At 35.6% G+C, this 72,089-nt stretch overlaps 3 protein-coding genes across 4 annotated transcripts; 2 read left to right on the top strand and 1 right to left on the bottom strand.

Annotated features, from left to right (window-relative positions):
- Nucleotides 1-24,359: 24,359 nt before the first annotated feature.
- On the top strand, nt 24,360-30,337 carry LOC145037302 (ankyrin). Its single transcript, XM_078985938.1, has 4 exons — nt 24,360-24,830; nt 26,254-26,532; nt 28,061-28,198; nt 28,722-30,337. Exons 1-4 carry the CDS (start codon nt 24,498-24,500, stop codon nt 30,243-30,245), a joined length of 2,274 nt encoding a protein of 757 aa, XP_078842064.1. The 5' UTR covers nt 24,360-24,497; the 3' UTR covers nt 30,246-30,337.
- A 1,869-nt stretch (nt 30,338-32,206) lies between these two features.
- LOC145033966 (uncharacterized) lies at nt 32,207-35,529 on the bottom strand. Its single transcript, XM_078982424.1, has 4 exons — nt 35,278-35,529; nt 34,539-34,682; nt 34,215-34,418; nt 32,207-32,506 (listed from the first exon to the last, which is right to left on the bottom strand). Exons 1-4 carry the CDS (start codon nt 35,517-35,519, stop codon nt 32,344-32,346), a joined length of 753 nt encoding a protein of 250 aa, XP_078838550.1. The 5' UTR covers nt 35,520-35,529; the 3' UTR covers nt 32,207-32,343.
- A 9,470-nt stretch (nt 35,530-44,999) lies between these two features.
- LOC145037301 (uncharacterized) lies at nt 45,000-47,968 on the top strand. 2 transcript variants are annotated; one of them, XM_078985936.1, is made up of 2 exons: nt 45,000-46,062; nt 47,868-47,968. In XM_078985936.1, the coding sequence occupies exon 1, from the start codon at nt 45,073-45,075 to the stop codon at nt 46,033-46,035; it is 963 nt and encodes a 320-aa protein (XP_078842062.1). In that variant the 5' UTR covers nt 45,000-45,072; the 3' UTR covers nt 46,036-46,062; nt 47,868-47,968. The 2 variants fall into 2 exon arrangements, with proteins under 2 accessions (XP_078842062.1, XP_078842063.1); XM_078985937.1 differs by lacking the exon at nt 47,868-47,968 and adding an exon at nt 46,235-46,328.
- The last annotated feature ends 24,121 nt before the right edge of the window (nt 47,969-72,089 follow it).

Genomic DNA, 72,089 nt, shown 5'->3' with positions numbered 1-72,089 from the left:
ATATTTCATATTGATCAAATATAAATAAAGGGTAAAAAGGGTATTTTACCAATAAAAAAATAAGTAGCAACAGCAGACATATTTGGCCTTTAAACTTAGCAATCACAGAAAATGAAAGCATGCTGAGAAGTACAATTTTTTTTATGGTTTCTAAATAAAAGCAACGCCAAATTGAAAAGTACAATTTTCCTATTGTTTGATATTGTTTGGTTCCTGTTTTTGGGTTTTTTTATTTCTGCTGGGTAGTTGCCATTGTAATTACAACAGAAAGACATACAATATTAAGGATAAAGAAAGGAAGAAAATTACACATAGAAAATGTAAACACAAACATAATTACAATTATATCCCTAGAGTAGTAAACATACAAAAACAAATAAACACTAAGTCGGATATACGATCAAAAATTTTAATTTTTTATTTATGTAAAGTCAATTAATGTATTTGAAAGATTCATCGGAACAGTAAAAAACACTAACTCGGATAGAAAAATATAAAAGAGTGTTCCAATGTCTAAAATACACATGAATAAAATAATTATGTTCAACTGTTTTTTGTCATTGCTGAAGGGTATAATGGTAAATTTTTTGGTTGAAACTGTATGCATGCACCTATTTCATGTGCATTTGATATACCACTTTTTTTAATTTAATCATATTTGATACATGTTTTTTCATATAGCTAATATACTCATAACACGAAAAAGAAAAGTACACTACTTTATTTGCACATGAAAGGTAATTCTGTCGAATTATTTTTGATATATCTATGCATAATTAGAATCTTTATAATCATAATTGTTAAGTATTCAAACTTTCATCAGTAGACACAATTATGACACACATATAAAGGAAGGCTTAAAGTACAAAACACATATCGAACAAAAAGAAAAGTTTTTGCTTAAAAGTACAATACACATGAATAAAATAATTATGTCCAACTGTTTTTTGTCATTGTTGAAGGGTATAATGGTAAATTTTGGGTTGAAACTGTAGTAGAAAGGAAAATGTTACAATCAAAATCAATACGAATAGAAATAAAATTTTATATTTATGTTTTATGAGTACGGGGGCATTTCTGTCACGTTTTATAGAAATGAATTCTTCATTCAGTTTTTAATTAATATGTTTTTTCTTTTTTATTATTAGTTGATTGTATCTTGTATTACTTGACTGGTAGGTTCTATTTTGAATTAAGGGGCAGTTCTGTCATGTTTCATAGAATTACATATTTGTCATTGATTTGAACCGGTTTACACCAAAAACATGTTAATCAAAGGGAAATAGGATATGATGTAGGCTTAAACAGAACCATTTTTAGTTTTTAACATTACTGAATACGGAATTTTCGTTTTTGCATTACCCTACTACTATTTACTTAGCATTAAACTTTAATTCAATGTCACTTAATATGTTCATCCATGTTTTATTCATGTAGGTTTTTTATACAATCTTTACACGAAAAACGTCTATCTAAACATCAAGCATATGAAAGTGGACCAGGTGTAAAAAGTATTTCATATTTCCTAATGACCGATGTTTAGCAGTTCGTAGTAACAACCAGATGTTTAGAGTAAAAAAAACAATGATAAGCAGAATTTAAGTAAACATATAAAAAAAGAATTTGTCCTTTACAATCAACAAAAAAAAAAGGCAGGATGAACGGGCAGGACAAATTTGTCCTTTAGAATTAACAAAAAGAGAAAATGAAAGTATGTTGTTATTGATTGTAACGTTTGTTAAAGGATGCATGCAGGGGTAGGGGTATATTAGTCCAATTTGATCTACTTCATAGTTAAAGAATGCAAAAAATCGATATTTGAGTATATTTCATATTGATCAAATATAAATAAAGGGTAAAAATGGTATTTTACCAATAAAAAAATAAGTAGCAACAGCAGGACAGATTTGGCATTTAAAGTTAGCAAGCACAGAAAATGAAAGCATGCTGAGAAGTACAAGTTTTTTTTGGTTTCTAAATAAAAGTAACACCAAATTGAAAAGTACAATTTTTCTATTGTTTGATATTGTTTGGTTCCTGTTTTTGGGTTTTTTTTTCTGCTGGGACATTTATTTTTTGTGGTTTTTTTGTGTTTTTGTTTTTTTGGAAGCTCTTTGATGTGTTTTTTTTTTAATTTTAATGTTACCCGAAGATGTAAGATTGGTCAACTTAATTAAGTTATAAAAATATCAAATTAAGAGTATATAATAATAGGATCCAAAAGTGGATAAGATTGACAGATATAAATAAAAGGTAAAAAGGGTTTTTAAGGGGTAGATAGGTTGTTAATATCATCTTCTTGGGCGTACATGTATATACACTACAAAGAGAAAACAAAAGATGAAAATGCCCTCCAGCATTTGATCCAGTGGATAGAATGGATAAGCATGAAAAATCAAAATTAACAACGATTGATGAAGGACGAAAATGCCCTAGCCATCATTATTGTTTGATTAGCAATCTGAAAGTAGGTTCATACACTCGATGAGTAGGAGGCCCAGAGTGCAGAATTCCGAGTTTTAATGCTAGAATTTGACTAGAATCGTTACCGTAAACTATTTTGGACTTATAAAAATTGTTTTTGATGTGGTAATGATTATGCTAATCAATTTTCAAAGGTTATTATCAAAGTTTCAAGTTTTATATATCTTTATATGATTCTTGAAAACTGTTGATATGAATGTTCATGCTTATGAGTTTTGGTAGATCATAGGAATTATTTGCAAATTGTTTGTTAGTTTAATTCTTGATCTGAATGCCAATTAATGGACTCCATAAGTATTCCTCAAGTTATGGAATTTCAAAAAAAATTTCTTTAAAACCATTAAAACTCATAATTCATAGAAATGAAAAGTTTTGAATAGTTTCAAAACTTGCCCTCAAGTTTTGGAATTTGTAAAGTCACACACACATTAATACTTTAATTCCAGACCCTAGAGTTTTAAAAGTTAAAATTCAATCCATATACTTTATAGTATTATAAATTTATATATATATATATATATATATATATATATATATATATATATATATATATATAAGATCAAGTCAGTCTTACTGTTAGTAGGCCTCATTCACGAAGTCGGTCTATAAGGTGGGTATAAGGTTATTGCCTATAAAATGACAGCTTAATGGGTGTCCACTCTCACCCACCGCTTCTTTGACTGGTGGAGGGTCGTTAGCCAAATGGGTAGGACAAAAATAATAGTATTCTCATTAAAAGTATAATGATGATGATAAACTAACTAAATCTTTTATAAATTCTCAATCTTAGTTACTTTAGGAAAATGTGAATTTGGTGCTAACCCATGAAATTACACTTTGTACCTTACTATGTCGATGGTGGAGCATGTGTGGTTAACTGGCACATTAACTTGGACTAGTAAGAGTGGAAAAATGTAACTTAATGTTTATCAAAGATCTGTGGAGCGCGTGTGGTTAACCGGCACATCTATTAGGTGATAAAGTTAACGGTACCAAGTTAATTTGCATAGTTATTCACACTTTGTTTGTGATCCTCGGCATCCCAGTCATAAACTTGAAATGGTACAATAGAGATTCAAACATGGCATTGAAAAGTTCAAGGAATCTCAAAAGATCTAGGAGTTTCAATCCAATTAAAACCTAATATTTATTTCATTTTTCATGATGGAAATTGATGAATCGTCATTCGCCTACATTCAAATATTTTATAGCTTGGACTACGGCATCCCTCTTCCAAGTTATAAAGTATTGTGTTGGGTCCTAGCCTTAATATTACATTTGGGTGTCTTATTAAGGAATCTTTATCTAATCTAAACTTGTCTTTCTTCTTTTCAGATGTCTTCCAACAATGTTTCTGGCTCAAACCCTACTGATTCCTTCTCTCTCATGAATCTTTGTGGGAGAGTGATCTTTGATGGTTCCAACTTTAATGATTGGATCAGGAACATCAGGATGGTCACACATTATGAGGACAAGGAATATGTCCTCGACAAAGAGCTAAAGGAAATCGATGATCCTGCTGCTACTCCACAAGAGATCGTTGACTTTAGGACTCGTGGGAGAGATGCCACCAAGGTGACATGTATCATGTTGACCACAATGACAGATGAACTCCAAAAGTCCTATGAGGACTTTTAACCTTATGAGATGCACATGGACCTGGTGGATAAATACCATCAGAGTGCTCGTCAAGATAGGTATGAAATCATCTCTTCAATGATAACAACCCGAATGAAGGATGATGTATCCATCACGAGCCAGATGTAGAAAATGCAAAGGTTTGTGGACCGGTTGCTAAAGTTAAATGTGAACTTCCTTGAGGAGTTGGCTATTGATATCATACTGCAATCCTTACCTACTTGTTATGATCAATTCCGGATGACCTATCATATGAACAAGGAGGAGGTCATACTCAGCAAGCTTCAAGGACTTTTGAAGACCACCGAAAGTGGTCTCAAAGGTAAATCGGTTGTTACCACTCCTACTCCTAACACGGCCCCTGTTCTGGAAATCAGGCAAGGTAAAGGGAAAAAGAGGAAGACCCCTTAGAAGGGTACCAAGGCAAAGTCTCTTGATGGCTCCTCTTCGAGTGGAACCAAAGGTGGTTCTGCCACTCCCTCTTCCAACCCAAAAGAAGCTGAATGCTTCTATTGTCATGATAAGGGGCACTGGAAACACAACTGCCCCAACTACCTGCAAGATGTTAAGGATGGGAAGGTTAAACTTACCCATGCAGGTATTTACACTATATTGTCTAATAACTCACCACATACTAATTCTTGGGTCATTGATACAGGTTGTGGTATTCACATATGTTCTGATTTGCAGGGCCTAAGAAGAATTGAGGATGTGGAGAACGGGAAGATAAACTTGATCATGGGAAATATGAAAGTTTCACCTGTCACCAAAATTGAAGTTTATTCTTTATTGCTGAATAGTGAGTTAATATTATATTTGAATAAATGTTGTTACTCATCTGAAATAGCAAAAAAAATATTATTTATTTTCATGGTTTATACAAAAAAGGATTTACTTTTTTATTTGATAACAAATGTGGTGGTATGAGTTAAGCTTCGTTACCAATCTCATTTTGGGGGTATGCCTTAGAGACTGCTGCTCATATCCTTAATCTAATCCCAACTGAAATGGTTACCAAAACACCTCACGAGATGTGGACTGGGAAAACACCCACTTTAGACCACATCAAGATTTGGGGTTGCAAGTCTTTCATGGGGCGTGAGACTCACGATAAGCTCAAACCTCGTAGTGAGCGGTGTATTTTAATCGGCTACCCACATAAATCCTTTGGTTACCTCTTTTACATCCCCATTGAAAACGTGGTCTTTATGGTAAGGAGAGGAGTCTTTCGTGAGAGAGAATTTATAAGTCAAGGAAACAGTGGGAGGCAAATTGACCTTGAAGAGATTCAGGAGTCAAGAAGTGAAGGAACCTCAGATACTAGCAATCAACCTGAGGAGGAAACTCCTGTTGAGCCAATTGACGAGTCTATACCTCTGAGGTGTTCGACTAGAGTTAGAAATCCGCCTCAGCATTATTATGGTTTCCATATTACTGTGGAAGGTGATACATTTATCATTAATAGTACACTTGTAAATTTGGATGAACCTAACAGCTATAGGGAAGCCATGGCAGCCTGAGTCTACTAAATGGAAAGAGGCTATGGACAGCGAGATTCAGTCCATGTACGACAATCAAATTTTGAACTTGTTTGATAATGTACCGGGTCGGAAGACAGTCGGGTGCAAATGGATATTCAAGAAGAAGACCGACATGGATGGGAAAGTGCACACTTATAAGGCACAATTGGTTGCGAAGGGCTTCACTCAAACTCAGGGAGTTAACTATGATGAAACCTTCTCACTAGTAGAGAAGATTAATTCTATTAGGTTATGCTAGCCATTGTTGCATTTCATGATTATGAAATATGGCAAATAGATGTCAAAACCGCTTTCCTGAATGGAAATTTGGCTGAAGATGTTTACATGATTCAGCCAGAGGGTTTTGCTAATGCAAAGTACCCTGATAGAGTGTGCAAGCTTGAGTAATCCATTTATGGATTGAAACAAGCATCTTGCAGCTGGAATATTTATTTTGATGAGAAAGTCAAAGAGTTTGGTTTTTCGAGAAGCGAGGATGAATTTTGTGTATATGTCAGAGCTAATGGTAGTATAGTTAGCTTTTTGGTACTGTATGTGGATGACATACTACTCATTGGAAATGACATCCCAACTTTTCAAGAGATTAAGTCCTCGCTTGGGAAGTGTTTCGCCATGAAGGACCTTGGAGAAGCTGCCTATATCTTAGGAATAAGGATATTGAGAGATATGAGTAAATACTAATTGGACTTAGTCAGAGCACCTACTTGGACAAGGTGTTGAAGAGGTTCAACATGCAGAATTCCAAGAAATGTGACTTACTGATCCACAGCAATGTCAAACTGAGTAAGGCTCACAGTCCGAGTACAGAGGCTGAGATAGTTGTACAGAGGCTAAGATAGCTGAGATGAGTTGATTATGTCAAACCCCAAAACCAAGAACGGTGGAAACGTTCCGGGGTGGAGGACGTCATGTACAGTATCACAACAGTGTAAAGTAGTAAAACAAGCAACAACATCCTCCATTACATTAAAAGTAAAGTTTTAATACATATGTGTTCTTTCATTGTAATAAGACACCAAAATATACAATCAAAATAAAAGACGAGTCTTATCTGTACTCCATCTTTTCAAAACCTGGCCATCGTACCTGTCTACTGGTGACCTGAGAATACAAGTTATTTTGAAAGCGAGTATCAGCCTAAAGCTGGTGAATTCATAAGTATTTAAATGTCATTTTCTTGTTTTGGAAATCTGTTATGTATGCTATGTAAATCTTTGAATGAAACAGTTGATATAAGTATGAAAACCCTAGAAAATCCCTTATTTCCTACTAGTATGAAATGTAGTCTTCTACCAAGACCCGAATGTTTTGTAAGTAAAATGATAGTTTTCCTTTCTATTGACTAGTACTAAAAGTACTTAGTCTAACTTCTCGTTTATGTGAATGTATCACAAAATAAAGTAAATAGGAAGATGTACTAATATAAGTGTTATCCTTTGGTACTAGGACTAACACGACATCGCGGTAAGCGAAATGTATAACCTAATGAACATCCGAAGATTGTCCAATTGTCCTCTGTAGCAGCAGCAGGGGGTAGGAAGGGTTAGTCCCGTAATCGATTTCCTAATATAAGTATTAACCGTAGGCATCCGTAGATGTTCATCAACCTCTGTAGTGAACAGTAGGCCCAAGGAATGGTTAGTCCCGTAAAGGTACTCCTAGTATAAGTAATCACCGTAGGCATCCGTAGATGTTCATCAACCACTGGTGCTAATCATCTGGGATTCGAAATGGTTAGTCCCATCTAGATATCTCGTTGAACTGGGATAAGCAGGACAATTTACACAGAAGGTACTAATAAATTATCCTCGTGAATCGAGATACAAGTATTCATGTAAAGTATTCATGTAAGGTATTCATGTATCATGTAATCATATGTAAACGTACTCATGTATCATGTAAGCATATGTAAACATACTCATGTATCATGTAAGCATATGTAAATGTACTCATGTATCATGTAATGTACTAGTATAGACTCATGAATGAACTGACTATTGTGTGATTCCTTGTAATAGGAATAATGTTTTGTAGCTTCTAACTATCCCTATGATAATTAATTGGAAGGTAATTGGTTGTTCAAGTTGGTTAATACACCCTTGCTACACAAGAGTGTGGAAAACTAAATGAAGGATGAAAACTAGAACCTCAGTACATATATAAGAACATATGTGTATAAGTATAGTTTTATTCAAGAAGGTAAAAATGGTTTTGTAAGACATCTAAGAGTTTTGAACAATAATAAAGAGTGACTTGATGTCATTTTAAATAAACATTTCAAAAGTAATACATTTGATAACAAAGTATTTTTAAGATAGAAAACCATTTCATGCATCACATTTTGTAGTATGTGATATCTATTGGATGGAAACACGGTTATAAAATACATAGGAGTGATTTAATAACATGTTGTTTTCTACTTGAATCCCCCCCCCCCATTAAAGCATTTAAAATCATTTAAAACATTGATTAAGGGGTATGAACTCACCTGTAGATGGTGGTTTGGATGTACTGAACGGTGTCGGATTGTTAGGTGTCAAGTGAGGACTTGTACACACACTATGATCCTAATGAACATATAATCACACATATATGCACCCAATTAGTCTTAAACTACTAATTGTAAATGTTAAGACATCCTAGAACACAATAACAACTTTATATAAGTGTTATAAGCCTTAAGGATTGCATCTAAGTTGTTGTGGGACAAGGCAATTGGGTTTAGGGTTCCAAAGGACCCTATACATGAGTTTACTCTTCCATAAACATCACACAAGGAGTTTACGGTCGTAAACCCTTGTGTTTACATCCGTGAACTCCCAAACTTGGTGTTATTTTGTGTTTTGAGGTTCTAAATGATCCCTAGAAGCATTCCAACTTGGTGGATTAATTCTTGGAAGGGTTTAGGGCACTAATAACCTCCTTTGAGGAGTTTACGGCCCCAAGGCCAATTCCTTTGGAGTTTACTGCCGTAAACTCACATGGAAGGGGTGTTTTTATGCTTTCAAGTCCTAAGCTCATGTAGGATAGGTTCTACACAATTACATAAGGCTAATGAAGGCCTTAGGCACACTTTGGTGCCCTTATTTGATGTTCACGGCCCAAGAACCATATTAGGGTCGTAATCTCACTTTGGGAGGGGTTTTTGATGTTTTAAAGAGCTTAAATTAACTAGGAGTAAATATAGGTAATTGTCCAAGGCTTTAGGAGTGTTAAAAGCACTCTTTGGTCCTTGTTTTTGGAGTTCACGGTCCAAGAACTTCTTGGGTCGTGAACACCTAAACTTTGGTGTTCTTGGGGTGATTTCAATTCATATAGACACTAGTATACAAGCCTAAGGTAGCTGCAAATCACAGGGGAAGGACTAGGCATCTTTTTAGGAGTTTACTCCCCAAGGTGTTCTTGGGCGGTAAACTCCCAAATCTAGTTGTTTTGTTATGAAATTGATGTTATTAAGCACATTATAAGCCATATAATACAACTAGAGAAAGGTACTCACGATTTGGGATGAAAACCCGAAGATCCGTGAGAGAGAAATGGATTTTCTCTAGTTGGAAATGCAACAAATGAATGATTATGGCTCAAAATCCTATATATAGTCTTGAGATTTTTGGAAGAAAATAATTCATTCCCGTAATGAACTCTAATGTAATAGAGTTTTAGAATAACAGAGTTGCATAAAACCCTAGTGCATCTACTCTCCTGATATCCCCTTAAGTGTAAACCCTGAAATACTCAAACTTATACGGGAAAGTCTGAAAATTTACTGTGACTGTTATAACTTCTATTGATTTGATAATGTTCGTACATAATGGAAATTTCGGATTGTCATAGATTACCATATGCTTCTGCTGTTGGCTCGATCATGTATGCTATGAATTGTTCCAGCCCTGACGTGGCCTTTTCTTTGAGCACGGTCAGCAGATATCATGGGAACCCTGGCAAGGCTTACTAGACTAGGGTAAAGAACATTCTTAAGTACCTACGAAGGACTAAGGATTTAATCCTTACTCTTGGTGGGATCGGTGACTAGAGAGTAGTAGGGTATAGTGATTCCAACTTTCAAATCGACAAAGATAAATTCCACTCTCAGTCGGGCTGGGTCTTAACCCTAAATGGAGGAGCGATTACTTGGAAAAGTTCCAAGCACGAGATAGTAGCTGATTTGACATGTGAATGATTGTAGCAGCGAGTGAAGCGGCGAAGGAGGCGATATGACTGAAGAACTTCATCGGATACCTTGGAGTTGTACCAGCTATAAAGGAGACTATGGAGATTTTTGTGATAGTAATAGTGCGGTTACCTTAGCCAAGGAATCGAGAGATCATGGCAGATCCAGACACATTGACAGAAAATATCACTTTATAAGACACATGATAGAAGAAGGCCTCATCATGGCAAAGAAGGTATCATCAGAAGAGAACCCAGTAGATCCCTTCACGAAGGGACTGACTAGGGTTAGGCATTTGCAGCATGCGAGGCGCATCGGGCTGAAGGACGATATTAGTTTTACTGATTAGATAGCTATTTCTGAAACTTGTAAAATGTAATTGACATTGAATGATTAAATAAAAGTTGTTATTTGTTTATGAGTAAGGTTTTACTATCTTGTGTCCATCGTTTTCTATTGTTTCAACTTTGAATGTTTTGACTTCTAAAATAAGTACTTTATTCAAACTCTCCACAGTCAATCATACTTTGGAAGTAGGTATGAATCAAGATTATCATGAATTGGGCTTGTAGATGTCTAAGGTGTTAGACATAGTAAAAGTTACTACAACATTCATTAGTGCTCATAAGTCCTGGGTATTGGATTAAACCCAAGCTCACTTGTATCACTTCATGGAATTTATATCGAATGATGATGAGATGGTAATATCATATAAGTCTTCAAACCTAGAGATATGAGTTGTTGACTATGAGTTGGTTGTACATTGATTGCACGAAAACACATCAATAACTTGATGTTATAAAACGTGCCTTTGTGTATGATTCAACAAGTAGTTAGTACAAGCATATGAGTCGAAGTTTATCTGTTCCTTTTAGTCCTTGGAGTATTAGAAGCGATATCTAGGCCCATTGATGATTTTGTTTTGACCTGTGTGCCGAGCCCGGTCAGAACCAAATTGATGTGTCCGGTTTAGCTCTATGTCAAACAAATCGGAAATCGGGAAACAAACTGTTGCACAATAAGTACGACGTTGTTCCATGTATTTGTCTGTCTGATGTCTTGAGAACAAAGGATTATATGATCACTTATCTTAAATGGTGCTTCATAGTTCAATAGAGTTTTAAGAGCTACGATTGTTGGTCGGTTCCTGAAGTCACACTTGCAATTATAGTTATCAAACTTATCCAAGTGGGAGACAGTTGGATAAGGTGTATATGTCCATAACTATATTTGGTATGTACTTGACCCGACCCGGCATGATCCATTTGGATTGCACTTCACCGAAATAATTTGTATGGATAGTCTTTTGAGAATAGTATATTTATGATTTATTAATATATTATAAGTTATAATATATTAATATGAAATCATATTATTTAATTAGTATTGATCAAGAATTAATTTGGAATTAATTTAGTGATCAGAAGAAACTAATTAAATATGGACTCTTATGTGTATATATATATATATATATATATATATATATATATATATATATATATATAATAGGTCAATGTTCATTTAGAATGGGCTAAGCTTGCAGGGATAGTCCATGGGGCTTTTAACCCATGGATCCTATTGAAATGAATTTTCATGGGTGTTAGGGTTTACATGGATGTAATCCTAATCCACCATACTATATAAAGAGGTCTTTGGCACATGAAATGGCACTAGTGTGTGTGATAGAGAAGGTGGGCCAATTTCTAGTATGCATTACTATTCTCTCAAGTTTTTCAAGTTGTGTGGTGATTTGTGATTCCACTTGAGGCATTCACATTATTGGTGTTAGGCTCTCAAAACTCAAAGCAATCAACCACAAGAAAAAGGTATTTCATTCTATTAGATTTTATGTTACAAGTACCCCATGATATGCTAGTTAGGATAAGAACCTTGGAAAAATGAAATTTGAATGTTTAATAGAGAAAACATAGATCCAAGGTTTCTAGGGTTGCATGTACACCATAGGAGTGTTAGAATGCTCAAAAACCATCACCCATCACTTTAGATGCCAGCAATAAATTATCAAGGGTCCCAAAGATATCACTTTTCCAGTTAAGGCAAATGGAATGAATAAGAACTATATAATCATACCTTTTACTTATCATGTCGTACATGGAATTACACTTTATGACATCTAATTACGGATGCATTGATGCAAACCAATGTACATCAAATTTGCAAACGATGAATTATATATCTCCGTTTGAATAAAATAATATTTTATGATCTTACAATTACGTGTAATTGAATTCTTGAAGTAATTTCTAAGTGTGGGTTTAACCAATACTTAAAATTCCTATTTTCCAAGTACTCATGAATATTGTAGCAATCCCTATGCAATGTCCAATCACCATGGATAATTTACGAATATTCCGTGATAGTCTTAAATTGAATACCTACTCCCATAAGCATGACTAAATTTGGTATTTAAAATAAATTAATATTCAGAAAGTTACACGCAAAATGAAACACAGTAATAAACTAATTGTTCTATGGCATCATACTATTTAAATATAAATAATTCCATATTATTTAATCACCATAACAGTTACAGATTTATTGATTGTATAAATGTTTCAGGGTAATCAACTAAACAACTAAACTTGTCAATATTTCTCATGCCAATGCTCTTAGCATGCATATCATGTTTTACTTTGTCATCACAATTGTGAACGAATCACCAAAAAGAATATCCATTTGAAAACTAGATATCCATCATCAACCCTTTTCTTGGATGTAGTGGATTTTCCTCCTTCTATGCATTGAACTTCTTTGACATCAAGAATCATTAGTGAATGTGAATACACTTTCACATAATATTTATAATGGAAAATTGTTACTCAAAACAACTCCAAGGTCAACTATGAAGCTTTCTAGTCTAGGTATACTCCTTGGATACTTCACATGCACTATTGTACTCCAACTCATATAGTTAACTCTAACACAATCTCCTACATGAAATCTTTCATGTTACTACATTATAACTCAAAATTTATGTCCATTTAGTCATTTCTAAAATTCATGTCACTATAACTCTTCTAAATCATGTTCTCTACTATCTACATGTAACCATTCCTTGGTATATTTCAATATCTCAAAATGTTCTTGACAATTGTCTAGTAATTCAATCGAGCAATCTTCTGTTACAATCTCACAATGTTTAGGGACATCAAAATAAGCACAAGTCATAGCTTGTATGATTGATCCTATATCCAAATCATATGAGACTCGACTCATCCTATCATATTCATGACTAGAACAAAATAATTTGAGATTCACTCAACCCCTTGCTATAATGAATATGAACAATCCATTTCTTGGAATTTTCCATGTTGAAACCCTTCAACATATTGTGCTTTGACTTAATCATATTAAATACTTTTAATGTATACTTTTAGATCATAAAACCAAGTATCAATATCTCTTCACCATGTAACATCCGGAAACTCAGAGCCAAAAAATTTTGTTTTTATATTAAATAAACCATCAACCAAATGTGTTTGATAAAACCATAAAGTATTCAGAGAGTATCAATAAACATCCCAAAAGTGCATCATAGTCAATTAAACATAAAATCATAGTGTGTGCAATGCAATCATCCTGACCCCTTCCCCTTCGAACCGAAAGTACCTCAAACATAAACTGAAAACTATAAGCACAAATCTTAGTGAGTTCCCCAAAATTCTGCATACCATACATATACGTTAGCTCAATGTGTACCAGGTCTATTTCACCCCTGAGTCTATTTCAATTCATATGTCAGCCCAAGGCTATACTGGGTCTATTTCACCCCCGAGTCTATTTCAACTCATATGTCAACATCAGGTTGTACCGTGTCTACTTCACTCGCGGGTCTATTTCAACCCACATAAATATAGCAGACAAGTGCACAATCGTACAACACATTCAACAGGAGTCACAAACACTATAAGCGCATACAATCCCTAGTGTCCTACACTATAGTGAGCAAACTTACCTCAGTCCGCTGACAATCAAATAGATGCTCGAACTACTAAATAGGAGAATCCCCGCACTAACAAATAATTTAAAGCCCTAATTAATAATTGGTTCATGACCATAATCGGGAATTAATCAACGAATCCTGACTCCTAGGGTAAAATACAATTTTACACTTCTCTCAATCGACACAATAGCTATGGCCCAAACTTAATGCCCTAAAGGCTAAATAGTAGCCCAAATCCCAAAAGACACTCAAGTCCCAATATGGGCCTAAATCCATGAAGTCCCAAGGCCTAACAATACCCCAACTAAAAAAAAAACTGGTGACCCAACAAAAGTCAAAAGCCAAATTCCAAGTCGAGTACGCTAAGCGTACCACTAGTACGTCTTGCGTACTAGGTTGCTACACCAGATCGGGAATCCAAACTCATACGTATAGTGTACATCTTCATACGCCAGGCGTACGCCCCCTTCAGCCAATTCATCCATTAAGCCCTTAATGCTTAAGACCAAATGTCCATATTTTAGATCCATATCTTGGGGAACGTCTTAATCCATAAAGTTACTAACTTGATGCATTTTTATGGCTCAAATATACTCAAACCATAGATTTAGCATCCTACTTTCACCAAATGGACACTTAATCATGCTTGGTTGATCTTCAACCATCAAGATGCAAACTTTATGGACTAGGGATCTCAGAAACATCAAGAGGAGAAAATCATAACTTCTGGAGTGGTAAATTCCTACTAGATATCATTCATGGGACCAAAATGTGACCAAAACTTCACTAGATCTAGATCTAAGCATTAAATGAGCAAGGTTAAAGCTTTATACCCTTATGAAGCTGAAAGTGATGAATAGAATCTGGATCTAGAAGCTCCTTCTTGATCAATGCTCCTTAGCAAAGCTTTTTATTCTTAAAGATACACCAAACAAACACAACTATCAATTCTCTCTAGAAAATGGTTAGGGTTTCGAAATGGGACTTAAAAGGGGCTATGGGAGTGGTAAGGAGGAAACCTTAGGGATAAGGTTGTTTAAATAGGATCCAAACCCTAAACATAAGTTTATCCCCTTATCACGTACGCCATGTATACTAGAAGTATGCCCAACGTACATGCATCTTTCCTAAAAGTACAATAATGCCCCATTGGGAAAAAAATTTGCAAACTATATTTACACCAATGGTCAAAATGAAAGATACCTTCAATCGGATGTTATAATTCTCCCCTACTTGAATTAGACTTCGTCCTTGAAGTCTACCGCCATGAATAACTCTGGATAATGCTCCCCCATCACGTCCTCGGGCTCCCATGTTCATTCAGACCCCTTCGATGTTACCACTGCGTCTTCACGAGATCTACCGCTTTGTTTCATAGAGTCTTTGTCCTCCTGTCAAGGATCACCATTGGTCTCTCTATATAATTCAGATGATCGTCCACCAAAATTTCCTCCAATGGAACCACTACGGAAATATCAACCAAACATTTTTGCAGTTAAGATACATGAATAGTGCTATGGATCCGACTGAGCTCCTCTGATAGATCCACACGATATGTAACCTGTTGACCCAGGATAACACCCTGAAATGACTAATATACTTGGGGCCTATATTACCCAGCTTCCTGAGCATCGACAAACCTCAGTGTTATGGATCTGATTGAGCTCCTCTGGCAGATCCACCCCAAATCTTCCAAGTTACTTCCTTATCAATACAAACAACCTCTAGAAAATTAAAGCTCTCGGTACCAAATCACCTCCTAGGTTTTCCTAAGGCTACCACCACACCACTCTCCACCACCAGCTACAAAAGAAACTCCCTCTAATACCCTCTAACTAGCTTATGAACACAACTACATATCACTGAGACCAGATAATTATTTGAATGAAAAGTTTCACACTACCACGGTTGGACTCATGAAAGAGTTGCGCAATAAGGTTAAACCTAACCTTCTAAAACTATCTAATCTTAGTAATATGTAACTTAGCATATTTACTTACTGGTTAGCTGATGTTAATGGGTCCTAAAAGCACAAAGCAAGCAACATTCGAGCATTGAGTAATCAGAATCAAAGCATAACCTAAACAGACCATCCTATCATTAACGAATCCATTACTAGCACGCATGTCTGCAAAGTTATACAATAGGAATTTAAAGTTATCTCTCCTAGAATTCTATCATACAAATCCTAAGTAGACCTTAGCCCTAGTCTAGCATGCAATTCATAGATTCACAATTTAAAGCATATTACAAGTACATGTATGGGTATTTTGGTAAAACTCACTTGAACTCGGTCGATTGGATGCACCACACCCCCTTCTTTTAGTAGAAAATTCTTTTATTCACATTTATACTTATAAAAAATCTACCAAATCCCCAGTTTAAGTTCAGGCACACTCGAGAGTATGACCATATCCCTCAAACCAATGCTCTTATACCAACTTGTAACGTCCCGAAACTCAAAACGAATTTTTTTTAATTTTATATTAAATAAATCATCAACCAAATGTGTTTAACAAAACCATAAAGTATTCAGAGAGTATATATAAACATCTCAAAAGTACATCAGAGTCAATAAAGCGGAAAATCATATTATGTGTAATGCGATCATCCCGACCCTTCCCTTTCGAACCGGAAGTACCTCAAACATAAACTAAAAATCGTAAGCACAAAGCTAAATGAGTTCCCCAAAATACTGCATACCATACATATACGTCAGCTCAAGGATCTATCCGGTTTATTTCTCCCCTAAGTCTATTTCAACTCATATGTCAGCCCAAGGCTGTATCGGGTCTATTTCACTCCCACGTCTATTTCTCCCCCGAGTCTATTTCAACTCATATGTCAGCACCAGGCTATATCGGGTCTATTTCACCCCCACATACATATAGAAAATAGGCATCTAGAAATACAATAAATACAATATGAGTTACAAAGACTACAAGCACATACAATCCCTAATGTCATATAGTATACTGAGCAAACTCACCTCAATCCCCTGATAGTCAACTCAGGCTACTGAACCAGAGAATCCCTACACTAACCAAGCATATAAAAACCTAATTAATAGTTGGTCATGACCATAATCGGGACTTGAATCAAATAATCCCAACTCTGAGGGTAAAGACCACTTTACCCTTCCCTTAATCGGCCTAATAGCTATAGCCCAAACATAATGGCACTAAAAGCCCTATAGTGACCCAAATCCCAAAAGACACTCAAGGCAAAATATGGGCCCAAATAAATGAAGTCCCAAGGCCTAACAATCACCCAACTCAGAAAAAATGGTGGCCCAAAAAGAGCCCAAAACCCTAAAGTCCAATGGCAGGCCCAAGCATCAAAAGCCCAAGTCAAGGTCAAGCATGCTAAGTCTACTACTATTACGCTCGACATAATAGGTTGCTACGCCAGATCAGGGATCCAGACATGTAAGCGCAACGTACGTCTTCGTACGCCCGGTGTACGCCCCATTCATCCAATTCATCCATTAAGCTTGCAATGCTTAAGACCAAATGTCTATATTTTAGATACAGGCCTTGGGAAAGTCTTAATCCATAAAATTACTAACTTGATGCCTTTACATGACTCAAATGGACTAACACCTTAGATTTAGCATCCTACTTTCACTAAATGGAAATTTACTCACGCATGGTTGATCTTCAACCATCAAGATGATAACTTTATGGCCTAAGGATCACAAAAACATCAAGAGGAGCAACTCATAACTTCTGGAGTGGTAAATTCCTAATAAATCTCATTTATGGGACCAAAAAGTGACCAAACTCCACTAGATATAGATCTAAGCATTGAATGAGGAAGGTCAAAGCTTTATACCTTAATGAAGCTAAAAATGATGGATAAAACATGGATCTAGAAGCTCCTTCTTGATCAGTTCTCCTGAACCAAGCTTCTTTTTCTTGAAGATACACCAAAACACACACAAATGTCAACTCTCACTAGAAAATGGTTAGGATTTCGAAATGGGACTCAAAAGGGGCTATGGGGGATGGTAAGGAGGAAACCTTGGGTATAAGGTTGTTTAAATAGGGTCCAAACCCTAAAATTATGGTTCGTCCCTCATCATGTACGCCATGCGTACTAGAAGTACGCCTAGTGTACATGCGTCTTTCCTAAATCTACAATAATGCCCCCTTGGGACCAAATTTGAAAATTATATTCACAGCAAGGGTAAAATGAAGGATACCTTGAATCAAATGTTACACACCATGTCCATCATAGAGAAATGATTCCCAACCTTTTTCACATTGCAACTTAGGGACAATGTTTCCTATAAGCAGTATTATCATCAGCATGTAATACCAGGAAGACAACGACACTCCCACTAGCTTTAACAAGTACTCAAGACCCATTTGTACCTATAGTAAGACAACAATCTTTGACTTTCTCTTGTAAGAACAGATTCCTTGCTATATGATGCATTCTTAAATCTACAAATAAACTTCTCAAGCTTACACACCTTGTTTAGATAACTTGTATGTTTAAATACTTTCAGGATGTGTCACACATCCCTTGGAAGTTTATCGTTAATGAAAGTCATTTAAACATCCACTTTAGCATATCTTCTAATAAAGGAAGGCAAAAATGGTAACAAATAATCAAATAGACATTTTCTCAGCTACTGGTGAGAAAGTTTATGTGATGGTCTGATAGCCTATGTGGTGGTGTAGCTTCAAATGGATTTGATTAAGTATTTGTAGAATCCGGAGGGGTATGTGGTAGATGAGATTATTTTATGAGTTTAAATAAAAGAAATAAGTGATATAAATTTATTCTTAAGTTCTCAAATCCGATAATTGTTTTCATTTGAATATATATATATATATATATATATATATATATATATATATATATATATATATATATATATATATATATAAGGATCAATGTACAACCAAGAGAAATGTATAAAATCATAGAACCAATTATATATATATATATATATATATATATATATATATATATATATATATATATAATTTAATAAAATTAATTTAATTAAAAAAAATTCAACTCATTTAAATAATTATCTCTTTTTTTCTACAACCATTCCAAAAAAAGGGTTTGACATAAAGCCTTATAGTGAGATCGAGATCACGTCTTCTTCTAGTCATCATTATCCTCACCAAATTCTTCCCTTTCACCAAAATCAATAAGTCTCAAATTGAACTAGTTCTACATCATCTCCCCTTATATCGATCTCTTCTTCCCTATGGTGTTCATTGATACCATCAAAGCCCTAAAAACAAGACTTTTGTCGCCATTACTCCTTATATCTATCATCATTACAACCACCTGAACCATTATTATCGACGATAACTCAGATGTGATCTTTGGAATCATGATTTGGGGGGATCTGAGTGAAACATTTATAGAGTACACAATTCTGTGTGGCATTGACAGAGTTCTCCACCTTCGTTTTGGTCTTCTGATGGGTTGATTGATTAGTGCGAATTTATGGTGGCTTAGGTACGTTTATCCATTTTTCCTCTCTTGTTCATTATGTCTAACATATCATTGGTCTTGGGCTATGTGTGTGCTTAAGAGGATATGAGGTATCTTGGAACATATTTGATAATGCTCCAAGATTATGCTTGATAAAAGGTTCCAAAGTAATGATGGTCCAATATACTTGAAGCCGAAGACATTGAACCATGTATTAAACCAAAATTTACCTGTGACTATTCGATATTCATGTATGAACATGAATAAATTTTGATTTTCGTAACGATAACATAAGCATGTTGCATAGATTTTAGTTGTTGGTTTAGTGTAACAGCCCGGATTTTCAGGTATCTTTTATTCGCATATTTTTGGTGTTTTATGAGGGGACTCGGCGAGTTGGAGCTCGAACTCGCCGAGTAGGGTCACGGTTCTGGACGCGGGTTAGCGCCTGGAGTCGGCGAGTCCAAGGGATGGACTCGGCGAGTCCGCGTTGTTTGATGAAACCCTAATTTTCCGGTCCTAAGCTCTATTTAAAGGACCTTATGGCCCTTCATTGCGACCACCTTGATCCTTGAGAGCACCAAAGCAGCTAAGGGTTCCTGTGAGTGAGATAAGAGGCTATTATTCACTAAATTTGTGTGTTTTTGCAAGAAAGGAAGGGGGAAAGTCAAGCTAGAAGAGTTGGGAGCTTGGATCTACTTCCATTTCACTAAGGGAAGCTTCTTGAGGTATCTTTTAGAGCTTATTTCCGTGTTTATGTTGATATGGTCAAATCTAGGGTTTCTTCTTGCCTTATTTGCTTTGTAATTGAAGTGTGAGAGGTCCCATGGAGATATGGTACCTAGATCTGGACCTTAGCAGGTCCAGGAAGTCCCAAATGTTATGCTTTATGTCCTTCCTTTTGGGTTGGAGGCTAGGGTTGCCATATTAGTGGTCATTTCTCCAAAAAGAACCTTGTAAGTGTTGCATGGTGGCCAAGACTGTGACTTTACGTGATAAATGAGCTTAGGAGGGCCAGATCTATGAGTTTATGGAGCGGATCTGACCTCAGAAGCAAGTTTGAGTCGATGCATGGCATGGACACGCCGAGTCTGAAGAACAGACTCGATGAGTAGCATGAAGATTGTCCTTAACCACTTAGTAAGTGGTCCTGCCGAGTTATGGTTGACTCAGTGAGTCACTGGGTGTTAGAGAGGGATTGACAGGTGGACTGAGTCGAGCTGGAACTCGCCGAGTTGTCCTTGCAACTCGGTGAGTTGAGTCGCGGTGGCCCTGCGATTCATGACCAGGTGGAACTCGTCGAGTCTGGGGAGTACTCGACGTGTCAAAGGGAAATCCTTGCGAGTTTGTGAAAACGCTTAGACTCGCCGAGTCGCTCTAGTACACTCGTCGAGTCCGGTCAAATTGACCATTGACTGTTGACCAGACTTGACCAGTGTTGACTTGATAGGGATAGTCAACCTTAGTGGTAAACGTATTAATTAGAGATATATGATGTTATAGGAGGATTATAGCTCAGGGGTTCGAGCACGAGTGATTTCCAGGGTTCGCGAGTTATCGAGATATACGAGGTGAGTCTTCTCACTATACTGTACCCGGAAGGGTTTGACTGTGTGACCGGAAGGTCGAATATGGTATGAGATATATGCATTATGTGTGATAAGTTAATCGTTATATGTGCCATGTATGATATGCTTGATAAGGGCCGGAAGGCATTATGTTATGGGCCGGAAGGCGTTATAATGTGGACCGTAAGGTTGACGTGGGTAGGACCGGAAGGTTTACCCAGTCGGGACGGAAGTCCCCTGAGACACATGGACCGGAAGGTTAGGGCCTGGAAAGGCGTATGTGCGTAGGTAGTATTTTGGGGAACTCACTAAGCATTTATGCTTACAGTTGTTGTGTTATGTGTTTCAGGTGCTAGCGAGGACCGTGGGAAGGCGCCAACGTGATCGTACACACACTCGGGGAAAACTATTTTTGTGATCTTTGTTATGTAATCGGTCGTGACAATATTGTTTACATTGGAATCTAATTATTACTCGATATTTTGATGTTTGTAAAAATGAAAATTTGGTTTTAAAATTTACGTCGTTACATTTAGTTTGAATTATGGAATTATTGCATTTGGTATTCACGTATGAACACGGCTAGTTTTTTGGTTTTTGTGAAAATGTTCAATTCAAAATAAATGTTTTGTGATGTAACACATTCATATATTTTTAATTCTAAATAGTTGTTCATATGTCACAACTATAACATTACTACATGTTCACCTATGAACATGTATGAACATGATTAATTTTTGGGTTATAATTGGATATTGTTCATACATATTTAATTATGAACATTAATGAATGTTTATATATTTTCCAATTTTCAATTATAAACAATAGTCAACAATATTCGTGTATGAAATGGTAATCGACAATGTTCAAATATGAGCATGATTAATTATTAGGTTATAAATGGATATTGTTCATACATGTTCAATTATAAACATTTATGAATGTTTATATATTTTCCAATGTTCAATTATGAGTAATAGTCAGTAATGTTCATCTATGAAATAATAATCGACAATGTTTACTTATGAATATTAACCATAATAAATTTTTTTGATTTTCAATGCTTGATGTTTTGTTGGTTCATGGAGTTTGGTTATTTTTTATAACTGATGCTTGAATTTTTCATAACTATTTTGTTGGGATGGATTTTAAATAAATTCTATAGTTTAAAAGACATCATTAATGGTCAACAAATGGTTCTATGGATCTATGAACAAAAATGGTTCTGTGTTGAAGCCACCCACCCATATATATATATATATATATATATATATATATATATATATATATATATATATATATATATATTAAAAAGTTGACCGTTTGGCACCTACGGTTATATGAGCATTACATTTTATTCATTTAGAGAGTAACGAGCCTTAACATAACATGATCATTTGGCACCAGCGGTCATATGACCATTTTATTTTATCTTGTTGAGCTACATTTAAAGAGTAACAAGCCTTAACACAACATGAACATGAGATCATGTTCCTATAACGTCCACGACATTGAGGCTGGTCAATTCAACTTCTTTAATGTCGTTTTTGGCCCATACCGATTAGCCTAAATCCTAAAAGTTAACAAAATATTGTAACACTCCAATTCAGGTGGCCTATTGTATTTTGGACTTTGATATTAGGCTCATTAATGTAGGATAGACATTTGGGCTTTAATGGAGTGCCTTAGACTGAGATGTTGGATCTTTGTTTGAGTTGTGTCTTAATTCTAATTAGGGTTGTTCGTATATTTGTTCAGTGTGAAAATTTGGGCTAGTAATCGATCAGCTTTTGTGTTTAGTAGACTGGGGGAGCCCATGGCACTTGTAAGATCATGAGGGGTAACCCATGGCCCTTGGGTATAAGTGTCGGATAAGGTGTCCAAGTCCATAACTATATTTGGTATGTACTTGACCCGACCTGGCATGGTCCATTTGGGTTGCATGGCATCATGCATTTGGATAGATTAAATGAGAGAAATAACACTTGTAGTCTATTAATATATTATAAGTTCTAATATATTAATAGTATTTTTTTATTAGTCTTGATCAAGAATTAATTTGGAATTAATTAAGTGATCAAAAGATGACTAATTAAATATATGGGTTGATTTTGTAAATCACTCATACTTGTATAGTGGGCTTAAGGCTCCATGGATTGTCAAGTTGGGTTAGACCCATAGGATGCTCCATGGGAGTTACAAACCCATGGGTCATGGAAATGAAGAGTCATGTCATATTAGGGTTTACATGGTATAACCCTAGATGTGACACACTATATAAGCTACATGTACTCACAAAAAATCGGACACACTAAGAGACAAGAGGGCTAGGCCGATTTTTAGAGTGTTACATATTCTCTCAAAGTCATTCCAAAGCATTTGGTGTTGTGTGAAGCATTTGAGGCATCACACTTGGGGTGTAAGGGTCTCAAGGTTTTCAAGGAATCAAATCAACTACAAAGTATGTAATTCTAGCCATCTTTTTAGTTAAAAGTTCCCCATGTATGCTAGATAGGATTATGGACCTCGGAAATCATACTTTGCATGTATTTTAGACAAACATAGATCCAAGGTTTTCTAGGATTGCATGTACACTTAGAAGTGTTAGAATGCTCAAAACCCTTTAGTGGTATCAGAGCCTAGGCTTGTTTGTGAATACTTGATGCAAAATAGTGTAAAAATCGAAGTTTTTGCTGACTGCACGAAGGGACTCGACGAGTCCAAGCGAATCTGCAAGCCAACTCGGCGATTCAGTTCATGCACTCGACGAGTTGGCATGCAGAGTGCAGTTTTTTGATTTTTGCTGCTGGAAATGGACTAGAAACATTACCCTAAACTGTTTTTGTGTTATAAAAATTCTTTTAGATTGTGTAATGGTTGTTCTAATCCATTTACAATGGCCAATATCAAAATTTCATGATTTTATGTGTTCTTTAAGTTTTGATCTTCATATTCATGTTCTTATAAGATTAGATGATCATAGGAATTGTTTGTAACTTCTTGCTTGTTTTTAATTCTTGATCATTATGTGTTTTAATGGAATCCATTACTTGTCCTCAAGTTATGGATTACCAAAAGTCTCTTTCTTTTAAAGTTCATTAAAACACATAGGTTATAGAAAATGAAAAGTCATTCATTTTAATAAACTCATTAATCTCATAAGTTATAAATTGAAGAATCTTTTTTGTAAAAGTTAAAAAACTTGCCTCAAGTTTTGAAACATGTAAAGACTTCTAAAATATTTAGTTTCAACCCCTAGATTTTTAAAAGTTAAAGATCAACCCTTATACTTTATAATATTATTATATTTTACAAAATGAATATATGTTTATCAAAATCATAATTTTATCTAATATTTTCTAACAAAAAAACTTGGATTCTAGTAATTTTATGATTTGTAAAATAATATGTTAATAGTAGCTCTTTAAATATCCCTAAAAAGGGCAAGCAGATTCTTAAAAGAGATAGTGACAAATGCTTTATAACCGTGGTTAAAGTTAATCGCACATTCGCACCTCCTCTCCCAAGACCTGCTCTGGCGCTCTCATTATTCAATTTTTCTAGAGAGAGAAAGAGAAACTGCTACCAATATAAATAAACCACTGACCACTGGAGAAAGTCAGTGTGTGTGTGTTTGTTATTTTTTGAGAGTTTTTGCTGCGCCGGAGATGATGATGTTCGGTCACTCTGGCACCGGAGGAGGTTTCCTCCCCGCAAAACTGCAGGTTTTTCCGGTGGACTACGAGGCCGACGTTTCGCAACGCCTCCTTGAAGCTTCGTCCTGCAGCGATCTCAAATCGGCTTTTGACTGCATTGACGATCCCTACCTTGACGTCAACTTCGTCGGTGCTGTTTCCTTGAAGGTTCGTATGGCGGAGGTTCATTGTCGCGATGAATCGGAGAATGTGGTGCGATTTGAGTACCAGGAAGTCAAAACCGACGTTACTGCTTTGTTCGTCGCTGTTCATACCGGAAATGCGACACTCGTCAGAAAATTACTGGTATGAAAATTTGAATCTCTGTTTTATCTAGTGTGTTTGAATTGAGCTCCGGTATTTCAGGTTAAAAATCAGATCATTTCATTCAAACATTTCAAACTCCGCAATAAATGCTCTTGTATATTTTATTACGCTACCTGACTTTCTATTCGTTAAATTACATCTCACGACTTGCTTAATTCAGTACAATGCTATCGGATTAAACGATTTAGTGCTGGAATTTAAGTTCGAAACACATCAACTGTTTGCAGTTTGCATAACGTTTGGGGCACAATGTCTGCAAAACGTTTCTACTATAGTTGATTTTCTGTGAAGTTCAAGCTAACATAGCGATAATAGCCTTGTATCAGTTCAAAATTTGCAAATAATAAGTAGAGTTGAACTGATTTTTTACTTTTGACTCTCGTATAATCCATATAATTAGATCCTTCTTACTTGATTTGAGCTTTATGCTTTGTTTTCTTACCAAATGTTCTTCTCATTTTTGCGATTTATAACTTCCAGTCATGAATTCTTAACCAGATGTTTATCTTAATGCCAACCAAAACAGTTAAACAGCCAGTTTAGAAATTGTATCCGCATGGCTTAACATTCACAGTTTAAGCTTTGAAATAATGGTATAAAAATGATGAAGGTATATAATATAGGTATATCCTTGAAGATGAATCCAGTAATCCACAGATTATTAGCTAAACACAAAGTCAAAAACCTATTCATCCTTTCTTTAATCTTCTCCTTATACCCTTAATCACCAAAAACATATGTATTTATGGAATAAACTAGCTAGATTAAGAGCCTCGTAAAATAAGATAAAAAGACGTAAATACCCTCGTAAAATATGATGGCAATGTTGTCTATGGTTATTGAGTACCCAAAGAAAGAAAGTCTTAGATCTTGATGTAGTTCAAAGGTTAATGTTATAAGTGGTCATTTGACTTCCTATATATTACATTAAATTATTATTTAAATTATCAATTAAGCAATACATCATAATATCATATAACACAGATCTCGCATCAAGTTTCCTTAAATAATTTCCATAACTCATACTTGATCCACCGCCCCCAATATTATATCCAATTCACACGTGTACGGAAAAGATCTATCTTCTACATGTAAATTTTCACCCCTGAATTAATAAATGCATCCACATCAAACATTTGGACGTGCATGTATCTGATCACAAATAATCAGACCCATTCCATGTCAACAAACCAACACCTTCCATATCCTCCCTGAATCTCCCATACTATTGTGTCCATCTGTCATCTGCCACGTGTACCTATCATAAACCATTTAAAGAATGAAAGAATGAAAGAAAGAATAGTTATACTATGCTTCGGCTTCCCAAGTGGGGTTTGTTTATTTATTTATTTATTATTTGTGGGTTATGGGAAATGACAAGGGTGTTTTGGTAAAATGACAGAGTCGTGGGGCTGATGTGAATCAGAAACTGTTTAGGGGGTTTTCAATGACAGCAGCAGTGAGGGAGGGCCATGTTGAGATATTTGAGATGTTACTGAAAGCCGGTGCTTCTCAGGCTTGTTGTGAGGAAGCTTTGTTAGATGCCAGCTGTCATGGAAGAGGTGGAAAGTTTATTGAGTTGCTTATGGCGTCTGATTTTATTAGACCACATATTGCTGTTCATGCTCTTGTCAATGCATGCTGCAGGGGATTTGTAGATGTTGTTGATGATCTCTTGAAGGTAAAAAAAAAAAAAAAAAAAAAAAAAAAAAAAACATCAGTAATTTCTTTAAAAAATTAATTTGCAGGATTTCTTGGTACTTTTTTCAAGGCCAAATTCCATAAAAATAACTATATTTATTTATTTATTTGGTTTATCCACACAAAGATTTTTTTTTTTTTTTCTTTTCAGCATAAAACTTTGAATTCTATAAAAACCACTATAGTTTTAAATTTGTTCAGTTTAACTACTCGATAGAAAAAAAAAATTATGATTTAACCATCAAAGCATTGATTTTTTTTTATAAAACTATCTTTAACCAGAAAAATAATCTTCGGATTTTTTTTGCAATTCGTGTTTTCTTTTTTTGAAAAAAAAAAGAGTAAATTACACGAATGGTCCCTATGGTTTGGGGTAATTTGCATTTTGGTTCCTAACTTATGTTTTTAACTCGGAAGATCCCTACAGTTTGTTTTTGTAGCGCTTGGTTCTTGTCTTACCTACAAAGACTATTTCGCCCTTAATTTTTTAGTTTATTTAAACAAGGTGGGATACGTAAGGTAAGGTAAGGTAAGGTGAGGTGGAAGTAGGGTTGGGGTGTGTTTATTTAAATAAATTAAAAAAATCAAGGGATAAATAGTCTATTTAGGTAAGACACGGACCAAACGTACAACAAAAACAAACCGTAGGGACCTTCAGAGTTAAAAAAATAAGTTAGGGACCAAATGTGCAAATTACCCTAAATATAGGGACCATTAGTGTAATTTACTCAAAAAAAAAAAACAAACTTTCCTTCGTTAAACCTAGAAAAAATCGGTAGTTAAACCAAATAAAAGCAAACTAGTTTGATTTTTCATGGACTTTGGCTGTTTTTAAGAGTAAACTGCAAAGTTTTCTTTGGTTTAAATTTTATATTTTCAATTTTTGGCCACTATTTCAAGATTTCTTTGCGGATTTGGTCCTAAACCATAAATTTTAACCATCTTGGTGTTAAATTTGTGAGATGACCATTTTGGCTCCGTTTTTATTATTAAAATAATAATTATTGGTAAAAATACAAATAAGAGCAAAATGGTCATTTTCAGAAATTCAACAGCTATATGGTTAAAGTAGACAGTTTAGGACCAAAACTGAAATAAAACTTTGTAATAGGGACCAAAATGATAAAAATTCCCTCTTTTGACCCTAGTGAAAGAAAATCAGTAACGGAAAGTCCACGTTAACCGAGCTTGTAGGTGACTTTTCTTCAAGAGTAAATTACAATTTTGGTCCATGTGCTTTTCCCAAAATCACAAGTTCAGTCCAAAATTTGAAACTCTCATTGTCATCCTTAACATTTTGTTGTGGATATGGTCCATGTGTTTTACTCAAAATCCCAAGTCCAATCCAAACTTTGAATTCATTTTATATGATCAGGGACAATTTCAAAATTTGAACTGAATTTGTGATTTGCGTAAAGCACAGGGACCATTATTGTAATTTACCCTTTCTTCAACTATTATAAGTTGGACTTAATCATTAACATGATTGTAATTTGTAATAACGACAGTGTGGAGTAGATGTAAATGCGTCTGCTAGAGTACTTCTTTGCTCCTCTAAACCTTCTCTCCATACAAATATCAACTGTACAGCCCTTGTCGCAGCTGTTGTTAGTAGACAGGTTGCTGTCGTTCGTCTCTTATTACAGGTAAATCTTTTAAATCACTTCATGATCTACGCTTTTAATTCATTATATGATTAAAATTTAAAAACATCTATTATTGAATTTCATTTTATTCCTATCAGCTAAACACGTAACGAATTAGATTTTATTACTTTAAAACCGATTTCAATCCTTAAAAAAAACATGAATCAAACAATGTTATCCAAATCTTGCATTAACTTCTATTTGGATTATTAGGAAAACGGTGTGGAATAGTTGTATAGTACTCCAATTTCTGATACAAACCCCTTTGACACCATCTTTGAAAGATTTTGGGGCCCATTAGTATCTTTGTTACAACAACTGTCCAACAGCTGGATTTTTGTAACCATTGATGAATATACGACGCTTTCATCATAATGGTGCACCAAATATCATCAGAAAATTCAGAAACTAAATTTGTCCACTACTTAATATATTATTTACGAAACAAAATATTGATTTAATTTATTTTTGACTTTTTCTGCCAAACACATCCACCTAACATATCACGTTTTTTTTTTCATAGGCTGGGGCCAATACCAATACCACGGTCCAACTAGGAGCATGGTCATGGGACATAACTTCAGGTGACGAATTTAAGGTCGGCGCCGGCTTAGCAGAGCCGTATGATATCACATGGTGTGCTGTCGAGTACTTCGAATCTAGTGGTACCATATTACAAATGTTACTCCAACACATATCTCTTGACACGTGTCACAATTCTAGAACCCTCCTCCACCACGCCATACTTTGTGGTAACACAGGAGCCGTCAAAACGTTAATAAACCTCGGATCTGACGTGGAATCCCCTATCATAACCGCCAAACAAAACGAAACCCGACCCATTCACATGGCTACACGCCTCGGGTTTCCGTCAATCCTTCTAGAACTTATATCCTCTGGGTGCGATATCAATTCTAGAACCAAACACGACAATGAAACCGCTCAAATGATAGCCGCCAAATTCAAACAAGAAGAGTGTCTCCGAGTTTTGACAAATGCCGGCGCTGATCTTGGTTTACTCAACTCAGCGGGTCAATCGGCTGAGTTGATCGCCGAGTCAACTCGGTGGTCGTTTACCTTTCAAAAAATGGTTTTAGACATTATAAGATCCGGAACATTACCTACATCAAGTAATCCAACCGTCTTTTCGCCTCTTATGTTTGTCGCACATTCCGGAGACATACACGCATTAAAAGCGTTACTTGCACGACAAGAAACGAACCTCGACGAACAAGACAAGAACGGTTTTTCGGCGGTTATGGTAACCGCAAAACGAGGTTACCTCGAAGCCTTCCGGATCCTTGTATACGCCGGATGCGATGTGAAACTCACGAATAAATCCGGTGACACTGCTATTTCTTTATCGAAAAATCACAAAAATTACGATATGTTTGAAAAGGTAATGGTCGAATTTACCCTCGAGAAAGGGAACGAAAACGCAAGAGGGTTTTACCCTCTGCATTACGCTGCACGTCACGGTGACGTGCATGCGGTCAAACTGTTGGTCAACAGAGGGTACGATGTAAACATCCCTGATGGGGATGGTTACACCCCCCTCATGTTGTCTGCACGAGAAGGGAATGGACAGATGTGTCGATTCCTCATCTCGTGTGGGTCCCTTTGTGATTTCAAAAACTTGAAAGGAGAAACCGCGCTTTCTCTTGCGAGAAAGAATAAGAATGATGACGTGGAATGTGTGGTACTAGATGAGCTGGCGAGGGTTTTAGTTGTTGGAGGTGGTGACGTGTTGAAATATACAAAAGGGGGTAGAGGGGTGGTGCATAGGAAGACGTTGAGAATGGTAGTTGGTGAAGGGGTTTTGAGGTGGGGGAGTTCGAGGTGTAGGAATGTGATTTGTAGGGAGGTTGAGGTGGGGCCTAGTGGTAGTTTTGAGAAGTGTAGGAAGAAGAAGGGGGATGCTGACATGGCAGGGGTTTTTAGGGTGGTGACTATGAAGGGGAAAGAGGTGCATTTTGTTTGTGAGGGTGGGGTTGAAAGGGCGGAGTTGTGGGTGAGGGGGATAAGGCTTGTTAGAGGGAGGATTTAGGATTTTAAAGCTTTTGTACGTGTAGATATGGTAAAGTATGGAATACTTCGTCTTGAAGTATTATTTTTCATCAAATAAACATGATTTTCCTATCTTGCATATATAACTACATTTCTATTTATAATTAAAGAAACAACTGCAAAACTAAGAATAACAGCCGACTATTTTGCTTAAATCAAACTTTTTGACAAAAATATTCAATATTGACGTTATTTTGATGAGAAATTAAATTGTCTCCTACCTTTTATTCCTACAATTATTCCTACCCACTAAAATTATGACAAATCACCATTTAATTTATTTGATATATTCCTAATATAGTTTTAATGATTTAGTTTAAAAAATATGGAAAGATGACACTTATCATAATTTTATTGGGTAGGAACATTTATAGGTATAAAAAGTAGGAATCAATTTAATTTCTCTATTTTGATACTCCTCCTTCTAATGATATAATATACAAAAAGTAATATTTAAGTTTTATGTATTTCTAATAAACCAAGAAAACAAAGGATATTAAATGAAATGTGAAAAAATAATGTGAATGGAGAACAAATTAAATTAAATATATGTTAATGGTGGATCCCTTTGGAAGTTTTGAAAGAGGTAAAAAAGCTTGGACGGATTCCAAATCTGGTGGACAAGTACTACCTTTGCAATCTACTATTGCATAAAATAACTGGATCACTTTAAAAATGTTTTTTTTTTGACCCGTGATTTTCAGCATAATGGATGCTCTAATAAACAAATGTGAACTTTACTAACAACATTTAGCCAAAAAAGAACGGATTGTAGCCAATTAAATAGACACAAAAATTGTCTTTTAGCTTGCATTTAGGGATGTCAAAAACCCTCGTGGAACCCCGCTCCCGTGGGACCCCGATCCCGTATGGGACTAAATTTTTAAAAAAACCGGGAGCGGGGGCAAAATTAAACCCCGCTTATTTTCGGGACCGGGAGCGGGGAGTTGGTATTCCCGTCCCGTACTCCCGCGGGGCCCCGGTTGTACATTTATGTAAAAAATATATATTTAATATAAAATACATATACAAAATAGATTTTCTAATTTAAATGTAGGTTAGGTTTCACTTTCCCGTTTTCAATTATAATAGATATTGAAGAGGTAGTGAATTGATCATATATTTTTGGATATGTAAGTATTTTATATTTGTAATATTGGATTTGTCATATTTTATATTTTTAAAATTGATGGAATTGTCGTTTTGTAATATTGAATTCGTAATGTTGAATTTTTAATTGTTTAGTTTCTAAAAGATTATGTTTTAAACTTTTAAAGTTATTAAAAACAAGCTTTTTAGCTTAACACAAAGTAGTCGTTTAGCAAAAAAAACGAATTTTAAGTCGGGGAACCGGGGGAACGGGGGCGGGACCGGGGGTGATGGAGGTAACCGGGAGCGGGACCGGGGGCTATGTAAACGGGGGAGCCGGGGGCGGGACCGGGAGCGGGGGCAACAATTGATTTCGGGGGCGGGAGCGGGGGCAGCTATTCCCGCTCCCGTTTGATCCCGTTGACATCCCTACTTGCATTATTCCTCAAATGACTTTTTTAACCTTTTTGTCAAAGTTCAATATGCAAAAACCGACAATTAAGGATGTTTGTCTCCATTTAAAAAAAAAAATACCGAAAGGGCAAGCTAATGTAAAGCATATGATACAAAAAAAGATATGCATTATGAATGTTGGAGTTGATACTCTTATGTATATACAAAGAAGATATGCAATCAAACCGAAGGACATGAATGCCAAATGACCATATATATATATATATATATATATATATATATATATATATATATATATATATATATATATATATATATATATATATATATATATATATATATATATATATATATATATATATATATATATATATATATATATATATATAAGCAAACAAATTAAATTGTTAATACATTTAAAAAAGAACTTACAGAAAACATACAAAATTTTTCGGATGGGAATTTTTAATGTTTTAAGTTGCACGGATCAAAAGAAAATAGAAGAAACACCAAAACTGTCTTAAAAGGTTGTACCAACAAAATACCTATGATTTAACATAACGACAACAACAATGCTAATCACTCGATGACCCATCATCATCATTTTCATGTTGAGTCACCACTTTCTCTATAAACCTCCTCCTCACCCCTTCAAGAACAGCATCTCTAGAAGCTTCACCTTCACTCTGCCCATCGTTAAGAACAGGATCCGATTGACACAAAATCATAGCAACACCCAACACATAACCCAAATCCATTAACAACAAAAGGAAATAGAACATAATGGCTTCTCAAAACGAATCTGAGATCACAGTTATTGGTTCTGACGTGACGTTCTTACTGTTAGGACAAACATGTAGGGACCACTAGTTTTCAAAATATAAGTGGATCTAAGACCTCGGTTAAGTCATCAATTCCGATATTTTTACTTCTAGAACAAACATGTGGGGATCACTAGTTTCAAAATATAAGTGTATAAACTTAATAGTTATGGATTCTAATATTCTTACTCTTAAGACAAACATGTACCTACCACTGGTTTTCAAAATAAAAGTGTATGAATCTGACACTTACTGTTAAGACAAACATGTGGTGACCACTAGTTTTCAAAATGCGAGTGTATGAATCAGAACAAAGATAAGTTATGGATTTTGATACTTTGACTTTTAGGATAAATATTTACGGAGCACTAGTTTTCAAAATATAATTATATGAAGCTAATTCTTATTGTTAACACAAACATGTAGGGCCCATTAATTTTCAAAATATAAGTGTATAAAGTTGAGAGCTCGTTTAAGTTTGATCATTCTAACATTCTTTCTACTTTCTTACTTTTACGAAAAACATGTGGGGATCACTAGTTTTCAAAAGTGTGAATTTGAGACCTCATTACAACATACTTACCGTATGTTAATGCTTTATAATATTCTTACTGTTAGGACAAACATGTGTGGACCACTAATTTTCAAAAGTGTATGAATTTCAGTCCTCCTTCTAACATAATTACTCCACGTTAATGCTTTATGATATTCTTACCGTTAGTGATAAACATGTGGGGATAGGCCTGGCAATCGTGTCGTGTTCGGGTTGGCGTGTCGCGGGTTGGCGGGTTGGCGGGTCAAAATATACCAACCCAAACACGACCCATTTAAATATACAGGTCACGGGTTGGCGGGTTTGAAACATAAACCCATATATGACCCGCCAACCCATTTATTTATACGGGTTCACGGGTTGGCGGGTTCGTGGGTCCAAATTTTAGACATTTAAGTCTTAAACATCCAAATGAAAATTAAAAACATTTATAGAAACATCTTACAGACTTAGCTTTAGAGGTTACGACTTACGATCTTAAACCATCCACCACGAGTCAAAATGTCAAAATAGTCAAATAGTCTATGAATAAATGGTATATATTATATAATACTTATTAAATATTAATACTTGATATATAAATACATTTAAAAATAAAATTATTTTTTTATTGAGAATATAAACGGGTTGGCGGGTCAACCCGTTTATTTTTGAGAAACCCATATATGACCCGTTTAATAAACGGGTTGGCAGGTTGGAGGGTTGAAAAACTCAACCCAAACCCATTTATTTCGTGTCGTGTTGCGGGTCGTATCGCGGGTCGTGTCGATAATTGTCAGCCCTATGTGGGGACCACTAGTTTTCAAAAGTGTATCAATTTGAAACCTCATTCCAACATTCTTACTTTAAGTTGATGATTATGATATTCTTGCTGGTAGGACAACATGTAGGGACCACTAGTTTTCAAAATATAAATATATGAATTTGAGACTTTATTCACATTCTTACTTTTACGATGAGCATGTGGGGACTACTAGTTTGCAAAAGTGAATGAATTTGAGACCTCCTTCTGACATTCTTACTGTTAGGACAAACGTGTGGGGACCACTAGTTTTCAAAAAGTTATATACCTTCCGGAGTGCATCTGCGACCAAAAGTATGTAAACCCACGTAATTCGCCTTCACTGCGCTGTTATTATAGACCAACAAAGTGGGAAGATTGCGATCGGGGTAATTAGGAATACAGTCAGTTGATATAATTTTAACAAACTTTGTGGCCGAATACATTGTTGCAAGTTCTTCAAGACATTGCATTAGTACTCCACATTCAGGGTACCTATTTAAAAATAAATAAATAAATAAGAATCATGTAATGCAAAAATTCATTTCTAATAATGAAAGATAAAAACATGTAACAAATTGAATAGTAAATTAGTAATTAGTAATTAGTAATTACCCGTCTTTATATAAAAGAACCACTACCCATACGTCAGATGGAGCTTGTAATACCTCGCGTATAAAATCTGATCCAGAAATCGGTATGATTGATCCGAATTTTGCAACTTTCACGATTTGCTTCATCTCTGCTAATCTCTTTCTCCTTCAAGAACACCAATGAAACTATATGAACAAAGATTGTTCTTTTGGACTTTGGACTGAATGAACTGTCTGAATAAGAATAAATGACCATTTTACCCTTCTGTTTGGAAGGTCTAGAGAAAAAGCGCTATATGAATATAGGCTATTTTTGGAGTTAATGAGAGTAAATGACCATTTTATCGTTATGTCTAAAGGAAGTGTTACAAGTATATAGGCTAACTTTTGACTAAATGTAAGTAAAAGACAATTTTACCCCTCCATTTAGAATGTCTAAAGGAAGTGTTATGTGAATATAGGCTAATTTTTTTACTGAATGAGAGTAAATGACTATAACGCTACATGAACATAGGCTATTTGAGGAATTGAATGGCCGGTTTGAATGAGAGCAAATGACCATTTTACCCTTCTTTTTTAGAGGTAATGTAAATAATAAATTCTAAATCACCCTCAGCGTAAGAAATGAACAAAAGCCACAATAGAAACCCCCTTTATAGTAATATTTTTACAAAGCACAAGAATCTCACTTGGAAGTTTTATTAGAAAATCTAATGGTCATAAATAAAATAAGAATTGTATTGAGTTTTAGTATTAATTACCTGTATTCTTCAAGGAATCGATCATCATCAAGATCATCCTCTAGATCTTCAAGTTCTTCTTCTGTCTTGTTATCGATCCAATTTTTGTCTTTAGGTTTTGAATCTTCATCTTCTGCAGGAGTAAAAGGATCGGGTTTGAAGGCAGGGGGTTTTGGAGGTAAATTTCCAAGCTTTCTTTGAATATCATCCCATTGTGTTGATGCTCCTTCAACATCTTTGTACACAAAGTGATAATCCGCCATTGTTGTTAACTATCAATCTTTCTCTTCTAATAACAACCTATTTTTGGTTATCATCGATGCAAAAAATTAACATTTATCACCTAAAACTAAACAAATCTATAAACAAGTTGTTATTTTGCATTGAAAAAGGCAAACAGGTTGCTACATAACAGCAATTTTTTGGACATAAAAGAAGTTACAAAGATCTAAGCGTAGTTTGAATTCCGGAACCATTATATTAGAATCTACAAAAATCGAGAACGGAATTCCATCAAAACATGAAAACAATCAGAGGGGTAAAAACTAAAAACACATACATGTGGTTGGGTTAAGATTCATGAATTATGATCAAATCGGATATGGGTTTTGTTGCTCGAAACCTACGCTTGTTGAATGATAACGTTAACAAACCCTAACAACTGAATCCAGCCCAAAAGGAAAACTTTATTTCACATCGATTGCTAAAACCATCGAATCGAAAGAAAGAAAAAGAACAACTTTATTTCTCATTATGATGATCAGAAACTAAAAGCTGAAAATAAGGATGCAGGTACACTGTTCGATATAAAGCCTCAAAGAAAGAAATCGATATACGAAGCTCAATACATGAAAAAGGAAAACATCCCATAGAGTCATAGAGAGTAAGAGAGAGATTGTACCAGAGACAGAAGCCAAAAAAGAAGACTAATTAGAACGATTGATCAGTACTTCCTCTAGCCACGAGCCGGATAGACGACGACTTTGTAGTATATTTGCTTCGATCCACGTTAGAGAGAATGTCAGCGAGAGTCTATAAACGAAGTTTTCCGGTTGAGTCACATTGCTGCAAAACATTTGCTATTAAGATGTCATGATTATGCTATTTTTTTTAAAATTAATTTATATTAAAAATAATTAATTTAACCAAATTATTTTAAAACTAAAATTTCATTAGATTTTAAAAAAAAATTACAACAAACAAAGCCATAAAAACATAAAATTTAAAACAAACATTAACAGACAGTATAGATATATAATCCGACACATATGTTTATTAGATAATCTATCCATAGTTGCCCAACCCAATTGATTCTTATAAATTATAATCAACAATCATCTGGAAGAATTAGCTTACGTGATGAATCATTTTGAGCAACGGTTTAAATACACAACTAATGGATTTCTTGGCCAATGTTAAGTCATAAAGACAATTCAAACATTAGCATATTTGATAAATATGGTATCTCATTTGATCTATATTTGTAGGTTATAAATCCATACTAACAACATAATTTGAAAGACCATTTAAAATAATTAAGTATTGTCATCTTACTATGGTAGATGATTCAGACATACTCACTTGTTGTCTAATCCAAACACACCCAAATGGATGTCTTGAAGGATGGGGAATTCTACACTCCATTTCGTACTTATGCATTACCATATAATGAGACTACTTACTATTAAACTTAATTTGAACAAAACATCCTTTATAAGTCTTAGATTATAACTAGAAAAGATTACAATATATGTAATTAACTTCCAATATAAATTTCTTGTTTATGAAATACTATTGCAATACTAGGTAAACATTTAGCACATAACACAATAAGTAAGCACTTAGTATACATTAATCTCTTAAGTACTATATACTTCTATTAAAATCATGTTCAAACAATGAAAGTAAACACATACTCACTGTACAAGATATAAATTTAATCTTTTAAGTCATACATACTTTTATTAGTCTTATGTGTCGTGAAAATAACTACGCACTCACTATACAAGGTATACATTTAACAAAAATACAGATAATAACCACTCAATATACCTTCAGTCTTTTCAGTAATAAATACTTTTATTAAGATTATACTCATGAAAGTGACTACAGACTCACCTGATTAAAGGCGAAAGATTTACAATTAAGTTAGTTCTTCATCTAACACTTCCTCTTTTCCTTTTAAATGACCTAAATACAAATATTACTAAGTTTTAGTATTTGTTTGTATTTATAAAGTCATATTAACTATTTCTCAGATTCTTCATTAATCCCAATGAATACCAAGTTCTATCAAATACGGAATGACCAATTAAGATCCTATAAGAGGTATGATCCATTTGGTAAATAAATATATTGTTTGGAAACTTACTAAGATCTTGCCAGGACAATACATCCACAAGTAGATCATGATGAAGAATAGTATCCATAGCCACAACAATCACGATAATATTATTATAAATAGCAGTATCCTTTTGGGTAACATTCAAGAACAAAGTAAAGAACTGAAAAAATATTTTTTAAGGACTATGTTTTGTTAATTAATTAATAGATTAATCAATTAATTAGAAAACATGGAGAATATGGAATATTCTAATGGTTTGATTTTTGGATAATTACCAAAAGCCTAGATAATTACTAATAGATTTGGTAATTATCTTTAGGATTTCAAACCACCTCCCTATAAATAAAGGGGTCAAATCCCGGTCTTGGATAGATGAAAATTAGCCTTCTTACACCAAAAGTTGGAACCCTTGAGAAAACCCTAGAAAAAAATGAAGGCTTGATGCTACAATGTGACACCTCTTCTGTCACGTTGTGACGATGAAAACTATCATCGATTTCAGCTTGTTTTGTATTGCTTCGTGGTTGTTTGTTTAAATCCGATGTCATTTTGCATCTTGAATGCGATTACAATAGAGAAACTCTATGTTTGGTTCTCCAGACCAATCAACTAGCTCGTCAAAAGAAGGATTCTATGATGAAATCAAACATATGCTTTTTGTTCAGTTGAGTTCTAAATAAGTTGCATAAATTAGTTGAGTTTAGATCCCATAAGTTTCGAGTGTTACGTCATATTTGTTTATTTAGCTGCCCTATGTTTGATCTAGTGAGGCTCAAAACCCAGCAGTGGTATTAAAGCGCATGGCTAACTCAAGTCTATTGTACTTAGACTTTGTCCTTTGAGTATGTTAGGGTTTGTATGTGTAAGGTTTATGTTTTAAATCGTTTTTAAATACATAAATTTGCCTTGATTGAAATTAAATCGGTTTATGCTTGAAAAACATCGTTGTAAGTCTATCTGCCTCTTCCCAACGACGTGGCTGGTTCTCTACCACATCCTTGTATCTACTTGTATATGCTTGAATCACGATTGACTTTGTCGCTACGTTGTGTTCTCTTCTAGGCCACGTCATGGCTAGCTGCTGAAAACTAAAAATAATAATTTAGTAAAATCGCTTTTTTCTATGTATCACAATGTGGCATATCTTTCCCCATGTCATGAAACCTAAAGTTCCACACTCTTCTAAATTTGTTTTTATTTTTGGTTGCTCATCTTTTTCAATCTTAATCACATACAAACTAGCCTTTATACTAAATGATAAAGTTATATTTGATTTAATTATAAGATTAACTAAAAGACAAAAGATTAGAACTCATATCATTTAATTATTGACTTTTTAGTCAATATAACTAAAAGACATATAACCCACAAATATGTATATATAGTAAAATAGTATTTATATGTATAACACTAAAATAAACATTGCGTTCTTGCATGTTTCTTAATTTGCATTGTTAGTCTTACCAAGACTAGACTCATCTATTTTATTTGTTATAAGGGAGGTTTAAGGTATATCTCTTTGATTCCTAATGAGGTTGGATTTTAAGAGGCATTTATTGCTCATCACCCTCACTGCCTTTTTGCATTATGAAGTAGGGTTACCGAAAGGGTTTAATAGGACAATTGTGCAAAGTTAAAAGTATTAACTTAATAAGTAATAAAACAAAATCCCACTTTACAATAATAACGTGAATCCTATGTTTCCTATGGAAACAACGTCTTGTCATATATTCTTCTTAGCGTTAGGCATAGGTGGTCTATCGGCATGTCAAATAAGAATTTATCGAAGTATGGTATATGGTAATCATGATTCTCAAGTGTTACTTGAGCCGAATATCATGTAGCTTCGCATGGTGAATTTACCATTTGGATTCATGATCTTCGGCTAATCTAGTCGTGAATGCTAAATCAACATAAGAAGAGATTAACATGTTATTGAAACGGTGTTAATAAATCTCGAAAGATCTAGGGATCTCATAAAGATGGAGATTGATAATTTTTTTGTCTACCTAAATAGCTTCTTGGTGTGATTTTTTAGTTAATCCACTTCGCATCTTAGAGTGAAATATGGATCGTAGCCTTGTTTTAAATAACTTTGTAATTGGGTAATTACTCATTAAGGATCAATAAAACAAACTAAGTCTAATCCTTAATTGAGTGATGTCTTAAAAGTATCCACTAAAATTTAATTGCTATAAAAACCTTTAAAAAGGACAAGATAGAAAGATTGATCAATATTGTTTGTGTTTAAGAGTAGTTCTCTTAAATAAAAAGAAAGATCGTACCTTTAGCTATATGAAAGAGCAAGTATTAAATACATATAGCACATTGATAACATTAATGTTATATGGAATTCCATTAACATTAGGATTTGACTATGGAAACATAATCGACTAGCTAACATGTGCATATAATTAGGTAATTTAGGCCCATAAACTGTGAGGGCCCACATTAAGGCCCATTATGTGAAAATTAACACTTTTGGCCATTTTAAAACCATGAATACCATAATGACCCACTTTTATATAAAAATGACCCTTTTAGTCGTTGATAAACCGTAGGTGCAATAAAAGTCCCATCTTTTGTTTATTTATCAAAAATGGTCCCTTTAGAAGATTTTATTTAGTTTTTCAACAATCTTCACATGTTTAACACTTTAATCTTCATGGTATGTTGTATAAAGTGTTTAAGTTTACAAATGTCACCAAGATTTGTTAGAGTTTTCGAGATTTATAAAGTTTCATCACATATTCACAACTTATACCAAGAAAACACACATAAACATGCACAAATACATAGATCTATCACATAAGCAACTTGTATTCTCCCATAAAACATAGTAAAACAGAAAACAAGGGAGGTATGAACTCACCTTGCTTTGAAGTTTTCGGTTTTTGGTGAGAAGATGAGAAGATCTCGGCCCTAGCAAGCTTTTTGAGAAGGTTTTCGAACTCAGATGGTTCTAAGAAGCATGATTCACGAAAACATGGGTGTAAGAGGAGTGATTGGGTTTAAGGATGAAGTATATATTAACTTGGGTTTGTAAAATCTTACCACAATGTGAAGCTTGAAGTGATCCTTTTGATGATCTTCCTTATGCCAACGACTTTCCTTGAGAAATGAAGGGTGGAAGAGAGTTGAGAGAATAAGGGTTGAGTTTGAAATGAGAGAGATGTTGGAGAGTGAGGGAGTGGCGGAGAGACAAAGTAAGAAATAAGAGAGAAGTAGGTAGTTGACTTTGGTGGAGAGTGAGTTGATATTTTCCTTATTACATGCAAATCTTGCATGGATATCCAACAAATAGTTATGAGGTGTCACCCTATTTCCTCCTATTTTTTTTGTTGGGTCGAGAGAGAGGAAATAGGGAAGGAAAAGAGAAGGTTTGGGCCCTTTATTGCCTTAGTTCAAAATCATGAGGCCCAAGATAAATATTTTTCGGCCTTTTGGGCCCTTATGTGGGTTCACGACCCTTAGAAGCTAAATTATGTAGTTTCCAGCCCATTAGGGCTAATGAAATTAGTTATGGCCCAACACGGCCCATGAAAATGATATGTGACATTCTAAGCTCATTATGGCCTAAATGATATAGTTTAAAGAATGTGGGTCCAATTAAGGCCCAAACAAGGGTTCTTAGCCCCAAATAATCAAGTTAAAGTTTTTATTGGCCCATTAGGTCCAATAAGAGGGTTCTGGTCCAATAAGAGTTTGAACCAGACGAATTAGGGTTACAAACCCAAAGTCGAGTGTATGAAATGTATTGAATTAGGTCATAGGCTTCTTGAGTGAGTTTTGATTTAATGCTTTGTTTTTGGAATGAACCTTGGTACATAACATCAACTTAGAACTTTAGTTGTGCAAGAGTTGATCACAAGAATACAGAACTTCCTAGCTTAAAATTGCTAGTTGTGACAAACTTGAGTTGTGAGACCGGAGGGTCTTCACTGAGACACATGACCGGAGGTTCTACGCCGAGTCGTTAAACCGGAGGGTCCTCACCGAGACGCATGACATGAGGGTCCATGCCGAGCTATAGACATGAGAGGCTTATTATTACTGTGTATGTGGTATCTTGGGGAACTCAGTAAGCTTCGTGCTTACGGTGTTGTATGATATGTGTTTCAGGTACTTCACATGATCGTGAAAAGGCGCCGACTTGATTGTACACACCAGTGAAAGATCATGATTTTGAGGATTTTGGGATTTTATTAAACATTGTTGACTTATGTCTTGACAACTTATTCATTTTGTGATTTTTGAGAATGCGATATTGAGTTTATGTGATTTTAAAAATGAAAATTTTACTTAGAAATTTACAGTGTTACAATATATTGTACCAAACATTTAATAAGATTCAAGAGAAAAAATATGAAGTTCTTGAGGTCTTCTTGGCCTTAAAAATGCTCCAAAATCTCTAGAAAATGCTCCCAAGTTCGGATGTGCAAGTCTATGAAAAGAGTCTAACCAAACTTCCTAAAATAGAAGCCAAAAGTGAAATCACGAATTTTCCCTACAGGAATCCGCACGGATATCTTACGCGGGCCGCATGAGACGACGGAGAATAGGCTTTCTTCAATTGTTGGGCTGCACTGCTTAATCCACTAGCCCAGTTTGAGTCCGGTCAGATTCTAGCCTATTTTTCTTCAAGTTCTCTTCAATTTGAGCTCAATTTGTCTTTTCCAAATCCTCCAAAGCTCTCGTAACACGCTTGAAAATTTCTTCCATCTTCGTTAAATTAAGAGACCATTTTCTTCCATGCTCCATCTATCTAAAGCCCATTTTATGCATCACCTCCACTATGAAATTTTTAAGTATTAGATATATTAAAGTTTTAAATTTCTAAATTTCCAATTCTATATCTAAATCTAGCACAAGCGAAGAATGTGAATGTGAATGTGCGTGGCAAAGGGAGAAACTTAAATTTTTACGATGAGTATGAAAATAACAATCGTAGGCCTTTGGATTTGAGAATTGATATCTCCGGGCGGACTTATCGATTTGTGGGAGATAACGGGCAAATGTTTGTCAAACTGATCTCAAATCTGGTGGAATCACAGGTACCGTTGCATTATCATACTTGACGTCGTGTTCCTACCAATTACAAAGATGATTTATATCCAGAGCTAGAAGTAAATATACAATATATTTTATATGTATTGAATTTTATACTTATTAAATATTTTTTTTACTAATCAAATATGTTCTTCCTTTGGTAGACTTATTTTGATCTTAACAAGTATCGGGGCACAGACTTGTGGGAACCCCTTCGCACGGTTATCCAAGCAGATATGCAAAGAGCTTATCGAGAATGCAAGTATCAAATAAAAAAATATTTTGATAGAGTTGGTGAATATCATACTGTGGAAAGGGCAGGAAGATATCTACTGACCGATTGGATCGCCGAAACTTGGAACAATATGATTGATTTATTGTTTTTTACTAATTAATACAAACGATTGTCGGTCAAAATAAAGTTAGTAGGTCGAAACTTCTGCACAAAAGTGCTCACGGATGTAGATCCTATGTTCAACGACTTTATTTAGATGTAATGAAATACATTAGTATTATTTAAAAAATTTATTAACATTTGTATAAATATATTTATTGTTTTTTCACTTATTATAGGATAAAATGGGAATCAAGCCTCAACATATTGAGGGTTGGAGACATATGCACTACAAAGAAGGTTCGAGTTGGTGTACAATTCGAGCATAAGAAAATTGGGTAAGTGATAAATGAAATGAATGTATTTTTAAATATATTATTATTATTATTATTATTATTATTATTATTATTATTATTATTATTATAGTTTTTTTGTTTAAGAAATATTATTATTATTTTAATGTTTAAGTTTAGTTTTTTGTTTTAATTAACATATGTTCATTGTTTTCTTTATTTTAGGAGAAAATTCAAAATGAATATGAGAAAATGCAAAACGAGGTTGAAGAAGACGTAGAATTAAACGAGGAAGAATGTTTAGAACGTGCCATTGAAACGAGACGCGTGCATACTCACGGGGTGAGTAGGAGATTAATAGACCAATCGATGTCTACGGAATCATTCATAGTGTGAAATCGATGTCTACGGAATCATTCATAGATCACACTGGTGTTTCCTAATGACAAGTCGTCGCAATATGTTTGTATGACCTATACCGACGACATGTAGTCGGGATAGGATCAGAATTTATCGTCTTGATAGGTTGTTCATGTTGTAGTGAACACTTCATCGGTACAATAGTTATAACTTTCGAATTCATTTAATAACGTTAAAAAAAAAACATGGTGTTAGTTATTGTTAAACAAAGCAATATGTTTGTTATAAGATATGAGTTGTAAGCTTATACGCAAATAAAGACTCATAACTTTTTTGTAAAACACCAAAGACCACTATGTTGTATGAGAAAATGGTTCAAACCCTCTCTAATTCGTTTCTCATCTATATACATATGAACCGATTGATGTAAGCATGGAAGACATATGAGCTGATGTCAGAAGTTGAGGAAGATAATTTCTTAACGTTTAGAAAAATAATAGTTAATTATAGATCATATGATCAAATACCATTTGCTAAAAAAAATGAAACTTTAACTAAAACTAGATGAAATCTCCAATGATCATTATTTTATGTTTCCATTGCATACCAAACAATGTAATTGTTATGAGTGTTGTTTTCGTTACATACCTATCATTGTAATCGTTAGGAATGCTAACAAAACCATTAAAATATATGCAACAATTTTTGTCTTATAGTTATTATTTTATAAAAAATTAATATATGAAATCATTTATTTCATAAATACTTCAGTGTATTTTTTTTTTTTGCACAAAAACAAAAACAATTACTAGAATAATTTTTATTTTTATACTTTAACAAATATATTCTAAAAATATCAATCTCGTGTTACCTAAACCTATTAAATACCTCATTTGGATGCAATTTAAATTAATCGAGACAACTTCTGCTATTTTTGGAGCTACACGAAGAATAATTTATGAAATTGTGATAAATAAAACTGTCAGTTCTCGATATTTTTTTCCATATGTTGACGAATTAATAAAATATTAAATATTAAATAAAATAAACCGAATAATGACCGCCCAGTGTGTTCTATGAATGATTCCGTAGACATCGATTGGTCTATTTCGTGCTCATCGACCCCACAACACTCCAACACACGCGCCCAGTTAGCGCGTGAAAAACCAAAAGGTATTCAAATTTTCACCTAAGGGACACGCGTCTCATTTGCTGACAAAGAACCACTTACCTACTTTATTTTTTTAAAAAAAGAGCTCATACGTGGCCTCTTTATCGGAAGTGCTTCAAGAAATGATACGCTACTTTTAGGTGGGACCCATCTAATCTTAATCAACCAATCACCTTTCTTTGATGTTCTTAATCTTATTGCATTGCCCTAGACACGTGTCCCATTCTCCGGCGACCAGTTTTCTATCTCACATTCTCACTAAACCATGATGATTTTCATCGCCTCCGTTTATTTCCGGTTAGGTTTAGAGAGAGAGAGAGAGAGAGAGAGAAAGAGAGAGAGAATAAGGAGAGAGGTAGGTATGGGAGGTGGAAATAGGCGTGGTGAGACTGGAAGCGCCGGCGGAGATCCGAAGAGCAAGATGATAATTAATCAGATCATGTTGAGATACCGGCCGATTGCGCCGAGGCCGGTAACGGTGGAGAGGTCAGTCGGAGTGTTTCCGTTGAAGGAAAAGAGAGCAAAGCGGAAGTACGTTCGAGTGAAGAAGAAGATGGCGAGAGAGTGTAAACTGACGGTGGTAGATGACGGTAAACGATGGCGGAGTTTGGATGAGACGGTGGCGATGCTGGAGGTTTCAAACGGAGGTGAGTTTGTTGTAACAGATCCGGTGGGGAAAGTGCCGGAGTTTATTAGTTTCGATGTGTCTGGACATAACAGGAGTGATAATAATATTATCGGTAGTTTGATAACGCCGGCTCCGCCGTCGGTCGTTCTGCATGACATAGATCTGGCGATGACGGTGAAGCGAGGAGCGGTGATTGAGTCGTGGATCACGATGGAATCTGTTACAGGAATGTGTGAAGATAGGAGATGGTTACGTTGTACGGACGATGAGATAATGAAAGATCTGGAGATTGATAGCTGTCCAAGTTTCATATCCAACACTTACAATGAGGTCCAGTGGGTGAATCTAGCGTACCGGAGGATGGTGGCTTCAAATCCTGACGGTGGAGCACCGCCGTGTCAGGTGTTGGTACGGCTATGTGAAACAGCGGCGGTAGTAAAATACTGGCCAGCTTTTTCATGCAGAGTGAGATTGGTGTATAAGTTATCGGAGAAAAAGAAGCAGATGACGGTGCCTTGCGACGTCTGGAAGATGGATTCCGGTGGCTATGCATGGAGGCTGGATGTCGAAGCTGCTTTGAGCTTGGGGAGGTTGAATTAATTGATGAAGATCGATTTTTTCAAACAGGTAATTAATTAATTAAGTTGATTATGTTGAAGAAATTTCACATATGATTATGTATATAAGTGTGTTGATAACTTCATATATCATATATGAATATTTACCTAAAGCATATAAGTAATTAAGTACTTAATTAGGATACATATCACTACTACTACTATTTTATGTTTAATCATAGGATTGTGGCTAGCTGCTTATATCAAGTCTATATATAGCAAGCCAAAGATGACATGTAAGATTTACATATAATAATAGTGTTAATGATCTTCAAAGAGGAGATTTAATTTGGTACTGTTAATTATTGTAAAGATTTGATGTGTTTCCAATGATATAAAAATCATACCCTTTGATGCACAAGAAGTAACTTGTTTGTGGTGTCTTGATTTTCTGGTTGAATTAACTTTTGAAAATTTATGATCAAATGTCAAGAATATAAGTAGTAGTTTGCAAGACGCATATGACTATTCACATACCAAATTATTGGACTTTATTCTATTCCATTATGTAATGATTTGTCACTGACAATGAGTTTTGATCATCAAGTACATATATGGAGTTTAGCAATTACGTACTACACTGAAATTACATAAATATATATTTATATATATTTTGGTGTGAGATAGAAGAATTGTATTACATTTAACAAATATGATTGGTTGTCGTATCAAACAAATTTATGTTATAATGATTCTAACCAATTTACTCGTTCAACCCGTTTGAAAGTTTTATTTTGCAGGTCGTCATCATGAACCAAAAACGGATAAATTAAATGGTATTAAATTTGATTTCATTGGTTTATTATGAACCTTACTCTTTGACAAAAATGAACCATTTAATGCTTGGTATGACTAAAAGAATGTACGGTTTCTCACCCTTTTGGAGACTTTTTGAGTCGTTCAAAGTTGTATCAAATACATCGAATGTTGAATAAGTGACATCTAAATGTTTCCATTCGGAGATTATCAAATAAAATCTTAAAAAGGGTGTTTGTAATCTCATTTGTCCACTATCCATCCCTCATGTTACAATATCTAGTAAGGTGATGCAACTTTTTTTATAATAAAAGAAACCAAGGACAAACCAATGTTGTTAACCTAGAAAAAATAATAATTTTGGGCATACACAATACCTACAAATCATGTAGATCGAGTTAACCATCCTTATCGTCGGAGTACTGGGTGCCAATTAATTTAGCCGAGCTCCACTCAGGTTTTCCCTTTCTGGGCTCTGCGAATGACATGTAGCTGTTGTAAGAGAGAAGCAGTATTATTGGCGGTTTTATATAGTGTCACATAATGACACCGATAAATCCCTAACTTTCATATACACAGTGTAAAAAATTTTCAATTTTTTTTTTCTACTTAAATTTCTTGTGACATTTATACAATGAAATTTCATGTCTGCTCCTCATCGATGATGTGTGCCAATTGTCTTCTTCTATAGCACCACCTTAGCTTCTTATAACCCTTGGAATGTTTTTGGACTCCCAATTCCATATACAGCCTAAAGTGAGTTGGGTTTGAATATAGTGATTTTATAAGCTCATACCTCTTTACAATGAATAAAGGTAAGTAGATTATAAATTAGGCCATAAATAGAAAATAAAACATGGGAGTGGGAATAAACAAAAGCTGGTGTACAAAAGGAATCTATTTTAATTACTAAAAGTGGATATAGTACAGTCTTATTTGAATAACCAATAGTAGAAATGATACATAGCTTTCTACATCAATAACCAATCTTTATTCCTGTTTTATATTATATTTTTTTTTCTTATTATAGAACTGGATACTAATATCTACTTTGTGCAGGGTCTCTATTGGGCAACTTAATTTTTAATTGTAAGCGTAATTTGGGGTGGCACGTTTCCACATAGAAATAGACAAAGATGAATGAATGGGACCATTACCTACTTACATTTTAGTCGTAAAATAAATGCTTTGTTTTCACAGGTAAGAATAATGATATTTAATGGGTGTGCTCCAATCTACAGTGGTTATGCAAACCAAAAACCAGCTACTGTATATGTAAACCCAAAACCAGCTAACATTCTAATCTTTCTATTATCAAGAGATAAGGGTTAGTTATACGATACACGACTTCTAAACTATGCGTATTAAGTATTTTAAGATTTTAGTGTTGTATCACATAGAACAAAGCACTATTTTTTAATATTTAATTGAGATGATACACACTATGAAAGTTAAAATATTTGTTTAATGAGATAAGTTGATTAGGGTAGTTCTCTAGAAACATCTTCTTCTTTACCACGCATAAAATAACAGAGACTAACACTTTAAGGTGTTCTCGTACAAGTGAAAGGGCAACGCATATCCTCGAGAAGAACGAAAGTTTGTGCCGTTCATATGGAGAATATTTGTAACCTAATTACTAAAGATGTTTGATAACATGCGTGGTTTATACAAGAAGAGGGTTCTAACACATTCTTGTGTGAGAAATACATGTTTGATTAATTTCGATCTATAACATATCTAACCTAATAAATTAAAGTTTTTTTTTTTTTTTTTTTTTTTTTTTTTTTCTTCATACGTTACACTCTCATTTAATTTGTTAAATGTAATTTTTTAGTTATTTTGAATTAATTTTTTTTTCACATGTTATTTTATGGGGTTTTCTATTTTAATAAATTCCATATAATATTTTAGTATAATAATTACAATAATTATACTAATAAATGAAATATCAATTTCATTAATAAACTTAACTTCTTATTTCAAAATAATCAAATTAAAACTCATTAGTTTATTTGGTTTATTTATTTAAATTTAAAAGATAATAAATTAATATTAATAATTCATTATTTTTTCTATTATCTTATAAATCCAAAAATTTTAAATATTTAGATCTTTATATTTAATTTTTTTTAATTAACCTATATAATAAACATCTAGTTTGTAAAAGATCAATCATCTCATTTTCCAAAAAAAATAAAACTTATTCAATTTATAAAAAGAGAAAATCCATAATTTGTAATAATGGTTACGTATCACAAGCATCTTTTAAGTCCTCCTCTTAAAAGTTCACTTCTCTTTTAATCTTTATTCGAGAAATTAAATATGAAACTCATATATTACATTTTATTAAAATAAAAATTTAATATCATGGTTTAAACATTAAAAATGTTTTAAAATAATATTTTCATATAAAAATAAGCGAATGAATAACTGAATACTTCAATCTATAATAAAAAAATGTTTATATAAAAAAAACTAATTAAGGTAGACATGACTAAAAAAAGCAAATGAATAACTGAATAATTCAATCTATGATAATTCACTTCTTATTTTTTTTCAATATTTAAGTTTTTTTTTTATATAAAAAAAACTAGTTACACCAAAAATATTAATTTTTTGCACTCTATTAATAAACATTAACACCGATTAAAAAAAAAAAACCTCGAACAGTGTAGATTCACACTGAGAATCTAAACTGTAAATATTTTAATTTTTTAACATTTACAATATGAAAAATCTCGAACAGTTGAGATTCACAACAAAAAATCTCGATCAGTGTAGATTCACATTATGAATCTAAACTGTAAATATTTCAAATTTTAATATTCACAATGTAAAAAAGCTCCGATCAGTTCAGATTCACACTGTGAATCTGATTTATTATTATACACACTGTGAATCTGAGGAGGTTCACAATGTAAATCTAAACAGATTTACAATATGAATATGAACAAATTCACAATGTGAATCTGAACTGAAATATCTTTTTTTTTTTTTTTTTTTTTTTTTTTTTTTTTTTAACATGAATATGAATCTACGTTTAAAAAGTAAAAAAAAAAAATATGAATTTTGATATATTTATTAATTTTTTTTTCTATAAAAAATAGATCTTAATTTTTTTCATTAAAGAAAATGAAGTGGGTTTTATCGAAAAAAAATTCGTTTTTTATATATCATCATAGATCTCTATGGAAAGAGGATGAAAAATCGTGAACAACGGTATATTCGTTGTTGTTGTTTTTTTTTATAAAAAACATGGCCTAAAAAAATTTTAAACGAAAAAAAGTGGTGGATTTTTTTTTTTTTTTTGTAAAAGGTGGTTTTTTGGTATAATATGGTATGTGTGCATTCAATGTAAAAGTATACATGTATTTCCTTGGCTGTTGATCGTTATGATTTCCGATGCTCACGATTTGTTATTTGGTTAATTATGGTTCTCTATTCAACATCACCCATTATATCTATATAATTTTTTATTTAATTTGATTTAAAAATATATAAATAAAAGCATAATTAACATAAAACAAAAAATCAATGTAAAAATAACACCAATTAAGATTTAATGGTGGTAAGAAAGCAAAATCAAGAACTAATTTCAAATAAAATGTTATATAAATGAAATTAAAATTAACGAAAAACAAAATCAAGATAATGGGAGAGTATGGTGGCTAATTAATGTCTTCAAAGAAAAATATAATCATATTAAATGGAAGGATAAAAATTTAAATTGGAACTATACCCCTATATATAAATTTTTACTAAAACGAGGAATTTTAATTTAAAAAAGAGAAAATATAAGAAAATACCGAATAGGAAAAAAATAAAATTTCTAAAATTTCTAAAAACTATATGTTCAAATTCAATGAGAGTATAATATTTATAAAAAATAATCATTATTTATTAAGGTAGACATGACTAAAAATATGATTGTCTAAACTTTTGAGTCAAAATTGACAACGGAGCAAGAAATCAAACTTCTTTTATACGTTTATATTATTATCTCAAGTTCTCTATCAGATATACATGTCCTTGATATATCATTAGATTTATGGCCTATGCATACATATTATACCAATGAAAATTGCAAAAATTGATGGGGTATGGATGGAGGTCCGACGAGATAAGCATACAAACAAACAGGGTAGTAACGTCAACATGATTACTTTCTATGTAGCAGGATTTCATGATGGAACAAGTAAAGTTGATTTAAACAAGTATTTGGGAAGATATGACCATGTATCAGACATCTCTATTGGTGGGAAGAAGAATCAAAGAAAGCAGAATTTTGCATTTATTAAATATGCATGAGTAAAAGATGCAAAAGCTCTTGAAGCAGCATTGCAAGGTGTTAAAATTAGAGGAATGTTACTCTCTATAATAAGTCGACAAGCAAGACCTCAGACAACCTTCATCGCCATGATAGGTTTCAGAGACTCTAGAACCTTTGCATAGGTGGCATCAGGTACTAAAGAAACTCGCTACAACAATATTTCCCTTATCTCGCTTAATCTTGACACCATTATGATCAAGTGGATACGTAAAAATCTGTTGATCGGGGAGGCATAGTCTTGACCATATTGCCAATTTATCAACACTTACCCTCATGAATAAGGAAACTAAGTATCTTGGTGGTCTGAGAATTGCCATTAAATTTGAATTGTCGATGGAAGTCCGTGAATTTTTAGAAGATAAAGGTAGATGGCAAGAATGGTTTAAGTGGATGATACTGGAAGAACAACTGGATATGAGTTATGAAAGAATGGCATGTTTAAAAATCAATGGTGTTCCTCTAAAATTATGGGATGAAGACAAATTATCTCGTATTGCTAGTAGATTTGGGAAAGTCATAAACCCATTCCATAATATACATAATAGAAGAGATCTATCCATGGGCAAAGTTGGAGTGATTACATCAGCAATGAAATGGATTAATGAAGAGGTCGAAATCAATGTAAATGATGAAATATACATAGTTGGGGTCATTGAGCATACACATGAATGGCCCCCATTCAAGCCCTACCCATTTAACAAAGTGGAAAGGATTCAAATTTGAAGGATAGTGAAGGTGAGGATGATGATGAAGGAGTCTTTGAGTCTCCGGAGACCCAGAGACCAAGTAGAAAATTGAACTGGTAAAACCAAGTAGACATGAGGGAACTGGAAAGTCTCCGGAGAATCTTGAGAATGTAAACGTGGTGATTATAGAGTCTTCGGAGGTGGATTCCCAAGGTGTAAAATCAGATAATGAAGTCAATAATGATGGAAGGGACATACCTACATCTAATGTAAACGCGACGATTGGAATTCCTCATGGTTTAAAGAATGATTCTGTAACATCCATAAAATTTAAATTTAAACTTTTCAGAAACAACCCAAATCCATTAATTATTACAAAAAGGTTTTCAGTTTGTTTATTATCAGAGTATCATAGAAACATCAATGTAAAAATGAGGAGCGGTACGCTTATGCCTTCGCCTTGCCACGATCTCCTGAAGTACCTGAAACCAAAACACTAACACTATAAGCCCGAAAGCTTAGTGAGTTACCCCCAAAATACCAACCACATATAACCATACTCATATCATATCTCAATACAAAACAACCATGCATATCGAGTCTACAATGTGACTGGTCCGCCCGCACCTGGCCTTCAATCCACCTGGTTCACCCTCTGAGTCTACTGTATGACTGGTCTGCCCGCATCGGGCCTTCAGTCCACCTGGTCCTCTCCTTGAGTCTATAGTATGATTGGTCCACCCGCATTGGGCCTTCAGTCGGTCTGGTCCACTCTCTGAGCCTCAACACATCTGGACCGCCCTTTTGGGGACTTCAGCCTATCCAGACCGCTCGCTGAGCCTACGGTCTATCTGGTCCGCCCTGGGTATGTTGGCCTACAGCACAAAGCAGGACCCGCCTCAACCCAACCTCATTCAAACAACCATGTGCACATAAAACAGTTAATCACATAACAATCCTCAACCAAACAAACGATTCAAATAGATCATGCAGCATAACAACATGCTAACCAGGATACCGACCTATCCGGTCACTAATATAACATTACCCTATATACGAGGATACCGACCTTAACCATGTCTCTAACATAATACCATCCTAATACCAGGATGCAGATCTAGCAACTCAATAACATATCAAGCAAATACCCGGATTCCGATCCGATAAAGGGTCGGCCTTGGTGCAGTAGACCCTGTTGATATAGTGAGGATAACTCACCTTGCACTTACCGAGCTAGAGAGATAGAATCAAAACTCCCGATCACCGCCACGAACACCACCACCTGATTCTCCTAGGAAACGATAATCATCATAACCAAAATTACCAACATACCCTCGAAAGTCAACTGGTCAATTCATGGTCAAAGTCAACCTTCCTGGTTGACCCTACTTGCCGAGTCAACCTAGTGACTCTCTGAGTTCACTTAACTTTGAAACCCACCATAAACAACTCGACTCGCTAAGTCATCTCCCAAACTCGCCGAGTCACTACGTGACTCAGTGCCTGAAACCCTAGACCAACTCGCCGAGTCATCTCCCAGACTCGCCGAGTTTACTTGGAACTTAATCAAACCAAACCCCAACCCTACTCACCGAGTCATCTCCTAGACTCGCTGAGTTCATACGGGTATTCCCATAATCGAAAGATACAAACCTACTCCTTTGCTCCAAACAGTAGATCTGGGTCCCTAGAGTGCATTAACAACATAAAGTTGGTACCTTTATGTGCTTTCATGTCCCAATATTCAAAAACCAAGCTAGAAAGGAACTTAACTAATGGGGGATGGCTTTTGCATATCAATTCAAAGGACTTTCTACATATTGGATCCAAATCGAACTCAGATCTGGAGTTTCAACTCCAAATCTAACTCATACACCAAAATCTCATCATATTATCCCCAAACAAACCCTAAAAATCCATGAAAGATGGATCTAGAAAGGAGAAGGTCAAGATAACGATTCATTACCTCTAAAACGAACTCCCACTGAAGAATAATCTGAATCTCCACAAATCTCCTTGATCCAAGCTTCTTGATCTTCAAGATCTCTTCACAAAATCACTTATCTAGGCTCCAAATTGCTTCCAAGGACTCTCACTCATGATTTAGGGTTTCTGGATCTCAAAAGGGTAGTAAGGGGCTGAGGGGTGGACAATAGATCCTTTAAATAGGATACAAACCCTAAATCTTAGTGTTTTCTCTTCCCAACACCAACTCGTGAAGTCCAGCTGCCGACTCAGCGAGTTGGTCACTTAACTTGCAACCAAATCCCATTCCAACTCGACGAGTAACCGCACCTACTCACCGAGTCCACTCTCCTAATAACAATTTACACCCCTGAACTCTTGCTTCTAAACTTGGGATGTTACAATTCGCTAAATAGGGACATAGTAAACAAAATTGCAACATATACATATAATCTTGGTGTGTGCCCTACTCTAAATGATTTTGGTCCTAACAATAATCTGGTGCCACATGGTTGTTTTAAGCTATTCCCTGATAATTCTCCAACAACCCAAAACATATTTAGAGCCCTAAGGCATGATGTCTAGTATAGAGCATAATAGTAGTGGCCCAAAAAATAAAAAGAGGAAACGAGTTAGAGGGGGCGATAGTTCCTCCCCCATTACTGCTACTCCAACGAATAATATTTCTGCACCGAATCGAGGAAATGACTTTTACTCCACCATCAATATTGTGTCGTTAGATCTTAATAAGAACCCTATTAACACTTCATCGACACATGACTACACAGAGGCATCCGATGAAACCACTTCATATGAAATTAGGCAAACAGTGGGCATTGGGGCAGAAACTGGTTTCCTAGTGGAGGCCGATAACCAAATTCTTGCTGAGGTCGTGGCTTGTAAGGGTGGAAAAACGTGTCACAAGTAGAAATTTTTGTGCCTTGTAACTACAACACTTAAGTCAAATTGTGAATCAAAGACATAAGAGCATGTATGATGCATACTCTATGACAACATAATTACAAACAAACACCCCATGCAAACATTTCAAGTAGTCAACAAGCAATTGGAAACCCTAGGAGTTCTTGTTTAAGTCCATTTTGGACTAGAACTTCCTTATTGGGCCCAATGGACCAATAATCTTCCAATTTGACTATCTTGGGTTTAGAAGTCTTAAATGGGATCTAATTGGACCCACTTCCATGTATTTCAATATTTTGGGCCATATTGGGCCTAAAATGAAATGAATTAATTACATGAACCATTTTGGGGCATAATTTACCTAATTTAGCCCTAATTGGTCATAAAAAAAACACTTTGATTTATTTGAGTAAAGCATCATCTAGCTTAACTATAATATGGGCTTAAGGGCAAAAAGCCCAAAAATCTCCTCTTTCCTTCCCATTCTCGGCCCAAGCCCAAGGGAAGGAAGAGTTGACTTTGTGTGTTCCACCTCACAATTATTCAAGGGATTTCCATGCAAGAGGACTCATACTTCCATGCACCATCCTTTCATACTTCTGTCTTCTCTCCTTTCTTCTTGGTTCTCAGCCGAACCCAAAAGACACACACACACACTTCACTCAACTTTCTCAAAAGAAACTATCTCCACTCCTCTCCAAGTGTTCGAAAATTAGGAAGCTTCAAGGAGATTTTTCCCACAAACACATCATCTAAGGTAAGTTGATGTTAGATCCATAAGCTAGTTATTTCATTCCATTCAAGAATCACCTCTTAATCCATTCAAACTTATGATTTAGCACCTTAGAAGCATCCATGTTCGAAATCTTCCAAGGGAGGTAGCTAAGGCCGAATTTCTTCTCATTTTTCCTTCCAAAACCGAAACCACACCCAAGGTGAGCTTTATACCCCCTATTTTTCTGTTTTTATAAGTTTTTGTGGGGGAGAATACAAGAAAATGTGTAGATCTATTAGTTCATGTATGCCGTGTGTGATTTTTATGCTTGTATGTATGATTTTATGTGTTATGTGATGAATATGTTAGCCAAAAATACCTAAAAACTGAGATCTACCACATGAGGAGTGAAAAAAACATAACTTATACCATTTTACACTAATCAAGTCAATAAAAATAATTTATTTGGTTAGGATGAACATTTTTGGACATAAAACCCATTTTTGGGCTCAAATTGTCAGAAATACAAAAGCTCAGGGCCCAAAACGACAAATGATAATTTCTAGAGGTTGGAAAGAGTCCAAACAGTTTCTAATAAAAATTTTCTGAAAATCAACACTTTTCAGGGGCTTAAAATGTAAATTTTGAACTTAATGGGCTAAAAATAGGCTTGTCGGCCCAATAAGCCCCAAATTGCGAAAATTCTGAAATAGAGGGGCCGAAACTGCAAATTTCTTTCAAACAGGGGACTACTAGTGTAATAAAACTAAATCAAGGGCCAAAAATGTTTTCAAAGTCAAAAGGGATAAAAAATGCAAAAATTTTCCATTTTGTGCCAAAACTGTAAAGTTGCAAAAATAAGGGTTCCAACCGAGAGAAAATCATTTTTGAAGGACTTAAGCTGTTTATCAAGTAAATCTAGGCTGAAAATGTCTTTTTAATAAGTTTTGATACTAAAGTGTCAAGACAAATGGTTTAAGGACTAAAATGGAAATTCTTTTATATAAAGAGTTAAAAGTGTAAATTTTATCCAGGAATGGTCATAAAAAGGTAAACTCTTATTTAAAAAAAAAAACAATAAATCCTTTAAGATAAAATACGAGTACCACGACTAGCGGTGAAACGTAATAACAAATACGCTTTCAACACCAATATCGTTATCAAACGAATTGATTCGGTCTCGAATCAATAACGAATCAAAAATCAATAAACAATAAGTACTTCAATAAACATGCGAAATTCACGAGAAGTCAATATTCAATCTTTGGGCTTGAAAGTTTCAAATCGTGCTTGTTGGGCCTAGCTAGCCCAATAACATGATCTTTGGACCCGAAGGGAACGCGCTTACATGTTATTGGGCCTTCTATGACCTAATTCCATGTAAAAGGACTTTCAATAGCTTTATTGTGCTGTTGGGCCCCAAGGGCCCATTGGTACTGCTAGCAAATTCAAGAAGTCAAATGCGAGTCGGGCCTAGTGTCTTCCGCATTCACGATAGCCTTGAACGACTTATGGAAGTAACAAGGGCTTCGTACCCTATTTTCTCCACAGTTGTGGGGCCATGAGAAGTGAGGGTGATTGGATTAATTGAGCCTTACAGACGAAGCCAAAAGGATCGTTTGTAATTGGTAGTTATAAACTAGTCATTTTCGTTAATGCGTGATTATAACAACTCACAACCCATAAATAATCCAATGTCACCTGGAATTATCGGAAACAATCGTCGAATCGGTATAACAATAAACAAGACACGAAATTTTATGTATGAGGAAAACATCGGGTTTTCCCGGGAAGTTCAACACTTTTATCTATGTGATGTATACAAGGTTTAACAATTATACACGTTTACAAAAATCGACAAGCATACTACGGATCTCCACACTTTTTATAAACAATACTCTTTTCACGAAATATCGGATTTTCTGGGTTTTCAAACTACACAAAAATCATTATTTTTCAAACATGACTTATGAACTCACCAACATTTCATATGTTGACGTTTTTCCAAAATACTTGTATTCTCAGGTAACAGCTAAATTGAAGAATATGTATCCAGTGATGTCACGGTGTTTTGTTTAAATTAGTATCGAACGGTTTAGGTTATGGAAATGTAATGTTTAAAACAATGTACTGAATGTAAACAATATCAGTTGTAATGTTTCAATGCTTGGTGATGAATGATGTTATGATTGATGTATAATCATTGTGATGGTATTCAATTGAGTCACAACAGCCCTTGGACGTTTCCGCCGTCTGGTTCGGGGGTGTGACAGGTTGGTATCAGAGCTCTATTTATAGTGATCTAGCATATCTAACCACACATTGATATGCAACTATAAACCAAAAGAGGGACTAACACAACTCTAAACAAAACAAGTAAAACATAACAATAAAACACCCTTTCTTGTATTAGGAACAAGAACAAAATACCGAACCAAACAATATAATGCTAGTATCTCGGTTAAGCCAGAGCTGTTCTAGTCAAATCAAGGAGTGGGTGTAGCCTAATTAACTACATTCCCTCCAAGGTATAACAATCACACGTTCTGAGGAGATCGTGATAGCTAGGGAACCTAAAAACATACCCCTTTATCACCAAAAAGAGAACATCCGTTTAGTCTATACAATAGTTGTAGAGTCATAGGATAATGATAGTTTATTGATACACCTTCTCCCAGTCTTCATGGAAGGAGAGCAACAGGGCATTCAGTTTCATCAAGTCCTAGTGGCTCACTGGATGCTTGAAGATGAACCTGAAGGGAATCAAGAGGAAGCACACGATGTCGAACCTGACGAGTACACGAACACTGACTATAAGTTTGAGGAGACCGATGATGACATGGAGGAAGGACAAGACTTGGGCAAGGATAACACCACGTCATTTGTCAGTGAGGCGCAACCGGACCACCCCGCCCCACCAGTGAACCCCGAAAGGGAGAATCGCTCTCCCAAAGCTGAGATTGCCACCCTGCAGCAACAATTGTTCGCCATGGAAGCACGTGCAGTGCAAGCTGAGCATGAGAGGGAAGAGGTCATCGGTGACATGACAGAGATGGTTGTTGGCTCAACACTTCGGCATATGATCTCGCCACTATCTTAGGACACACCATGGAGTGCTAGAGATAGACTTATCTTACTAGGTCATTAGGAACTATGCTATGTACCCCGACTCTATGTTTAAGTGACTACACTACTCATAGAGCCGTTATGCTGTCAAACTAATATCACTTATGTATGCTCTTTCGAGCAAAAAATTTCATGTATCAAATGCGGATAATATTAGTAAACTTTTATGTGTTTTACTTTGATGTTGTAACCTGTTATGTGTACGAATCCATGATTGTGTGCCAAATTGTGAAAGTACCTAAGTTAGTGCCATGCACCTAGCTCATAGGATCACGCTCACACAAAAAGCACAGATACTCAACATCTTTTTGTTCCTTGGCAGAAAGATGCTTCCACGAACCACTCGCGAAAACTTGGGACCAACCCCACCCTAAGTTGACTCAGCCGCATTCCAGGCAGCTGTATCTGCCACGGTTACCGCAGCAATGGCACAAATTCACCAAGGGAACAACGGAGGAGTCAACGGACAAGGGGCTGGGAGTTCGAACAATGGAATGAATCAAGGACCCACCAAAACATGCTCTTACAAAGACTTTACCAACGCCAAACCACGAACCTTTAACGATACTGGAGGAGTGATCACCCTGAAACGATGGATCGAGAAGGTGGAATCGGTGTTCGAGATATGCGATTGCCCTGAAGAGATGAAGGTGAACTTTGCTGCATGCACTTTTGTTGACCAAGCGCTCACTTAGTGGAACGGACACGTGGAAGCCATGACACTCCCCGTAGCCAATTCCATGCCATGAGCAGAAATGAAAGAAATGCTGATGGTTGAATACTGTCCTCGTGGTGAAATTCAGAAAATGGAACAAGAGCTGTGGAATCTCACTGTCCGGAACGCTGACATAGATGCCTACATATCCAAGTTTAGCGAACTGTCTCTGTTATGCCCTGGCATGATTACCTCAGAGGGTAAGAAGATCGATCGATTCATCTGGCGACTAACCTCCCCGATCCAAGGAAATGTGATAGCTGCAAAACCTGAAACTTTCAACAGTGCCAAGAGATTGGCCAAGAAGCTATATGACCACAACAACAAGAAGGGTGAGAAGCCAGTGGAGACTGAAGTTAAGAAGGAAAATGATAGCAAGAAGGGGAAGAACAACAATAGAAAGGGGTGTCAAGGCTCCGAATCGTCCAAGAAGCAACAAACAGTGACAGTTAATGCTACGACCACTCAAGTTCCATCCACACCACATGCTCCAAGTGCTCCTAGAACTTATTTCGGTAATCTTCCCAAGTGCAACAAGTGCGGTTTCCATCACAATGGAGAATGCAAGGAGATGTAGTGCACCAGTTGCAATCGGAAGGGGCACATGACAAGGTACTGCAGGACTTACCCTCCTCAAAATCAACAACAAGGAAACAACAACAACAACCGCAACAACAACAACACTAACATCGGCGGCAACAATGCAGGACCTAGCCACACCTGTTATGGATGTGGAAGGACTGGGCATTTCCGTCGAAATTGCCCCAACAACTACAATCCCGAAAATGGAGGAACCGAAAGAGTGCTGACCATGGGTCAGGGGGAGGCAATTCAGGATCCCGCTGTTGTTACCGGTACGTTTCCCCTAAACCACACTTATGCATGCATCCTATTTGACACCGGAGCAGAGCGATGCTTTGTGAGCAATAAGTTTAAACATTATTTAAAACAACAACCCTAGAAGCTCAATGAAACCTTTATGGTGGAAATGGCCAATGGGAAAACCGAATCCACATGGGAAATCTACATCGGATGTACCCTAACCCTGAACCAACATGTCTTTCGAATAGACTTAATGTCTGTTTCCATTAGGAGTTTCGATGTGATTATTGGCATGGACTGGTTAAGCCCATACCATGCTGAAATTATGTGTCACGAGAAGTTCGTTCGCCTTTGCCTTCCTAATCATGAAACCCTAGTCATTTACGTAGACAAACCTAGCACGAACCTTCGCATCATCTCGTGCGTCCAGGCACAGAAGCATCTACGAAAGAAGATTTTGACATTCTTGGCGCACATAGTGGATAAAACCAAGGAAGAGGTTAACATTCAAGACATTCCAGTAGCACGTGAATTCCCAGACGTATTTCCTGAGGATCTCCCTGGAGTACCCCCAGAGAGACAAGTGGAGTTCCGAATTGACCTCGTTCCAGGAGCAACTCCACTTGCTAAATCGCCCTACTGGCTAGCTCCTGCTAAAATGCAGGAATTATCTAGCCAACTCACCGAACTCCTGGGCAAGGGATTCATCCGACCCAGGTACTCACCATGGGGAGCTCCGGTCCTTTTTGTCAAAAAGAAGGACGAATCTTTTAGGATGTGTATCGATTACAGGGAGCTAAACAAACTCACTGTCAAAAATCGCTATCCACTCCCACGAATCGACGATCTATTTGACCAGCTCCAAGGGGCTAGTTACTTTTCTAAAATAGATCTACGGTCCGGGTACCATCAGCTTAAGGTCCGGGAAGAGGATATTCCCAAAACCGCTTTCCGAACTCATTACGAACATTAGGAATTTGTCGTAATGCCCTTCGGTCTAACAAATGCCCCCGCCGCATTTATGGATCTGATGAACCGAATCTGTCGACCATTCCTCAACAACTTTGTTGTCGTCTTCATTGATGACATTATCATCTATTCCCGAAGCGAAGAAGAGCATGGCCAACATCTTCGACAAATCCTAGAAACCCTGCGAACGGAAAATCTATACGCAAAACTCTCTAAGTGTGAGTTCTGGCTTCGTAACTTGAACTTCTTAGGTCTTGTTGTTAGTCGTGAAGGGATTCATGTGGAACCTTCTAAGGTCAAAGCCGTCGAAAGATGGGTAGTCCCGACAACACCCACAAAAATTCGCCAATTCTTAGGCCTAGCAGACTACTATAGGAGGTTCATTCAAAACTTCTCTAAGATCGCCAAGCCACTTACATCGCTTACACAAAAGGGCGTACCATTCAAATGGACGGACAAACAAGAAATTGCATTCCGAACCCTGAAGCAAGCCCTGTACAGTGCCCCGGTACTATCTCTACCAAAGGGAACTGAAGATTTCGTGGTCTACTGTGATGCATCAAATCAAGGTTTAGGGTGCGTTCTCATGCAGCGTGGAAGGGTGATAGCTTACGCATCCCACCAACTAAAGACACACGAAGTGAATTATACAACTCACGATTTAGAATTGGGAGCGGTGGTCTTTGCTCTGAAGATTTGGAGGCATTACCTTTATGGTACGAAGTGAACCATCTTCACGGACCACAAAAGTCTCCAGCACATCTTGAACTAGAAAGAGCTGAATATGATGCAACGAAGATGGGTTGAATTATTAAACGATTATGAGTGTGAAATAAAGTACACCCGGGCAAGGCCAACATGGTAGCTGATGTATTGAGCCGGAAGGAGTACTCCAATCGTCGTGTGAAAACCCTCTCGATAACCATCAGATCTCACCTAACCACTCAGATCGGGGTAGCCCAGTCAGATGCCACGAAAACGAAAAATAGAGCAAGCGAAGCATTACGCGGAATGGAGAAGAATCTAGAGGTAAAGGAGAACGGAGTATACTACTTCATGAACCGTATTTGGGTCTCTAAACTTGGAGGATTTAGGGAGGTAGTCATGAATGAAGCTCACAAGACGCGATACTCCATCCATCCAGGTTCGGACAAGATGTACTTGGATATTAAACAACATTATTGGTGGCCTAACATGAAGGTAGAAATTGCCACCTATGTCAGCAAATGTCTCACTTGCGCCAAAGTAAAGGTGGAGTACCAGAAGCCCTCGGGGTTATTACAGCAACCGGTGATCCCCGAGTGGATATGGGAAGGGATTTCCATAGACTTTGTGACCAAGCTACCCAAGATGTCGGACGGATTAGACACTATATGGGTAATAGTTGACCGATTGACGAAATCTGCCCATTTCCTGCCAATAAAAGAATCCTACAAGATGGAGAGACTGACACGATTATACATTCGAGAAATCGTGAGACTTCACGGAGTACCAGTGTCTATCATCTCAGATAGAGACAGTAGATTCACTTCACGTTTTTGGCAATCACTTCAGAAAGCACTTGGAACCCATCTCGACATGAGCACCGCTTATCACCCACAAACAGATGGTCAAAGCGAGCGAACCATCCAGACACTCGAAGACATGCTTCGAGCATGTGTGATAGACTTTGGGAAGTCTTGGGATACCCACTTACCCTTAGTTGAATTCTCGTATAACAACAGTTATCATTCGAGCATCAAAGTCGCTCCTTTCGAAGCACTATATGGACGTAAGTGTAGATCACCATTGTGTTGGGGCTAAGGTGGGTGACACCCAGCTAGCAAAGAAACTGGCATCGGACAACATGTTAATGGGACCGGAGATCATTCGTGAAACCACAGAAAAGATAGTTCAAATCAGAGCTCGACTACAAGCATCGTGCGACCGACAAAAGAGCTACGCTGATAAACGGCGAAATCCCTTAGAGTTTCAGGTTGGGGATCGAGTACTGTTAAAAGTTTCACCCTGGAAAGTGGTCATTCATTTCGGAAAACGGGGAAAACTGAACCCACGATACATTGGACCTTTCGAGATCGTTGCCCAATAGGTCCAGTGGCGTACAAACTGCAACTACCCGCTGAGCTTAGCAGTGTACACCCCGTGTTCCATGTTTCCAATCTAAAGAAGTGCCTGTCAGATGAAACTCTCGTCATTCCCCTTGATGAGATTGAAATCAATGAGAATCTCGTGTTCGTTAAGGAACCAGTCGAAATCATGCTCAGGGAGGTGAAGCGTACTAAACAAAGTCGCATCCCGATCGTGAAAGTACGGTGGAATGCGAAGCGTGGACAAGAATTCACGTGGGAATGCAAAGACCAAATGAAGCAAAAGTACCCTCACCTATTCTAGCATTCTCAAATCTAGTTTTCAAAAGAATTTCAGGACGAAATTCCCTCTAACGGGGGGATGATGTCACAACTAGAAATTTTTGTGCCTTGTAACTACAACACTTAAGTCAAATTGTGAATCAAATACATAAGAGCATATATGATGCATACTCTATGACAACAAAATTACAAACAAACACACCATGCAAACATTTCAAGTAGTCAACAAGCAATTGGAAACCCTAGGAGTTCTTGTTTAAGTCCATTTTGGACTAGGACTTCCTTATTGGGCCCAATGGACCAATAATCTTCCAATTTGACTATCTTGGGTTTAGAAGTCTTAAATGGGATCTAATTGGACCCACTTCCATGTATTTCAATATTTTAGGCCATATTGGGCCTAAAATGAAATGAATTAATTACATGAACCATTTTGGGGCATAATTTACCTAATTTAGCCCTAATTGGTCATAAAAAAAACACTTTGATTTATTTGAGTAAAGCATCATCTAGCTTAACTATAATATGGGCTTAAGGGCAAAAAGCCCAAAAATCTCCTCTTTCCTTCCCATTCTCGGCCCAAGCCCAAGGGAAGGAAGAGTTGACTTTGTGTGTTCCACCTCACAATTATTCAAGGGATTTCCATGCAAGAGGACTCATACTTCCATGCACCATCCTTTCATACTTCTGTCTTCTCTCCTTTCTTCTTGGTTCTCAGCCGAACCCAAAAGACACACACACACACTTCACTCAACTTTCTCAAAAGAAACTATCTCCACTCCTCTCCAAGTGTTCGAAAATTAGGAAGCTTCAAGGAGATTTTTCCCACAAACACATCATCTAAGGTAAGTTGATGTTAGATCCATAAGCTAGTTATTTCATTCCATTCAAGAATCACCTCTTAATCCATTCAAACTTATGATTTAGCACCTTAGAAGCATCCATGTTCGAAATCTTCCAAGGGAGGTAGCTAAGGCCGAATTTCTTCTCATTTTTCCTTCCAAAACCGAAACCACACCCAAGGTGAGCTTTATACCCCCTATTTTTCTGTTTTTATAAGTTTTTGTGGGGGAGAATACAAGAAAATGTGTAGATCTATTAGTTCATGTATGCCGTGTGTGATTTTTATGCTTGTATGTATGATTTTATGTGTTATGTGATGAATATGTTAGCCAAAAATACCTAAAAACTGAGATCTACCACATGAGGAGTGAAAAAAACATAACTTATACCATTTTACACTAATCAAGTCAATAAAAATAATTTATTTGGTTAGGATGAACATTTTTGGACATAAAACCCATTTTTGGGCTCAAATTGTCAGAAATACAAAAGCTCAGGGCCCAAAATGACAAATGATAATTTCTAGAGGTTGGAAAGAGTCCAAACAGTTTCTAATAAAAATTTTCTGAAAATCAACACTTTTCAGGGGCTTAAAATGTAAATTTTGAACTTAATGGGCTAAAAATAGGCTTGTCGGCCCAATAAGCCCCAAATTGCGAAAATTCTGAAATAGAGGGGCCGAAACTGCAAATTTCTTTCAAACAGGGGACTACTAGTGTAATAAAACTAAATCAAGGGCCAAAAATGTTTTCAAAGTCAAAAGGGATAAAAAATGCAAAAATTTTCCATTTTGTGCCAAAACTGTAAAGTTGCAAAAATAAGGGTTCCAACCGAGAGAAAATCATTTTTGAAGGACTTAAGCTGTTTATCAAGTAAATCTAGGCTGAAAATGTCTTTTTAATAAGTTTTGATACTAAAGTGTCAAGACAAATGGTTTAAGGACTAAAATGGAAATTCTTTTATATAAAGAGTTAAAAGTGTAAATTTTATCCAGGAATGGTCATAAAAAGGTAAACTCTTATTTAAAAAAAAAACAATAAATCCTTTAAGATAAAATACGAGTACCACGACTAGCGGTGAAACGTAATAACAAATACGCTTTCAACACCAATATCGTTATCAAACGAATTGATTCGGTCTCGAATCAATAACGAATCAAAAATCAATAAACAATAAGTACTTCAATAAACACGCGAAATTCACGAGAAGTCAATATTCAATCTTTGGGCTTGAAAGTTTCAAATCGTGCTTGTTGGGCCTAGCTAGCCCAATAACATGATCTTTGGACCCGAAGGGAACGCGCTTACATGTTATTGGGCCTTCTATGACCTAATTCCATGTAAAAGGACTTTCAATAGCTTTATTGTGCTGTTGGGCCCCAAGGGCCCATTGGTACTGCTAGCAAATTCGAGAAGTCAAATGCGAGTCGGGCCTAGTGTCTTCCGCATTCACGATAGCCTTGAACGACTTATGGAAGTAACGAGGGCTTCGTACCCTATTTTCTCCACAATTGTGGGGCCATGAGAAGTCAGGGTGATTGGATTAATTGAGCCTTACAGACGACGCCAAAAGGATCGTTTGTAATTGGTAGTTATAAACTAGTCATTTTTGTTAATGCGTGATTATAACAACTCACAACCCATAAATAATCCAATGTCACCTGGAATTATCGGAAACAATCGTCGAATCGGTATAACAATAAACAAGACACAAAATTTTATGTATGAGGAAAACATCGGGTTTTCCCAGGAAGTTCAACACTTTTATCTATGTGATGTATACAAGGTTTAACAATTATACACGTTTACAAAAATCGACAAGCATACTACGGATCTCCACACTTTTTATAAACAATACTCTTTTCAGGAAATATAGGATTTTCTGGGTTTTCAAACTACACAAAAATCATTATTTTTCAAACATGACTTATGAATTCACCAACATTTCATATGTTGAGGTTTTTCCAAAATACTTGTATTCTCAGGTAACAGGTAAATTGAAGAATATGTATCCAGTGATGTCACGGTGTTTTGTTTAAATTAGTATCGAACGGTTTAAGTTATGGAAATGTAATGTTGAAAACAATGTACTAAATGTAAACAATATCAGTTGTAATGTTTCAATGCTTGGTGATGAATGATGTTATGATTCATGTATAATCATTGTGATGGTATTCAATTGAGTCACAATAGCCCTCGGACGTTTCCGTCGTCTGGTTCGGGGGTGTGACAAAACTCTCAAGCAATGAATTGTTTATCTTTAAATGTAACTGGCGTGGGAGAGGGTGTGAAAGTGAACTGGGTGAGAAGGCTGAAGATTCATCACAAAGCATCCTTTGTTGGGCTACAAGAAACTCAACTGTTTGACTTCTCCAATATAAACATAAATGGGTTTTGTGATTCAAACGAATACAACTTTGACGGTGTTGATTCCAGTGGTCGGTCTAGTGGTCTCATTTCTATTTGGGACACTAGATGTTTCAAAAATCAGAGGTGATCAAGAATCAACACTTCCTCATTGTAATTGGTAAGTGTGTTAACACCAATGGAAATATGATTATGGCCAATGTTTACGGCCCACAATCCTTGATAGATTAAAATAAGTTATCATCAATGGCTCTCCAACGAAAGAATTTTTTTATAACTAAAGGGGTTCGGTAAGGGGATCCTCTCTCACCATTCTTGTTCATTATTATAATGGAGGGATTAAATGTGGCTCTCAAATATGCTTGTGAAAAAGGAAGTTTTTTAAAGGGATCCAATTTCGGGCAATGGACCAATACTATCTCACTTATTCTAAGAAAACAATGCTTTGTTCATTGGTGAATGGTTACGAGCCAATCTCAAAAACCTTGCACGTATTCTAAGAAGCTTTCATGTATCATCGGGTCTAAAGGTGAATTTTATAAATCAAGATTTTTTAGTATTGGAGCTACTTCTCAAGAAACTGGGAATTAGGAAAACCTATTGGGGTGTGATGCGGGTGTTCTTCCATTTAACAACCTGGGAGTTCCAGTCGAAGCTAACATGAATCTCATCAAAAATTGGAAACCCATTATCAAAAAATTCCACTCTAAACTCTCTCTATGGAAGGTAAAGACTCTCTCATTTTGTGGTAGATTAACATTAATAAAGTCGGTCCTTAGAAATCTTCGTACCTACTACTTATCTCTATTCAAAGCTCCAATGGGTGTGTTAGATGACTTGGGGTAAATCAGACAATCTTTTCTATGGGGTGGGCATGAAGACAAAAATAAAATACACTGGGTAGCATGGGATAAGGTCATGGCAATTAAAAGTGATGGAGGATTAGGAAAGGGGTCTATACAAGCATTAAACATAAGGCTACTTGTGAAATGGTGGTGGCGACTTATAAATGAGAATCACTCTATATGGGATTGAGTAATCCATGGGATTCATAATTCATCGGATACACCCTGCGATTACTTGGCTAGACAAAAGGTTAGAGAGGTACGGAACGCCATTGGAGCAATTAAAAAAGGTTTGCTGAAGCATGAATTAGAAGTTAAAGACATATTCAAAGTGGTGATTGAATCTTTGAATGATACTCTACTTTGGTATGATTCATGCTTAGGATCAGAGAACTTAAAAGAAAAATATCCCTCCCTATTTGAATTGGAATCAAGGAAAAAATGTATTGTTGCTGACAGAATTTCAGGCTCACGTCACTCTTGGAATTGGAAGTCTCTCCCTCTAGATCATGGTTTAGAGCCTGCTGGTAGATCTCTTACAAGTGACATTTCTGCTACACGTCTAGGTTAGGGACCAGATCATTGGATTTATGCATGAACTTAGGGGTGAGCAGCGAAACCGCCTTAAGCGGAACAGGAACCACCTCGGAACTTCCGGTTCCGGAACCAAAACTGCCTTAAGCGGTTCCAGTTCTGATTCTTAGTTAATCGGAACCAGTATATATATATATATATATATATATATATATATATATATATATATATATATATATATATATATATATATATATATATATATAAATATAATGACAAAATTCTATATGACGTTTTGTTAGACCCCCAAACCAAGGATGGCGGAAACGTCCGGGGGTGGAGGACTTCATGTATAGTATCATAACCACAATAGCGATAGTAATTCAAGAAAACACAACCAACATATATATAATTGAAAGAGTTACATCATTGTATGAATTACATGTTTCCAAATCAAATACAATATGTTGACAAAATATGAAATGTTGACGCCTTAACGTCCCATCCTCAAAATGCACTTGGTTACCTGATTAGTGATTTCCTGAGAATACAAGCTGTTTGAAAAAGCGTCAACACAAAGGTTGGTGAGTTCATAAGCTTTTTTTATGTATTGATAAAAGCCCCTCTCTTGTAAATGTAATGTTTGTTCAAGAAAAATTCGATATTTTCCTTAAAATGTATAATGTACTCTTATATCCAAAGACCGAAATGTATAAGTAACCTTTCTTACTTATAGAAAATAATGTAACTTAAAATTGACATAAACGCGTTTGATTTCAATGAAATTCCCGTAAATTCCTATGTTTGTTAATACTTTCTGTGAGTTATTATAACCATGCTATGACCTAATTGCCCTGAAACGACGTTCTTTAGGTGTCGGAAATGTTATGATAGTTTTCACCCCAGACCTGCCGGTCTAACTGTTGCATGCAGTTAAGGTGTGGGTTTGTCAAACCCAATATAGATCTATATACAACTATTATGCTCTCCCCCCAGGAGACTCTGGCTACAATACAAGACTTATTGGTAAATTTGAAGCGAATGTCTCACAAAGTCATTAACGAATTTACATGTAATGTAATGAAAATCCCTTTTTGTATAAATGTACCCTTTTTGTATGAGTGTGTTATGTAATGTATCATAAATTATACATATTATACTTCATCAAAACAAGGGTAGTAGTGGTAATGTACATAAACTATATTTAACATAGTTTATTCAAATGTTTGAATGTAGTGGATGTACTTTGATTATAACTATAACAACCCGTTATTTCAGGTCATTAAAAAACGAGTCTTGTAACCTCTTTGAAAAGTAATAGGAATATCATCGAAAAATGAAATATTCAAAAACTCTGTTTGGAGTACATTATGTAGTAGATATCTTCTTAAGGTTTCCAATCATATAAAGAACACTAAAATCCGAGTTATAACGAAGAAGTTATGACCATTCTAAGTCTTCCGACAAAAACCGGCAATACGGATATACGTAAACGCGAAGTTTCGATAAAATACTTTTTGACCTTAGGTGTATAAATGAAAGTCATAGATATCAATAAACTGCAAACATACATAAAAAGAACGCCCAAATCTGACGTCGTATGAAAAAGTTATGAATTATTAACGAACTTTTTCTTACCCCGACCTTTTAAAAATAAATAATAAAAATAATTTCGAAATTTGCCGACGGAATCTAAACGAAACTTGTAGAGCATAGTCTCACCTATGCGTGGATATAAAGAACGTCGAAAACGGAGTTCATATGAAGGAGATATGAATTTTTGAAGTTTGCTAAATAATTAATATATAAATTTAATTCAAAAATCGGTATTATCCGAAGGGTGAGTCACCGGGTCCATCCGAGTTACGCGCCGCGTACAGGCGTACGCCCCGCATACGCAAGGCCTAGGCTCCGGTTCGTCCACGTCGCCCCTATGCGAGACTACCCTGTCCCGTCCCATCCGAAGCCGAGGCAGTCGAGGACTCGGTCATGCATGACGCACGAGTACGCCCCGCGTACCGAGGCCTCTCAGCCCCTATAAAAGGGTTGCGAAGGTTCCGGGGAAACTTGCTCATTTTCTCTCGTTTTTCTTGCGTTTTGCCTCGTTTTTCGTGCAATAATTATCCTGAAGCCCCGATTCCCATACTCAAGCCCCGAAGGAAGTTTCACGCTCCCGAGATTCCCGAGAATCCCAAGAAAATCCTCTTTTTCAACCCAAAGTTCTGCTCGGTTTCCGACACACCTTCTTCAATCTATCAAGTGAGTTCATACCCCTACAAACACACTTTAAATACGTTTTTAAATGCTTTTTATACTCTTTTAGGGGGGAATACAAGTAAACATATGGTTATTATCGTGTATTTCATAAAGTTTCACTTTACTCGTTTTTATCAAATGAATCACTTGTGATTCATTACCACTATGTGAAAAATCTTGTCATACTTTGCATGCACTAGATTTATACAAAGTATTTAGTATTTCCAAATTATCCTTCATTGTTAAATTGTTTTATGCATTTAAAAGGACTTATGATTTATGTTTTGTCAAACGTGGTGAAAAAGGATAAACTTTGTATACAAAACTACTACTTTAATACAGACTTAGTTGAGAATCCGTGAGACGTGTACATCTTCAAATACTACCTTTTGCTAAAAGGTACCACTACAAGTCCTGTCTATAACCAGAGTCTCCCGTTCGGAGAACGTGTCAAATGTGTATAGATATATACGGGAAGTCATGATCCCGCGCCTTGACTGTTAGCTACAGTCCGTCTTGTGGGGTGACAGTTTGTCATAACGCTACGACGCCTGAAGAACGTTGCTGCAGGCATATTATGTTTAGTATGGTTATAAAACTCATCGGATATACAATTATTATAGTACTTCTGATTGATGATGAGTAGCTATTAAAACTATTCTTTATCTAACAACTGAAATCTTCTTATAGGTTTTATTATATAAATCTATACTTCAATCTTCTAAAGCATATCGTTTGCTTTTGGTTTTTAGTCTTGGACATTAGACTAACTATTACTTTAGGAAAATATGAGATTTTCCTATATACAAACCAAACAACTAATAGGAAAATAAGGGATTTTCTTGATTCAACTATCTGCATTTTACAACACAAATATTCTCATGCATTTCTTACTTTTATAAGAAAATAAAGGATTTTCTTGGAAAACATACACTCATTTTGGAATGGCATTTAATTTTTCTAAACCACTTATGAACTCACCAACTTAATTGTTGACACTTTCTCTTTGAAATAACTTGTATTCTCAGGGAACCGCTAAGCAGGTTGGAAATCAACTTTTGGGGATTAACGCGCTGGCGTTAATTGCTTTTTTTTTTTTTTTTTTTTTTTTTATTTTATTTTATCTTTTGAACATGTAACGAATACCATTATGTAAACATTTTTAAAACCTTTATATATGTATGGTGGTGTGTACTTTCCTTTTTATGAACTGTTATGATACTGAATATAACGTCCTCCGCCCCCGAACGTTTCCGCCGTTCTGGTTTGGGGGTGTGACAGATTCGTATCAGAGCATTGTTTATGGGGAATTAAGTATATCAAAACCATTTTGTTTTTGTTATACAACTATAAAATCAACTGGGCAAAAACACTCTGAGAAGAGTCATACTTTTGAAATTAAATTTATTTAGTTTTTGTAAAGTAGGCATGCACTCATTTCATACTAATAACAGTTTCATATCGGATCATTTTAGAAGTATTATAAATAAGTTATGCAGTTCAGGTACACATTGGGACATGTAATCGGAACTGGGAAGAATATAGCCTGATCAACTATATTTGTCCGAGAGCCGACTAACGTATGCCAAGGAGTGTCTACAGTGGACAACAAATTTAAAACTTACCAAAAGCATATCGTTAAATAATACTAAGGGAGGATTTGAGTATCAACAACCATTAAACTTAAGGGTAAATTTCATGTTCTCTAGCTTATAGTAAATTCTTAACCCTATTCTCGTACAGACTCAATGGCTGGATTCCATCACCCCGATGACCCCTACTACCCCAACCAAGGTAATGGAGGATGGATCGATGA

The sequence above is a fragment of the Lactuca saligna genome, chromosome 3, assembly GCF_052625555.1.
Source record: "Lactuca saligna cultivar CGN05327 chromosome 3, ASM5262555v1, whole genome shotgun sequence".
NCBI classification, from domain to species: Eukaryota; Viridiplantae; Streptophyta; class Magnoliopsida; order Asterales; family Asteraceae; genus Lactuca; species Lactuca saligna.
The sequence above is the reverse complement of the archived record's forward strand: the minus strand, read 5'-3'. Positions and strand labels throughout refer to the sequence as shown.

Excerpts from the sequence above, each read along its gene's own strand:
- LOC145037302 (XM_078985938.1), top strand. The coding sequence starts at position 24,498 with ATGATGATGTTCGGTCACTCTGGCACCGGAGGAGGTTTCCTCCCCGCA. Across the intron at positions 24,831-26,253 it reads CACTCGTCAGAAAATTACTG|AGTCGTGGGGCTGATGTGAA; the intron begins GTATGAAAATTT and ends GTAAAATGACAG. Across the intron at positions 28,199-28,721 it reads TCGTTCGTCTCTTATTACAG|GCTGGGGCCAATACCAATAC; the intron begins GTAAATCTTTTA and ends TTTTTTTCATAG.
- LOC145033966 (XM_078982424.1), bottom strand. The coding sequence starts at position 35,519 with ATGGCGGATTATCACTTTGTGTACAAAGATGTTGAAGGAGCATCAACA. Across the intron at positions 34,683-35,277 it reads CGATTCCTTGAAGAATACAG|GAGAAAGAGATTAGCAGAGA; the intron begins GTAATTAATACT and ends GTGTTCTTGAAG. Across the intron at positions 32,507-34,214 it reads GGTCGCAGATGCACTCCGGA|GGGTGTTGCTATGATTTTGT; the intron begins AGGTATATAACT and ends GGGTTATGTGTT.
- LOC145037301 (XM_078985936.1), top strand. The coding sequence starts at position 45,073 with ATGATGATTTTCATCGCCTCCGTTTATTTCCGGTTAGGTTTAGAGAGA.